The sequence below is a fragment of the Poromitra crassiceps genome (genome assembly GCF_964638095.1).
Source record: "Poromitra crassiceps genome assembly, chromosome: 1".
NCBI classification, from domain to species: Eukaryota; Metazoa; Chordata; class Actinopteri; order Beryciformes; family Melamphaidae; genus Poromitra; species Poromitra crassiceps.
Window position 1 is genome coordinate 100,580,569 of NC_139623.1, and position 72,089 is coordinate 100,652,657.

General features: G+C 43.6%; 3 protein-coding genes across 3 annotated transcripts in view; 1 reads left to right on the forward strand and 2 right to left on the reverse strand.

Annotated features, from left to right (window-relative positions):
* Positions 1–8,435: 8,435 nt before the first annotated feature.
* dpys (dihydropyrimidinase) lies at positions 8,436–37,841 on the forward strand (the record flags this gene model as incomplete). Its single annotated transcript, XM_083642186.1, has 9 exons — positions 8,436–8,687; positions 10,022–10,180; positions 10,787–10,966; positions 18,704–18,893; positions 19,172–19,328; positions 20,224–20,365; positions 20,921–21,063; positions 26,397–26,604; positions 37,782–37,841. The coding sequence occupies 9 exons, from the start codon at positions 8,436–8,438 to the stop codon at positions 37,839–37,841; spliced, it is 1,491 nt and encodes a 496-aa protein (XP_083498312.1).
* Positions 37,842–40,496: 2,655 nt separating this feature from the next.
* Positions 40,497–42,530, reverse strand: dcstamp (dendrocyte expressed seven transmembrane protein; the record flags this gene model as incomplete). The annotated part of the gene is made up of 3 exons (XM_083632118.1): positions 40,497–40,556; positions 40,752–41,078; positions 41,484–42,530. 3 exons carry the CDS (start codon positions 42,528–42,530, stop codon positions 40,497–40,499), a joined length of 1,434 nt encoding a protein of 477 aa, XP_083488244.1.
* Positions 42,531–47,487: 4,957 nt separating this feature from the next.
* Positions 47,488–72,089, reverse strand: part of rims2a (regulating synaptic membrane exocytosis 2a) — a gene marked incomplete at both ends in the record, with an annotated part of 176,053 nt that continues 151,451 nt past the window's right edge. The window contains 5 exons of the mRNA XM_083632129.1: positions 47,488–47,691; positions 47,819–47,958; positions 48,166–48,267; positions 48,481–48,593; positions 49,328–49,466. Of these exons, the coding sequence (XP_083488255.1) occupies positions 47,488–47,691; positions 47,819–47,958; positions 48,166–48,267; positions 48,481–48,593; positions 49,328–49,466 (698 nt within the window). The remainder of the gene's footprint in view (positions 47,692–47,818; positions 47,959–48,165; positions 48,268–48,480; positions 48,594–49,327; positions 49,467–72,089) is intronic.

The window sequence follows — 72,089 nt, forward strand, 5'->3', positions numbered from 1 at the left end:
GCAGGTGTCCAGGTAGTGCAGCGGTAGATTCCGTGTCTACCAACATGAGGGTCGCAGGTTCGAGCTCCCGTGTTACCTCCGGCTTGCACGGGCGTCCATACAGGCACAATTGGCCTTGTCTGCGGGTGGGAAGCTGGATTAAGGGTATGTGTCCTGGTCGTTGCACTAGTGCCTCCTCTGGTCAGTCGGGGCGCCTGTTCAGGGGGGAGGGGAACTGGGGGGAACAGTGTGATCCTCCCACGTGCTACGTCCTGCCGGTGAAACGCCTTGCTGTCAGGTGAAAAGAAGTGGCTGGCGACTGCACATGTATCGGAGGAAGCATCTGCTAGTCTACAACTCTCCCCAGACTGCCCCAATGACTGGGACAGCAGGGGGAATTGGCCAAGTACAATTGGGGAGAAAATAGGAGAAAAACCTAAAAGCTTGGTAAGAAATAAAATGGATTTGAGTTTGACTACATCTCCTGTGTGTTGCTGCACTTCCCTGTGCCATCCTTCCAGTATAGAGAGAGCTGTACTGGTCAGGTCACATGACCAAGTGAACATCAGCATTCCTGAGTGTTCATAATTACTGTATACAGCAGCGTTTGACCAGTAAGGGACCAAACTGGGGTACACGTACCCCCTAGGGGTACGTGGAGGTGCTACAGGGGGTACTTAAGAGAAAGGAGAAAATTGAAAAATGTAACAATAAATCATGGAAATAAATGAAACATTAAAATGAATCTGCTCAGGAGGCACTAACTGCAACTCTTTCACTCCATTTCTTATTTTGTAATGTTATATTCTGCAAAAGGTGTCTTATCATTCATTCATTGCATCACATGCTATAGTTTTCTCTTGCAGTTTTCTAAGCAAAATGTTGTAATCAGGTAAAGGGGGTACTTGGGATTCAGAAATCAGGGAAAGGGGCTACTGAAGGCCAGAACGTTTGAGAACCACTGTGCTAAGGTATCTGGTTGATATTTGGACACACACACACACACACACACACACACACACACACACACACACACACACACACACACACACACACACACACACACACACACACACACACACACACACACACACACACACACAGAGAGAGAGAAAATGAGCTGGCTCAACTTGCCCCGTGCCAAATGGTCCACTTCACCTTCGGACGACAAAACTGTGTCACCCAGGGAAACCCAATACAGTAGTTTGGTCAAGATAATACAGTAGTTTATTTAATTGGATTACACCTTTGCTATACAGTAGCTTAGATCATCAGCCATTGGTGGGCCGCGAAGTTATTGCAAGTGGGCCGCCAAATCATTTGCAAAACATTACGATCTTAGTGCTCTTTTTTTTGTTTTGTTGTTGTGATGCTTTTAAATGTCCATTTTACTCTCTTCTTTTCTTTTCCTGTCAACCATTTTATGTGAAGCACTTTGAATTGCCTCTGTGTATGAAATGTGCTATACAAATAAACTTGACTTGACTTGACTTGACTAGTGGGGGGGGGGGTGGAATTATTATGAGAATGCATTTCTCCTTTGTTGAACAATACCATTATTTAATTGGTAATCAATTATTTGTTAATTAGCCTATTGCAGACAGCCCCTCACTTTTAGTTTCTGATTCACTGTGTGGTGCTGATGGACAGCTCCTTTTATTGTTCAAATAAAACATGCTCTGAGAAGGCATTATTTGGCCTCCATACTGTTTTGAGTCAGTTGTGTTTTTAGTCAGTTGTTTTTAGTCAGTTGTTTTTAGTCAGTTGTGGGTGGGCAGCGAACAATTTTGAGATTTTCAAGTGGGCCATGAGTCAGAAAAGGCTGGGAACCGCTGGCTTAGATGAATTGATGTGATATGAGATCACTATTTTGGGATTTTGATTTTCATTGCTGAATAAGTACAAGCTATTGTTCTATTTTGTATTTTATTTTGTTAATGGCCAAAGTTAACGTAAACAACATGATGTCTTGTCAAGATACAGTATTTCCACTGCAACAGGTTTAGCGTTCTGCCCAGGGGCAGAGCTATAGACTCTCAGCACAAAGCTGGTCTGCCCAGGGGCAGAGCTATAGACTCTCAGCACAAAGCTGGTCTGCCCAGGGGCAGAGCTATAGACTCTCAGCACAAAGCTGGTCTGCCCAGGGGCAGAGCTATAGACTCTCAGCACAAAGCCGGTCTGCCCAGGGGCAGAGCTATAGACTCTCAGCACAAAGCCGGTCTGCCCAGGGGCAGAGCTATAGACTCTCAGCACAAAGCCGGTCTGCCCAGGGGCAGAGCTATAGACTCTCAGCACAAAGCCAGTCTGCCCAGGGGCAGAGCTATAGACTCTCAGCACAAAGCCGGTCTGCCCAGGGGCAGAGCTATAGACTCTCAGCACAAAGCCAGTCTGCCCAGGGGCAGAGCTATAGACTCTCAGCACAAAGCCGGTCTGCCCAGGGGCAGAGCTATAGACTCTCAGCACAAAGCCGGTCTGCCCAGGGGCAGAGCTATAGACTCTCAGCACAAAGCCAGTCTGCCCAGGGGCAGAGCTATAGACTCTCAGCACAAAGCTGGTCTGCCCAGGGGCAGAGCTAGACTCTCAGCACAAAGCCGGTCTGCCCAGGGGCAGAGCTATAGACTCAGTGCTTCAAAGGTTTGAATCTTGGAACGAACATAATTTCTGATTTCCAAGAATCTGAGCCAGTCCGTACCGGGCAACTCAAACTTCCTTTTTAGTAGATCAAAGGATGCAAAATGACCATCTATGTATAGATCTTTGATGGAAGCCACACCCCTCTCACTCCAGGCATGGTAGCCTCCATCTGACCAAGGAGGCAAAAAAGAGTGATTGAAACAAATAGGAGCGTGGACGGAAACATTTGGTAGACTCAAATCTTTCCTAACTTGGTTTAGAATTCTGAGGGAGTTTCTCACAACAAAACCCAAATCCTTAAAAGTACCCGGCCTCTCTAGCTTAGAAAATAACATGGCTGGCAGAGAGGAGTTGGCAATAGAGCTGGCCTCCATTTTGAGCCACAGGGGGGCCCCAGGGGCTAAATTGCCAGGGGTGTCCTGCCACCAAAACATTAGAGCCCTAACTTTGGCAGCCCAGTAGTAGTGCCTAAACACTGGTAAGGGCAGCCTTCCTTCAGATTTAGGCTTTTGCAAATTAATTTTCAAAATTCTATGATTCTTATAATTCCAGATGTAAGACAGAATTATTGAGTCCAGTTCTTTGAAAAAAGCTGATGTAAGGAAGATGGGAAGGTTTTGACACAGATAGAGGAACCTGGGAAGTGAAACCATCTTAACTGAGTTTATACGGCCAATCATGGACAAAGGCAGAATTTTCCAGTTTTCTATACATTGTTTAAATATTAGAACAAAGTCACCAAAATTCAACTTAAATATTAGTTTACGATATCGGGGTATGGTCATTAAAAAAAAAGTGTAACCACTCCACACTCCAACAAACAAAAAATCTTTCATTTCGATCAGCTTCTTTGTGCATGACAAGTAGTTTTTCCAACAATTGTTTACAGACAGATTATGTCACTTATAATTCACTATATCACAATTCCAGTGCGTCAGAAGTTTACTAAGTTGACTGTGCCTTTAAACAGCTTGGAAAATTCCAGAAAGTGATGTCATGCTTTAGAAGCTTCTCATAGGCTAATTTACATTATTTGAGTCTATTGGAGGTGTACCTGTGGGGGATGGGGTTAGTGTTAGGGAAGAATGAAAAATGACTTGTGTCATGCACAAAGTAGATGTCCTTACCAACTTGCCAAACTATAGTTTGTTAACATGGAATCTGTGGAGTGGTTAAACTAATTAGTTGTAATGCCTTCAGACTAAGTGTATACTAAGTGTAAGTTCTGACTTCAACTGTATCCTATCCTATGCAATTCTATGCTATCCTATCCTATCCATGAACACAAATTGTCACTTAATGAGCTAAGCAAGCGAATGTATAAGAAAACAAACAGTGAAGGCAGAGCCACTTTGTCAGACAAGCTTGTTCTGAAGAACTAAAAAAGAAAACACGTGGCTAGTCTTGTTCAAATGTTTCAGCACCAAGGACAGCGCCTGGTTCATCACCACAGCCACACCACCTCACAGACAGTGGCAGGCTGTCACTGTCTGTGAGGTGGTGCTGAACACCGACAGGCCAGGTGCACTCTCAGTACCATGTCTCTCTTACACGGGAATAACATCAACATTAAATAGATACAGCGGTCTACAACACTAGGGCTGCACAATTCTGGATACATTGAATCTAGATTTTCTTGCTTAGAATTGAGATCATGATTCTCTCTCACGATTCAGTTTAGTTTTAGTTTAGACAGTTATTGAGAGTTGATTCGAGTTAAGTTGTGGACCAGTGATGTCATTTGTGCATGAATGACATCACTGGTCCACAATAACTAAACTCGCTTCAACTCGTATTGCCCACTAACTTGCACTGGTCACTTCAACAAGTAGCTGCTGTTGTGTGTGTGCGTGCGTGTGTGCGTGCGTGTGTGTGTGTCTGTGTGTGTGCGTGTGTGTGTGTGTGTGTGTGTGTGTGTGTGTGTGTGTGTGTGTGTGTGTGCCTGTGTGTGCGTGTGTGTCTGTGTGTGTGTGTCTGTGTGTGTCCTTTCTTATATTTTTAAATTACATTATCGCACTTTAAATGTGACACTTGCACTACGTTTTTGATCCTCTATTTATTTTTATTCTACCGTGGCCCTCGTGTAATCTGTTAATCTCAAATTGTTTTATCCCTTTAAGTAGTAGCCTTTTACATAGAATGTGTTTTTTTCTCACCTACTGTAAAGTTCCTTGTATTTACTTTAGTCCCGTCTGTCTAACTAAGTTGGCACTGCTTATTCTAGCGAGGTACAATTTTCGTCTTTGTTGTATGCAAGTATGACAAAAATGACAAATAAATTAATCTTGAATCTTGAATCTTGAATTAAACTCTCAATAACTGTCAAACTAAATTAATGTCTGCAAAACTGTTTTCTGATATACTACTGATTTGGTAATGATTAATGATACAAAGCTGCTTGAAAATCGGTGGAGTGTTCCTTTAAGCAAAACCATTTTTATTATACATTTGTATTGCACTCTTTGTACCTGGTACAGACAGAAACAACAAAAGATAGAGACCATCTTGCGATGGGATCTCACACCAGCTGTGATGCCCGTGACTTAAAACAAATGTTGGCCAGGGGCGTAAAGTGGGGGGCCAATGTGGGGGGGACCGGCCCTCTTGCTCGGATCACTTCAGTTCACTTTGATGTCAACTACACATCTGTAAAGTTTCACGACTCCATCTTGCACGGCTTTGAAGTTATCACGATTGCAATTATTTTTATTTTTTAACTATGTCCCTTCCCTCGCTGTTTGAAAGTGGCACTCTCCCCCTCGTTCCCTGAAAAACATTGTGGTAATGGCAAGATCTATGATTAAGCGACCGAGTAAACTTGTTCAATTAATAAACCTGTATGCCTCTTCAGTCGTCATTCTGGGACATGTAGCCTTCAACGGGAGAAAAATCTGGCAAAGCGAGACTGGTAACTGCTGGTGACATTTCTCTGTAGTAGAGTACGTTTATTTTAGCCATTAGCCTTTATGCATGGTTTGTCCTAAGGGGCATCCCATAGCCCAGTAGTTTCCCTGTGTGTTTAAAAAAGGTGTTGTAGTTTCTGTCACCCTCTAGCGCCCGGAAAATCGGAAATCACGTATAGAGAGGCAAAGTGAACGTCACTTCCTACTTTCCCCCCTGTACCAAGCGCTGAAAAAATATGAATGGCGGTGAACGGAGAATAACGTTGCTTTTTTTATCCCATTTGAATTGTGCCACGGGGTGCCAACGTTAATTTTGTCAATTTAAAACATAACTTTGCATGTCAAGAAAGTCGCAGTTTATCGCCAAACTGTTGGACTATAACTTATAAATCAGAAAGACTACATACACTGTCGCCTAAGTGACGTCACTTTCTCGACCGGCAAAGCTGAAGACCGGCGACATGCTATGAGCTTACACGAGCTATGTAGTTTTTATACTAAATTAACCCCTACGTTTCAGTTTGAGCATGCACTGTTTACAATTGTGCATTTATTTTCTGTTCAAGATATATTTTGTAGATTTTTATTTTGTTACCTCCTGTCTACATTGCACTTCTATTGAATTGAAAATAAATCTAAAATTCAAGATCACAAAGTACATTTATTTGCATTCATTTGATTCCCAATCACGACACACTGGTAAGAATTATTAATATCGAATTAAAAATGCTTTGAAATGCAAAATAATGGCATTTTAAACATGCGATACAAAGATACGATTAATCGCGTTTAAGAAAATGTATCGTTTGACAGCCCTAGCTCATTATATATATATACACATATATACACACACACACACACACATATATTAGGGATGCACCGATCGATCGGCACGTGACCGGAAATGGCCGATTTTCAGCTGATCGGCCTCGACCGGTGATCGGCGCCGGTCAGTCCACATAGCCGATTCTGTGTGCCGGTCGGCTTTCCCCTTTTTTTGTTTGGTCAATTACCTGCAGCTGCATGATGCACGCATTCACGTGACGTGCGCGCACCCCAAACAGCCAAAAGGAAGCACGCCAGCATGTCCTCCTCATTGTGGAAATTGTACAGTTTGTCACACATGCAAGTCGAAAATAAGCCACGGAGGGGCAGGGTACGTTGCCGAGTACCGCTCGGGTGGAGTCCACTCCAGTCTGAGCGGTTCGCTTCACCTCACCGGCCCCTCTCTCTCCCCGGCCACAGCGCAACACAGCCGGTTAAAGTAAAGTTAAAGTAAAGTAAAAAAAAAAAAGCTAGGGCTTTCAAACGATAAATTACTACCTTGCAGCATCTGTAATAGAGACAGTCGGCATATGTGGGAACGCCCACAAAATGTTACTACGGCTGGCGCGCGAGTGGGGTAAAACCGCCCATATACCTCATTGGGCTGACTCACCAAAGGACGGTGCTGCGGCTCTAAACTACAGGTTTGGGGATAAAGAGCAGGTACATAGACGTCTGTTCAGATGTGCGTTCACTGCGGGGGTTAAATCCCTGATCGTGTCTGCCTGGGCTGGGCTAGCAGCTAAATACTAACTTTGCTGAATGGTTAGAACGGGAGGATTTACCCCACCCTGACCACGCCCCCGGCCAGCTAAGCCAGCGTCTATGATGAGACATCGTCATAGTGCTTAATGTGACATCTTACACATGGCTTTGAATGTTAATTTAAAATTAGATATTCCTTTAAATATGGCTCAAAAACATCCAAACGGCCCAAAAATTTCTATCTTTTTTTGTGGCGTCGCCCGCAGCAGGGGGGGGGGGGTCCTTAGAAAATGAATAGCCCATGGTACTATTAATCCGGCCCTGCCCACAATGTCCCACACGAGTATAATCTTTGTCCGTTGTCATATGCTACTATAACATTCAGTGTTTCCTATACAGTTATCTATTTGTGGAGGTACACCACAATAGATTTTGAGCACCACAAATAGATTTTGACTGCCACATATTAATTTCAAATAGTTGACTGCAAACACCTGCTTTAGGAGCCCACTAGATGGCGCTCTGAGGCCCACCAGTGGGCCACGGTTCAGTGGTTGAGAAACACTATCATGCAGATAGAATAATAAGAAGACGACTATTTTTTCATCATTGTAAAGCCACAGCATAGTGAAGAGGATATTAATGTGATGTGTGGTTCTTCATAGATCTACTAGCCTCTTCATTTTGCTGTCAGAGTGCACCAGATTAATGCATTTTACTTTACGATGTACAAAATGTCTTTGTCCAGGGGACCCGGCAGGGGGCAACTATTTTCATCCTGGTGGTGCTACCCCTGTTTTGAAAGCCTAGAATCCCCTGTGCTGATAGGCTATCAGTCTACTGCCTATTGGGGGGAGGGTGGGTAATAAAAATGGGGAGACCAGCTCCCTCACAGACCCCTGCTGGATTGGAAGACGGCGGTGTACCAGTGAAAACCACTGTATTTTACCTTCTTCCCATGTCTTGAATATAGGCTACTGTATCTGTATTCATTGCTTTGCCTGAGTTTTCCCTAAATGTGCTACAATATGCATACAATTTTACTTTAGCGTACAGGCTAACGTTACTTTAGCTAGGCTACTTACAGCATTGTCCAGCAGGTGGGCGGGCCGTGTCCAGTCATTCTGGGGTCCTGTAGTGAGCAGGTAAGTCCTGTAGTCTTGCTGCAACTTGTTGTCTCTGCTGTCACTGTAGCCAGGTGACCTTGTAGGTGAACTTTGTCTCTGTGCCAGTCAGATGCGTTTGGAAAGTTTCTGTGAGGACACACTGCGTAGAGAAACTTGCTGAAAGGGCCGTCTGCTGTCAAGGAATAGTTACTGTTCATTTTGCACAAACGTCTACTCTAAAGTAGCCTATATTTCATTTCAAACTACGTTCGGTGCGGTCCACATGGCGGAACCGAGCAGGATCCTGATAAAAGGTGGTAAAGTTGTGAATGAGGACTGCTCCGTGATCAGCGACGTCTACATTGAAGATGGGAAAATTATTGAAGTTGGATTAAATCTTCAGATCCCGGCGGGAGTACGAGTCATCGATGCCACCGATAAACTGGTGATACCGGGCGGCATTGACACGCACACCCACATGGAGCTGGCGTTCATGGGCACCAAGGCGGTGGATGACTTCCATATTGGGACTAAGGTGAAAATAATATGAGAGAAAGATGCTGTTTCCTGCTGGTGCGTCAAAACGGTCATCACAGACAGAACAGCACCGGAATTTAGGCGATTTCGCTACCAAAATAAAAGTGCTTGATTTGATTGCCAATATTTTGCTGCTATTCAATACATTTGTATTTGGTCATTCTATAATAATAATAATAAAAAGTAGGCTATTTAATGTGTCCCCCGGAAGGTTCTTCTTGTGGGGAAGTCTCAGCATAACAATATACCTAAAGTTTAGCTCCATTGAAACTAGTCAGCAGCAGCAGCAGCAGCATCATCATCATGTAAGATACATGTGGATCCAATCAAAAATATTGCATCAGTTCAGATTAAGGTTTTCATACGGTAGCCTAGACAACCATTATGATTGTATCTGTATGGTAAATATGTAACCTATGCATGATCTCGGAACAAACATACATTTTGATTTGAGTCTAGAATTAAATTATTTTAAATTTGTTAACCAATAAAGTCCAGAATTAAGCAAGCATCAATATTATGTCAGCTACTCAGCTTCTCTTTATACAGTCTAGGTTCTACCTTCTCTCTGTCTGTCTGTCTCTCTCCCTCTCTCTCCCATCTCCCCTTTTCCACCAGTTTTATTTTGCTGGTTTTGACCGGAAACATTATTTTTCATTCTGCCTGATCTGACGCAGGTAAAATAGTGGCAAGTCGGCTTTCAGGGTTTGGCAATTCAAGTTTAAGGAAAGAACTGTCATGTTCCCTTCAGAGTTAACCTTCAGACACTGTAAGCATTCAAAATTACCCCCCCCCCCCCCCCCCCCGGTCATTTTGTGTCACCCTGAGAAAATGCCACAACAAAGACTCAACTATTATCTACTATTATAACTTATTATCTTAGCTGTTTAATCAGTTAAGATGTGTGTCCCTCTGTCATTTAGCTAGCTGTGATCCCTCCTTATCATCTGAACTTTGACATGTCTTTGTATTTGGCCTACAAGCTCCAATATTTTATCATATTTTTTCCAACATTAAGTGATGCTAATGTAATGTAGCTTTTAGTCTTTCCTGTAAGCTTTTGCAGACAATACTGTATTAATCAGATTAACTATTTATCCTAAATAAATCAATTATCTCTAGAGTTATTTGATCATTATTTGCATCACTTTAACCCCTGGTGTTGTAGCTTTGACACAAGTTAATGTACAACTCCCGTGTGTGTGTGTGTGTGTGTGTGTGTGTGTGTGTGTGTGTGTGTGTGTGTGTGTGTGTGTGTGTGTGTGTGTGTGTGTGTGTGTGTGTGTGTGTGTGTGTGTGTGTGTGTGTGTGTGTGTGTGTGTGTGTCTCCAGGCTGCTCTGGCAGGAGGGACCACAATGATCATGGACTTTGTCATCCCCCAAAAGGGCACGTCTCTCCTGGAGGCGTACGACCGCTGGCGTAACACCGCCGACTCCAAAGTCTGCTGCGACTACTCACTGCATGTGGCCGTGACTTGGTGGAGCGAGAAGGTGAACAAGCAGATCATCAACACATGATAGCAGGATCTTGACAAAATGTTCAATTTAAGTATATTTGAAATTCATTGCAAATAAATCAGAAGGAAGGATTTACAGAACTTACACACATAATGTGAAAAACAACAGAACTGCAAGACAAGGATTTGCATCAGGCTGTACAGTGTAGCCACACATTTCCTCAGAGATTTTGGAAGACATGGTCAAGTGCTACAAGCTCTTTCTTCATGTGCTTGTACACTAGGGGTGTGCCATATCGTATCGTTATCAATATACAGTATCGTTACAATTCATATTCAATCGTCAAAAATTCCTATTGTGATAATGGCAATATTCTGACTTGTTGATTGAATGGTTTCACACTGTTACACTGCTAGCGGTATGACGTACCCACAGCAGCAACAAGCATAACACTATGACACTATTTTGTTGCAATTGTATGTTCTTGAAATTAATAATAAAATATCTTTCAGTATTTTGTCATAATTGTCAACAATATCGTTATCGCCGAAATTCCCTGAAATATTGTGATATTATTTTAGGGCCATATCGCCCACCCCTACACTTTGCGAGTAATTCTGCTGACCCTGCTATTTCCAGGTGAAGAAAGAGATGGAGACGTTGACCACAGAGAAAGGAGTCAACTCCTTCAAGATGTTCATGGCCTATAAGGACGTGTTCATGCTGCAGGACCACGAGCTGTACGCTGCCTTCTCCCAGTGTAAGGAGATCGGAGCTATAGCCCAGGTGCACGCTGAGAATGGAGACCTTATTGCAGAGGTTGGTGTGAGCAAACATACTAACCCATTCGCTCTGCAAAACCTTGACTTCAGCTGTCAGCTAGTGTGAAATATGGACTCTGGTAACTGGTAGCTGGCAATGAGTCAATCGTATGTAGAAGCTGACATTTTATCTCCAGTTCTATGCATGCACCGTGACTTCTGCTATTAGTGTAAGCCACTGACATATTGTTTCTGCATAAGCGCCTTTTCTTACAATGCAAACTTATTAGTGTCAAGGAGTGTAAATAATAGCCCGACAAGCACCACTTTTTCACAGTCAACTGTGTCAGTGTCGGTCTAGTAAGGAGGAGTTTGATCTCTCATTTTCCATTCCACTATGATGAATTGGTATAACTTGAAGCTGGTGTCCACTCCTCTCAGCATGAAGAGCGACAAACTGCTGTGATGCTCAAATCAGAACAAAATCAATCTCAATTTAACCCAACACTGACTGTACAGTGTACTGTCACACACACACGCACACACACACACACACTCTCTCTCTCTCTCTCTCCCTCTCTCTCACACACAAACACACACACACACACACACACACACACACACACACACACACACACACACACACACACACACACATCCCTGCTGTGTTACTGTTGCTACCTAGCTTTAACTACCTACTTCTCCCCTCTATAGCATGTTATTGTTGCTACCTAGCTTTAACTACCTACTTCTCCCCTCTATAGCATGTGTTACTGTTGCTACCTAGCTTTAACTACCTACTTCTCCCCTCTATAGCATGTGTTACTGTTGCTACCTAGCTTTAACTACCTACTTCTCCCCTCTATAGCATGTTACTGTTGCTACCTAGCTTTAACTACCTACTTCTCCCCTCTATAGCATGTTACTGTTGCTACCTAGCTTTAACTACCTACTTCTCCCCTCTATAGCATGTTACTGTTGCTACCTAGCTTTAACTACCTACTTCTCCCCTCTATAGCATGTTACTGTTGCTACCTAGCTTTAACTACCTACCGTAAATTCCGGACTATAAGCCGCGGCTTTTTTCCCGTTTTTTGGCCCCTGCGGCTTATATAACGGTGCGGCTTATCTATGGATTTTTTCAGAAAAAAAAAAAAAAATACAAATAAAATCTCTCTTTTTTAGCACTCTTTCTAACTATAAATCCACTTCTGTTTTAATTTCCTCTCTTGCCCTCTTTTCACCACACCGCGGACACTGTGTGCACTGTAAAAATAAACAACGGTGGTGTTGTGTTATGTTGTTTTGTTGAAATGTTACGGTAATACGGTAAATGGGAGCTTCCTCAAACAGCCATCTCTTTCCCGACAATCCCCTCTGTGCGTGACCACTTACATATGGTAATTACGGTAAGCAAACGGCCACTCGGGCAACAACTCCCTCCCCCGACTACCAGGAGAAAATCACAAACTTCGGCGAATTCACACAAAGGAAGATCAAGGAATATTCACAACAAGACGAGCAGTAGAAGCAACACTCTCACTTACCATGGGGAAGGTACGCAGAAATTCACACGACGCAGCTTTCAAGTTGAAAGCAGTCAATCTCGCATTAAAAGAGGGAAACAGAGCAGCCGCGCGTAACCTGGGCATCGATGAGTCAATGGTGAGGCGTTGGACGGTGCAGCAGGAGGAACGGTCTCAGTGCAAGAAGACCAAAAAGTCCTTCAGAGGTCATAAAAGCAGATGGCCCGAACTTGAAGATTCCCTTGAAGATTGGGTGTTGACCCAGAGAGCAGACGGCCGAGGCGTTTCCACGGTGCAGATCCGACTGAAGGCCAAAACAGTCGCCACCGAAATGAAAATTGAACATTTCATAGGTGGCCCATCTTGGTGCTTCCGATTCATGAGACGAAAGGGACTGTCCGTCCGGGCAAGAACTACTGAACAACTCCCTCCCGACTACCAGGAGAAAATCACAAACTTCGGCGAATTCACACAAAGGAAGATCACGGAATATTATAGGAGTGTGAAAACATCCACAATCACCAACGGGTTCCAAAACGCTGGACTGCTGCGGGATGAAGAGGATGACGCCGCCACAGCTGGCGCTGAGGGCCGTCAGAGGCTTCAGAGGCTGTTCGATGCCGACAGTGACGAAGAGGAGTTCGTTGGTTTTGAGTGACAATGAAGGAGAGAGGAGAGTGGTTGACGAAGCCACCCTGAACCTGTTCGTTTCCGACACTGAAGATGAGGACTTTGGTGGTTTCAGTACGCAGGAAGAAGAGGAAGACGAGGATTAGTGACTTGACTTCTCTGGTTACAGCCGTTTGCTGCACATATAGCCTATTGTTGTGTGATTTTGTCTGGGGATTAGTGACCTGACTTTTGTTTTGTTTTGTTGAAATGTTAATAAATGGGAGCTTCCCCAAACAGCCATCTCTTTCCCGACATTCCTCTCTGTGCACGAACCCTTTCATATGGTAATTAAACATCAAAACACCCGCGGCTTATAGACCGGTGCGGCTTATATAAGAAAAAAATAGTCAATTTTGGTCCCGCGGCTTATATACCGGTGCGCCTTATAGTCCGGAATTTACGGTACTTCTCCCCTCTATAGTATGTTACTGTTGCTACCTAGCTTTAAAGGAACACTCCGCCCATTTTCAACCAGCTTTGTATCATTAGAACATCAGTAGTATATCAGAAAACTGTAAAGGGTTTTGAAGTCTGTCATTTAATTTGACAGTTATTGAGTGTTAAAGTGTGGACCAGTGACATCACTGGTCCACACTAACTCAAATTAATAACTCATTAACTCAAATCAACTCTCAATAACTGTCAAACTAGATGAATGATGAATAGTTTGACAGTTATTGAGAGTTGATTTGAGTTAATGAGTTATTAATTTGAGTTAGTGTGGACCAGTGATGTCACTGGTCCACACTTTAACACTCAATAACTGTCAAATTAAATGACAGACTTCAAAACCCTTTACAGTTTTCTGATATACTACTGATGTTCTAATGATACAAAGCTGGTTGAAAATGGGCGGAGTGTTCCTTTAACTACCTACTTCTCCCCTGTATAGTATGTTACTGTTGCTACCTGGCTTTAACTACCTACTTCTCCCCTCTATAGCATGTTACTGTTGCTACCTAGCTTTAACTACCTACTTCTCCCCTCTATAGCATGTTACTATTGCTACCTAGCTTTAACTACCTACTTCTCCCCTCTATAGTATGTTACTGTTGCTACCTAGCTTTAACTACCTACTTCTCCCCTCTATAGCATGTGTTACTGTTGCTACCTAGCTTTAACTACATACTTTCTCCCCTCTATAGCATGTTACTGTTGCTACCTAGCTTTAACTACCTACTTCTCCCTTCTATAGCATGTTACTGTTGCTACCTAGCTTTAACTACCTACTTCTCCCCTCTATAGCATGTTATTGTTGCTACCTAGCTTTAACTACCTACTTCTCCCCTCTATAGCATGTTACTGTTGCTACCTAGCTTTAACTACCTACTTCTCCCCTCTATAGCATGTTACTGTTGCTACCTAGCTTTAACTACCTACTTCTCCCCTCTATAGTATGTTACTGTTGCTACCTAGCTTTAACTACCTACTTCTCCCCTCTATAGCATGTTACTGTTGCTAACTAGCTTTAACTACCTACTTCTTCCCTCTATAGCATGTTACTGTTGCTAACTAGCTTTAACTACATACTTATCCCCTCTATAGCATGTTACTGTTGCTAGCTGGCTTTAACTACCTACTTCTCCCCTCTATAGCATGTGTTACTGTTGCTACCTAGCTTTAACTACCTACTTCTCCCCTCTATAGCATGTTACTGTTGCTGTAACCTAGCTTTAACTACCTACTTCCCCCCTCTATAGCATGTTACTGTTGCTACCTAGCTTTAACTACCTACTTCTCCCCTCTATAGCATGTTACTGTTGCTGTAACCTAGCTTTAACTACCTACTTCTCCCCTCTATAGCATTACTGTTGCTACCTAGCTTTAACTACCTACTTCTCCCCTCTATAGCATGTTACTGTTGCTACCTAGCTTTAACTACCTACTTCTCCCCTCTATAGCATGTGTTACTGTTGCTACCTAGCTTTAACTACCTACCTCTCCCCTCTATATCATGTGTTACTGTTGCTACCTAGCTTTAACTACCTACTTCTCCCCTCTATAGCATGTTACTGTTGCTGTAACCTAGCTTTAACTACCTACTTCTCCCCTCTATAGCATGTTACTGTTGCTACCTAGCTTTAACTACCTACTTCTCCCCTCTATATCATGTGTTACTGTTGCTACCTAGCTTTAACTACCTACTTATCCCCTCTATATCATGTGTTACTGTTGCTACCTAGCTTTAACTACCTACTTCTGCCCTCTATAGCATGCTACTGTTGCTAACTAGTAGGGTAAGGGGAGTGAAGGCAAGGCATGTAGCTATATATTAGCTTTAACTACATAATTTGCAGCGGTGTAGCCTACCATATCTTTGAGTTAAACTGAATATAGTGATTTAAGGAGTCTCTTATAGACACACAGCCATTAGTCCTGTAACTTCTTGAATGCATGCACTGTTTAACAGAGGCAAATGCAGGCAGGAGTCACAGATTAGAGAAGACAGACCAGCAGAGTTCAGATGAATCAATGTGTACAAATTAATAAAGCAAAAATAAGTGTTTTCCTGGTTTGCTAGAAATATTGTTGATGCCATCAAAAGTGATGCACATCTGCTAACTGCATCCTTGTGATAAGGAGCAATGTCAGAGCCTTGTGGTTATCTGAAATGACCAACACCCTTCCAGGTTAGGTGATGTTCCTTACTCCCTGAAGTCAAGCAGTACAAGTTAAGTGACAATGTGCAAATACTACTGGCCCATTTTTGAGCAAACTAAATATGCCAGAGTCTTACATGTCACTGTTTATAACACTGGGTGTTTATCCTTTGCTGAATGGGCCACTTAAAAAAAGATGGGGGACATAAATTAAGAGTATAGACCCCTTATACGACTACGTCACACTGACATCACGCAGCGTCGATGCGCAAGACGGAGGCAGAAAGACAGACTCCGCGCAGCCCTGGCAAGTAGTTTTCCAGTGGCTGGAAAACTATTCGAGCTAGACATGTCTTCGTGTTGTACAGTGGGATGCCAGAATCGGAAAGCTATTGTAGCAGAGTATTCGGGTCCGCCTATTCACACTTGGTTAATAAAATAATAAACAATAGAGCCAGGCTGTAACGTTATAACAAGCTTCTCCCCACATATCCTGTTCTACGGCAACTCGAGGGAACATACACAGCCTCGCACACACGCAATAGAACACAACACAACACTGAACAGTCTGTTACACTATCAACAAAGCAAGGACTAAAGTTTTACCGAATCCCGTCAACTCATACTGCTTTTAATGCTAACTATTTTGGTTGCAAGCCGAAAGAGGAAATCGTTAAAACTGCCCGACTTTGCAGTGCTCGCTCATTTCATATCAGGTAAGCTGTAGCTGTAGGCTGCTAGTAACAGCCACATCGCTCGGTTAGTTAACAACCAAGTAACGTTAAATAATGTCATTATTGAGTTGAACTGATTGGAACAAGGACATCATTAAAAATGCCCGACTTTGTAGTGCTCATTTCATAATCAGGTAAGCTGCCTGCCTGCAGCCTGTAGCTGTAGGCTGCTCAGCCACATCGCTCGGTTAGTTAACGACCAAGTAACGTTACATAATGTCATTATTGAGTTGTGTGCATTATCAACATAACAATATATCTTTGCAAGTTACAGAATAATTATCTACGCTATCCCCAGTTATAAAGGAATGCACAATACGTATTGCTGGCCACTAGGCTTGGCCAATTGACAGCGCCAGTGCGTATGGGTCTGTAAGACATATCCCATTAACCAACGTTAATTTCGATGCATAACATTGCTTATCACTAGGCGATAAGCTGTTGTAGTAAGCCGAGAACTGCATTTTAAAACTAAAATCTAACTGTGTGTCGCAGATGAGCACAGAGCAGTCCTGACAGCGGGGCTTTTACACAGTTCTCTGTGTCTGTCAATGCTGGGCTCACGGCTTTTTGCCTACACGATGCGCGCGCAGCTCCAATGTTGACAGCTGTATAAGGGGTCTATACATGTACCCACTTCTCCAGGCCACTGCCCCACTGGTATCAGGTATCGTTGTTCTTATGGCCCAGTCAGGTCATTCATGATGTTGCAGGCTCCCTGTGTGTAAACACACCACAGCCCAGGATCAATGATGGTGAATGTTTAAACCTGATGGCAGCTGAGTCAAAGCAAGTCAAGCTGCTCATAGAAGGGGATGAGGGCATTTCCCTCTGGTTTCACATTTGGTTTGGAAAGTGTTCCCTTTCCACATTAAGCATTGAATTGTTTTCCTCTTGTAGAAGTCGAAGACTTTTTCCTCTCAAACTCATTAATGTAGGAGCACGTACAGTAGTCTGACCAAGTGAGCTTTGACCTACAGTACAGAGGGATGTTCATTCATTGAGAAGTTGGTGTTGGTAGTCGACTCACCAACCTGCTAAATGTGTTGTTGTACAATTAAGAGCATTTCAAGGAGGGGGAATCCATAATCAAGTTTTATGTGTTTTTTTTATGGAGCCAATTTCTTTGTTCTATTTTGCAACTTTTACTCATAATGAAAAATCAAGTAATTTCATTGTGTGGTCTTTATTGTTCTGTCCTGCTTGGAATTAAATCTTTACATCTCTTTTCAGGTTAACCTACTCTAACTGCAATAGAAGAATAGAGTATAACAGTAAAATTACCAGAAAATTAACATTTTCAATATTGATACATTTAAAAATATGTGCCCGCGTGCATGTTCCCTGTTGGTTCAGTGTTCACTGCCTATGAAAATGTGTCTACAATTTCAGACAAAGAATTTAGAATATTGTATTTTGATCAAATAAATGATCTGTTATACTGTAATCTGTTTGTTTTCCAATAAATGTACTTTCCTTTTTAATCTCTCTCATTTATGTTCTTTTTTAAGTCATGGCAACAATTCACCACTAGGGAGTAGCAAATGCTAAAAAAGCCAAATTCATGTGGCTCTCTTGTGGCAGGGAACATGAACTACTGAGAAGTCACTGAAGGGTCTACCAGCCTGGCTGTAGACATCTGTGAAAATGCTTTGTAGCGCTGCTCTGAGTCAATTGACATTCTCACTTATTCTTTGCATTCTTTGTTCTTTTTAGCTTTGACCAGCAGCTCTATAAGACACTCTGTTGGTCAGTTGGTCCACAAAAAGTTCACCACCCTTTGCAGGCACAGTTTTCACCCTAGGAGGCTGAAATTTGGCACGGAGGTCAAGTGTGTGTGTGTGTGTGTGTGTGTGTGTGTGTGTGTGTGTGTGTGTGTGTGTGTGTGTGTGTGTGTGTGTGTGTGTGTGTGTGTGTGTGTGTGTGTGTGTTTGTGTGTTCATGCCAATTGGCTAAAAGGGTGGCAGTGGGGGGGGGGTTTCGAAATGCAGCATGACAGGGTGGGCTGAAATTTGAAATGGAGGTCAAGTGTGTGTGTGTGTTTATGTATGTGTGTGAAGGCTAAAAGGGATAGGGACAGATTTTGAAATGCATATGCATATGTGGTCCCAGCTTGTTTCTTTCTGCCCCAATAAGGGGCAATAAGAGATGGGATTATGCTTATTACTTTTACAAAAATACTTCCTTCTCTGCTCAGACAGAAATGTTATTATTCTTTTCTTCTTTCTCCTATAACCCCCCCCCCCCCCCCCCCCCTCGGCAGGGGGCTAAGAAGATGCTGTCCCTGGGCATCACGGGGCCAGAGGGCCACGAGCTGTGCCGGCCAGAGGAGGTGGAGGCGGAGGCCACCCAGCGAGCCATCACCATCGCCCACGCCGTCAACTGCCCACTCTATGTGGTCCATGTCATGAGCAAGTCTGCCGCCAAGGTGGTGTCCAACGCACGCAGAGACGGTGAGTGGGCCGGCCGCTGCCACCTGCTGTTTGGATGGGGCGAGGATGTGGAATGATGGGGTTTGTGGTTACATGTGTATCTGATTTGGTGGATGTGTGTGGTAGGATTCAACATGTACATACATACTATGCTATATAGTATGGGTTTATGGGTACTGGTTTTGTGTGGATATTCATAGTGTGTAATGGATAATGACATGCATAAATATAGGCCTTACTTTTTTCCATTCTAAACAAACTTAATTCAGCTAAATATGTTTTTTTGCATCCCTCTACAGGGCGTGTGGTGTTCGGGGAGCCCATTGCAGCCGGGCTGGGCACTGACGGTACGCACTACTGGCACAAAGACTGGGCCCACGCTGCCCGCTTCGTCATGGGTCCTCCCCTCAGACCGGACCCCAGCACCCCTGGGTACCTCATGGACCTGCTGGCCAAGTACGTGGAGCTGATAAAGAGTTAAAGAGATTTAGACAGAATTTGTGATACTTTATTTCACTGTTTTCAACTGTCTTGAGGAGAGAGTTAATATGTTCATCCACAAGATTCTTGTATCTTTTAATTTTGTGCTAATTGCTGTGGTGTTTCAGCACTGCATTTCCCAGAGATCACCTGTTTCTCTTTTATTCCAAACACACTGCTGCTGTTGCTGCTGCTACAAACATAAAACGCATCACTTCCTGTATGCCAGAGGATTCATCCCAGGACTTTCAGACACCGAGTTTAGAACAGCAAATGCATATATATAGATATATAGATATTTTATAGTTTGAATCATTGTTATCAATTGGCAATGAAAAAAAGAAGGATTTATTTATATGAAAATGTTCATTTAGTTTGCCCTGCTGCTTCTGAAATGGAACAGTATGCAGGATTGCTTGTGGCAAAAGTTACAAAATAAATGTATATGTTTTTAAGCAGTGTGTTTTTGTGACAGTATTCACCTTATGTAGCCCCGCCCACTTGACCCAGTTGTGTTATGACTTCCTGTTCAAAACACCATCTGTTTTACCTGCTCACTAGTACTGTACTGTCACAGGAAGTGTAAACACAATAGGAAGTAACTGGCTGACCCCTGTGTTGGAACCATTGATAGTTGGAACATAAGGTGAATAGACTGGAAAGCGACAGGAATGAGAGCTGTGAGAAATGTTGACTTGGATTTAAACACATGGTTTGCTTATGTAAACTACAGTAAGTCTCGAGGATGACGTATCTTATGGCATTAATATTGTTTTTTTTTGTCTTGTTCATATTCATTCCAGCATCCACACCATCACTCAAACAGTTTGTGCATTTATATATTCACCATTCATTCAATCTGTTTTGCTAGTGATGATCTCAGTGTGACGGGGACGGACAACTGCACCTTCTCCGTGTGCCAGAAGGCTCTTGGCAAGGACGACTTTACAAAGATCCCCAACGGAGTGAACGGTGTGGAGGACAGGATGTCTGTCATCTGGGAGAAGGGGGTGGTACGTCCTCCTGATACATCTGTTTTACATTGTTGCATTGTTCAACGTAAAGAAGTGGAGAGAAGACTTATCACCTGCAGCACCTATTGTTTACAGTGTCACTTAGTTATTTCCAGTGATGTTATAAATAAAAAGGATCAATCATCAGGAGTCTGTCATCATCATGCGGCAAACAACCACTAATATAAACACAAACTGATCTAATTTAATAGTTTTCCTTTGTCATTCGTCATTCTTGAATTCGAAGTACAGGACATTTGCAATCTCTATTTTCTGGAAAGGCAATAAGTTGTCTATTAGTGAGTTTTCAAAGTGCAGGCATGGCGTTTTCTTCCCTATTGTGAGCTGGGTATTTCAGCCCAACAAACCCAAGGCCACCAGAAAGATTGACTGTGTGCAGTGGTGCTTACAAATCGCACCTTATGATATTTTGACAGAAAGGAGTTGCTTGCTGCACAGTTAAGCATTGACCTTTTGTCTGCTAATTCTCTACAATGCTGTCATTCACTGTGGCCCCATACTGAACTCATGTGTTTGTGCATTTCCTCTCCTCAGCATAGTGGCAAAATGGACGAAAATCGATTTGTAGCTGTCACCAGCAGCAACGCAGCAAAAATCTTCAACTTCTACCCACAGAAAGGCCGTATCGCCAAGGACTCTGATGCTGATGTGGTTATATGGGACCCCAAGCTGACAAGGTGAGAGCCCTCTTCTGGCCACTGCAGCACTGTGAGAGAAAGCCATCGGAATAGATCAATATAACAATATAATAATATACTGTGCTGTATATCAACGCTTACCTACATTTGCACATTAAAGCAGAACAGAATTTCCATAATGAATCACATTCACGAGAATTTGTGAAAATTAGCATTGAAGTGAGTAATCTCTCTTATCAGTGTGCGGTTATTTGCAGGAAGGATTTGAACTTCCTTACATAATAAGCTATGGCGTTTTGTGCGCAAAATCGCAGCGGGACAATGCTGACGGGGCACGGTGACGTTCCCCAGAATGACGAATGATTCACGTGGAGGTAAACCTGCTTTCATCGCACGGAAGAACGACCTGAAGAGGCTATTCTCAGTTCAGAACAGCTTGTGTATCAAATTGATTATGTCATTGTTTCTTTGTTTTCTTATTTCAATGAAATCCATAAAACCTATTTACACACACACACACACACACACACACACACACACACACACACACACACACACACACACACAGACACACACACACACACACACACACACACACACACACAAACAGACATACATTGTGTCCTGAGTACACACACACACACACACACACACACACACACACACACACACACACACACACACGCACACACACACACACACACACACACACACACACACACACACACTGTTTGCCTTCCAGCAGCTAGTGTACTGTAGCAAAGCCAGGCTTATATAATAATGATAATAATGATAATAATAATAATAATAATAAAGGTAATAACAATAATAATAATTCATTGGATTTATATAGCGCCTTTCTAGATACTCAAAGCGCTTCACATATCAAGGGAGGGAGGGGGAGGGAACTCAACTCATCCACCACCGATGTGCAGCACCCGCCTGGGTGATGTGTAGCACCCACCTGGGTGATGCACGGCAGCCAGTTTGTGCCAGAACGCTCACCACACATCAGCTCTCATGGTGGAGAGTTGAGGACTGAATGTGCCAATTACTGTAAGTAATGAGGGATGATTAGGTGGCCATGATTGAAGGAAGGCCTGTTTGGGAATTTTGCCAGGACACTGGGGTTACACCCTACTCTTGCGAAGAGTGGCGATCGGATCAAGATTCAAGATTCAATAGTTTATGTCCATATCAAAGAATTGATTGGAATTTGTCTTGGAGTGTGCTCATAACAGACAAACAGAAACATCCACAATGACAACAACCACGCATTCACAGGGCAATATGACTGCACATATATGAAATATATATATAAAAAGAAACAGTAAAAACAACAGTAAAGTGCAGACAGTGTGTCATACAGTAAACATTCATGACAGAGCAAAAAAAGAGAACTCTGCAGAAGGACAAAGTGCATTAAAAGGTGTCGGTGCATTAAAACAAAGACCCTGCTAGGGGTCATAGTTAGATTGGGGTCGTGAGCTGAACAGCTGAGGAGGAGTTAAGGGCTGCTTCAGGGTACGTGCTGTTACGCAGACGAGTGGTTCTGCTCTTGATACTGCGCAACCTTTTCCTTGAAGGAAGGGGGGGCAAAAAGAGCATGAGCTGGGTGGGAGGGGTCCTTAATTATCTTCAGCCCCAGCTTTAATGACCACAGAGAGTCAGGACCTCGGTTTAACGTCTCAACCGAAGCACGGTGCTCACTCATAGGACAGAGTCCCTGTCTCTGCCCTGGGGCATTGGGGAGATTATTCATCAGACCATTCGGACCAGAGGGGAAGAGCACCTCCTACTGCTCCTCCAACACCACTTCCAGCACCAGTCTCCCATCCAAGGAGTATCCAAGGCCAGACCTGCTTAGCTTCCCAAGGAAAGCCAGTAATGTAATGCAGGAGCCACTGGTGCTGCTGACCATATAATAAGCCATAGTGGCACTCTCTTTACTGTAGAATCTGGGCTAAGCCCTGCAGGCAACTCACTAACGGCTGCTGTGAACTAGGGGAGGGAATATTACACCCCAGTGTCATTTGCTGTAAATTAAATCACTGCTAACACTGGAGAAGCCTGTGCTGAGACCTTCTGAATTATGACTGCAGCTGTGGAATAGTTATTGTATCCCCCTCAAAATCACGGCTAATTCAACCCGGTAAAGTTCTTGGCAGTGTAGGACTCTGTTGTTTGTGTGGATTATATCTGCTCTGTGTGTGCATGTCTGCTGTTATAATGTCTTTCAAGCTCATTGTTGTAGCCGTGAATTCATCTGTGAAATAGCGTAATTAATTGCCTTTAGAGTAACTGTCGCTTCATAACATCCGGAGGCCGCGGGCTACGAACAGTTACGTAACCAGAAAGCCAACCAGAATAACGAGGACACTTTTGTAACACGTCAGCAATCTGTAATGATGATGCATTTTTTTGGAGTGTACCTGCCTTATCAACTTCTACTTCAGTTAGTGATTTCCTACATTTCCCATAATGCTTTTCAAAAACCCCTCAGAGACCTTGTGTACTGTACATGATTTGACCAGTTATCCACAAGAATAAGAAACACCGCCAAGCAGCAAAATGGGCCCAGAAATGCAAAATACACCAGACATTTCTTTGGATGAAACTTGAAAGTGGTGTCTGTCTGTCATGGGTCTCTTCATTGAAACTGACTCATATTCAGCAGCCCACTGCAGCCCCAGGCAGCCCACTGCAGCCCCAGGCAGGCACACAGCATTGTTAGAGTAGTCTATCAGGACACTGGCTGAGCTGCAGTATTATGTTGCCATGGTCATGCCTTCTGATAGATGCCACAATAATACAATAAGCAACACTGTATTATTGTTACAGCAACACTGTAACAATAATACAATAAGCAACACTGTATTATTGTTACAGCAACACTGTAACAATAATACAATAAGCAACACTGTATTATTGTTACAGCAACACTGTAAAAATAATACAATAGGCAACACTGTATTATTGTTACAGCAACACTGTAACAATAATACAATAAGCAACAATGTATTATTGTTACAGCAACACTGTAACAATAATACAATAAGCAACACTGTATTATTGTTACAGCAACACTGTAACAATAATACAATAAGCAACACTGTATTATTGTTACAGCAACACTGTAAAAATAATACAATAAGCAACACTGTATTATTGTTACAGCAACACTGTAAAAATAATACAATAAGCAACACTGTATTATTGTTACAGCAACACTGTAACAATAATACAATAAGCAACACTGTATTATTGTTACAGCAACACTGTAAAAATAATACAATAGGCAACACTATTATTGTTACAGCAACACTGTAACAATAATACAATAAGCAACACTGTATTATTGTTACAGCAACACTGTAAAAATAATACAATAAGCAACACTGTATTATTGTTACAGCAACACTGTAACAATAATACAATAAGCAACACTGTATTATTGTTACAGCAACACTGTAACAATAATACAATAAGCAACACTGTATTATTGTTACAGCAACACTGTAACAATAATACAATAAGCAACACTGTATTATTGTTACAGCAACACTGTAAAAATAATACAATAGGCAACACTGTATTATTGTTACAGCAACACTGTAACAATAATACAATAAGCAACACTGTATTATTGTTACAGCAACACTGTAAAAATAATACAATAGGCAACACTGTATTATTGTTACAGCAACACTGTAACAATAATACAATAAGCAACACTGTATTATTGTTACAGCAACACTGTAAAAATAATACAATAAGCAACACTGTATTATTGTTACAGCAACACTGTAACAATAATACAATAAGCAACACTGTATTATTGTTACAGCAACACTGTAAAAATAATACAATAGGCAACACTATTATTGTTACAGCAACACTGTAACAATAATACAATAAGCAACACTGTATTATTGTTACAGCAACACTGTAAAAATAATACAATAAGCAACACTGTATTATTGTTACAGCAACACTGTAACAATAATACAATAAGCAACACTGTATTATTGTTACAGCAACACTGTAACAATAATACAATAAGCAACACTGTATTATTGTTACAGCAACACTGTAACAATAATACAATAAGCAACACTGTATTATTGTTACAGCAACACTGTAAAAATAATACAATAGGCAACACTGTATTATTGTTACAGCAACACTGTAACAATAATACAATAAGCAACACTGTATTATTGTTACAGCAACACTGTAACAATAATACAATAAGCAACACTGTATTATTGTTACAGCAACACTGTAACAATAATACAATAAGCAACACTGTATTATTGTTACAGCAACACTGTAACAATAATACAATAAGCAACACTGTATTATTGTTACAGCAACACTGTAACAATAATACAATAAGCAACACTGTATTATTGTTACAGCAACACTGTAAAAATAATACAATAAGCAACACTGTATTATTGTTACAGCAACACTGTAACAATAATACAATAAGCAACACTGTATTATTGTTACAGCAACACTGTAACAATAATACAATAAGCAACACTGTATTATTGTTACAGCAACACTGTAAAAATAATACAATAGGCAACACTGTATTATTGTTACAGCAACACTGTAACAATAATACAATAAGCAACACTGTATTATTGTTACAGCAACACTGTAACAATAATACAATAAGCAACACTGTATTATTGTTACAGCAACACTGTAACAATAATACAATAAGCAACACTGTATTATTGTTACAGCAACACTGTAACAATAATACAATAAGCAACACTGTATTATTGTTACAGCAACACTGTAACAATAATACAATAAGCAACACTGTATTATTGTTACAGTGTTAACACTGTAACAATAATACAATAAGCAACACTGTATTATTGTTACAGCAACACTGTAACAATAATACAATAAGCAACACTGTATTATTGTTACAGCAACACTGTAACAATAATACAATAAGCAACACTGTATTATTGTTACAGTGTTAACACTGTAACAATAATACAATAAGCAACACTGTATTATTGTTACAGCAACACTGTAACAATAATACAATAAGCAACACTGTATTATTGTTACAGCAACACTGTAACAATAATACAATAAGCAACACTGTATTATTGTTACAGCAACACTGTAACAATAATACAATAAGCAACACTGTATTATTGTTACAGCAACACTGTAACAATAATACAATAAGCAACACTGTATTATTGTTACAGCAATACTGTAACATTAGTTTCAGACAGAATGCAATATGAGCTTTCACAGCAAATTGGGGTGCATCTGGTCCAGGTGTTCTAAAGGTGGAGTACTTTCTATAACATTTATCGGTTTGTGCATCTGGGTAGGACCATATCAGCCAAGACCCATCACCAGGCCGTGGACTACAATATCTTCGAGGGCATGGAGTGCCATGGTGTCCCAGTGGTCACCATCTCCAGAGGCAGAGTGGTGTATGAGGCTGGCCGGCTAGAGACCAGGCCAGGAGCCGGCAGGTTCATCCACCGACAGCCCTTCTCCCACTTTGTTTATAAACGGGTCCAGCAGAGAGAGCAGGTCAGTCCACTCTAGTGTTATGATACAGTACCATATGATAGAACTTGTTGTGCATCTTCACTCTAGTGTTATGATACAGTACCATATGATAGAACTTGTTATGCATCTTCACTCTAGTGTTATGATACAGTACCATATGATAGAACTTGTTATGCATCTTCACGGTTTAAAAAATACACACACATCATACATGCTGGGCTCATTTCTCCACAAACTCAAACTGTAAATCTTCTAACTCCCTGGGAGCATAGGTTTTTGATGTATATTACTTTATTGTTAGACCTCCAAAATTATGATTGCATCGTCTCTTGCCTTCAAAAATCAGGATGAGTCCGTTTGCTCTGCTGTGAATGATCAGGGAAACCAAACTGTTCATGTCCAAATGCTCTCAATAAAGCCAAAATGGTGGCAATACTTTTACTCAGAGAAGTAAACTGTTCTTCCTCCTCTGATCTAAGCTAGTTGAGGAGGTGACTAATTCTGACAAAAACAGGATGATTTTTATGATTGATAACAGGGGCAGTTTTCGGATGACAGCTTTGGGTCTGCTCAGCCCCCAAAGAATGTATATGGTGGACCGCAGACCCCCTAGGGGGGTCCGGGGGCATCACCCCCGTGAGAAAATGTTGTACATTTTAAAGTAAAAATTTATCAATCTGCTGCACTTTGAAATCAAAATGAAGAGACTAGGGCCCCTATCGTTGCATCGGCGCAGTTTCTAGGCCGAGCGGCAGGCGCAGATCAAAGCAGTGGGCGTGGAAAGGCGCACTTGATATCGTCGTGCTGGCGCTAGATGCAGCCCAAAGCATTACAACCACGCCTTTTAGGCGTAAAATTATGCACCGTCATGCTCATTGGATAAGTGCAATAAACGAATCGCACGCTTGCCTTTTTAGCTCCAATTCCAGTGATCCCGCAAAACCAGACGAAAGCCAAACGCTCTGCCCCCCCCCCCCCCTCCCTTCATCCAGCCTGTCTGTCTGCATTATAGGCTATTATTCCATATTATTATGCTTCTCAAACCAATCTAACTGCAGTTTCAATACTGCAAGCATGTAAATACGCTACACTATAGCAAGATCAAAGTGAAAATAATGTTCTATGCATCAGCTAGAAAAATATAGCCTATTAGATTGGTGAAAGTTTGTCCAGAAAGATATCATTTTCTCTCGCCTGCTGCAGGAAGGATGATGCACATAAATATACCCTACATTATGTCAAGTCATTGCATAAATGTGTTTTTATTGTAAAACTAAATGTGAAATAGGGCCAAGTTATTGGAGGGACATCACAGTATAGCAGATGCCATTAGAAGCGCGTTCCGAAGCGCGTTCCGCTGTTACTTCTCTAAATCACGTTAACTCGACAAGGGGTATATATAGCCTCAAGAGGACATATATGTTTCACATAGGGTGGTGTTTTCATTTCGAAGTTTTATTTGGTCCAATATTGAAATGTTGACAATGGCAGGCTGTGTTACCATTACACATTAATTTAGAACTACCTTTTATATCTATTTTGGCTCATTTGGTGGCTATTTAGTAGCGAAATGAAGAAACACAATGCATGCTGGGAACTCAGAGAGAGAGAGAGAGAAGGGTGACAGAGAAGAAGCAGTGAAGGCAGAGAATAGGCCTGCTTTTCAAAAGCGCAAAGCGCTAAATGTAGGAGGGGTCCCAAGATATCACTAGGCTGGTATTTAGCGCCGACACGCCCACTTTGGGACTGCGCCACGCCCATTCGGCCTAAAGCGCATTTGGCAGCCTAAAGCCTATTGCTATCTTGCCGAAACAGGCGCAAGGCACGTTTTTTTGCGGTTAAGGCCCGTAATAGCGCCGATGGCCTGTGGGAGAATAGAGCCCTAGATCTATGAAGAAAGCTTAATCAATTTATCAGATTCACTCTTCTTCTTCTTCTTCTTCTTCTTCTTCTTCTTCTTCTTCTTCTTCTTCTTCTTCTTCTTCTCCTTCTTCTTCTTCTTCTTCTTCTTCTGTTTGCCCAAACGTCTGTATGCTTATTCCTTTTCAGGCTCTCTTCTATCTCCGCTGCGATAATATACTGCATGCGTAATTACGCAGCGTACTGAGAGCCGCGATGAGTGATGATGCTCTATTGGAAGAAGTTGAATTTCGTTCCACCAGCACACATTTTATTAATCAGCTATTTTCTATTCGTTTCTATTAATATATATACATCGAATCCCACCAATTTAATTGTCATTTTCCCCTTGGCGCACATAAAGACACATGCTTCCGTCACTGTCTGCTTGATGGCGAGAGGGACTTCAGCTGCCATCCGCGCTGTGGAGAAGCTGGTCTTACATGCGTGCAATTGCAGGGAAAGAGGTTACTGTACTGGCTGGACACAGGTGTTGTGCGAAAAAATGATGCGTTTTGAATTGGATTAGGGAAACGAGGGTCTGGCGGGGCGGGAGTCTGTGTGCGCCGGGTGCTGGATGGGGATCTCCCCCGAGAAGGTGGGAGCTGGACGGGTAAGCAGGCTTGGTGGTGGGGTGGGGGTGGGTCGGTGTCCTGGGTGTTTTGGGCCGGCCAGGGTGGGGAGAGGCAGCTTGGCACAACACCGTCACAACTTTCTCAAAAGCAATCTATTGTTACCTCACACCACAAACCTGTATGGTCGGGAATTATGTAGCCTAATAAAACCATGACGAACGAATTCTCATTTTTAAATCAAGGTGTGTTTTTTCTGCAATGTAGGCTATAGTTGAAAATCAACGTGGCATTCCGAGGAGAGAAGAGTGTGTGCAGGCGCGAGTGGAGAGTGACATCCATGCCGTGCGTAAATGGATCCAAGCAAGGATTTCCTGCACTGCATGGAGATGTGGAGACTGTCTGCACTCAGGCGTACGTCTGCGTTTGCGCTAAGACCAGCTATTTCCTGGTGTTAAAATTGAGAGCATCCAAGGCCATTTTTTCTAACACATTGCGCTGGAACGCCTATTTTGGAACAGGCAACGCCCAGACCTCCCTTTGCACTCGGAACATACCGACGGTATCTTGCCAGAGCGCTAAATGACACTTGCGCGAGACAGGTGATAGGCTAGAGGCCCACGGACATGCCTGGGCCATGCCTACACCTGCGTCATCCCAGCGCAAAACTGGACGGTGGAAGCAGACGATAGCTTAAGATGCTGGGAAGATAGCAATAAGAGGCACGCAAACGATAGCGGCGTACGGCGATAGGGCCCTTAATCTACCTTGGCTTGCTGGTGGTCTCTGTTGTCAGTCTGAGGCTCTCAAGGAGAAATAGAACACTTCCTTATTTCCTGGGTAATCAATTTTCCAGGAGTGTAGATGAGTGACTTTCTCTAGACCAGGGGTGCCCAATACGTCAATCGCGATCGACCGGTCGATCGCGAAGGTAGTGTGGTAGATCGCATGGCATTGAGGGGGATTCTTTTTTTTTTTCTTTTTTTTTAATAATAAAATAAAATATAATGGAAGTACATGCAGTTGTTTATTTTAATTGTGGATCATAATTCAATCATGAGAGGCCAGTTGGTAGGATTTGACAAACTTTATTTAGCAATCGGCATGCATGGCAAATACTTTGGCGCATGACTCCATTGGCCAGTGGCGCTCCTCTTGAGGCAAGAGGAGGGCACCTGCATAGGCTAGGAGATCCCCCCCATTAGCCAGTGGCGCTGCTCTTGAGGCAAGAGGAGGGCACCTGCATAGGCTAGGAGATCCCCCCCAGTGGGGGATCAGGAGTCACGACTCGTTGGTGGCGGACTGGGGAGGTGGGTGGGGCAAAACAAACGCTTCGGAGGACGGCTTCAGGGGAGATGGACTGCCGTGAAGCTAGCTGCTGCTATGATCGGGCGCATGACTCCATTGGCCAGTGGCGCTCCTCTTGAGGCAAGAGGAGGGCACCTGCATAGGCTAGGAGATCCCCCCCCAGTGGGGGATCAGGAGTCACGACTCGTTGGTGGCGGACTGGGGAGGTGGGTGGGGCAAAACAAACGCTTCGGAGGACGGCTTCAGGGGAGATGGACTGCCGTGAAGCTAGCTGCTGCTATGATCGGGCGCATGACTCCATTGGCCAGTGGCGCTCCTCTTGAGGCAAGAGGAGGGCACCTGCATAGGCTAGGAGATCCCCCCCCCGTGGGGGATCAGGAGTCAAGACTCGTTGGTGGCGGACTGGGGAGGTGGGTGGGGCAAAACAACGCTTCGGAGGACGGCTTCAAGGGAGATGGACTGCCGTGAAGCTAGCTGCTGCTATGATCGGCCAGAGAGAGAGAGGTGGCGTAGAACCCTTGCTATATATATGAGGATTAACTGACGTCATATTTGACGTCATACTAGGACTTTGACTGACCACGTTATGCTAGAACTTGACTGACGTCAGGGGATGATCGGATTATGCATGAGTGGCCTTCTGCTTGAAATATGGTCTGGAGACCTCACTTCAATCATGAGAGGCCAGTTGGTAGGATTTGACAAACTTTATTTAGCAATCGGCATGCATGGCAAATACTTTGGCGCATGACTCCATTGGCCAGTGGCGCTCCTCTTGAGGCAAGAGGAGGGCACCTGCATAGGCTAGGAGATCCCCCAAAAGGAAGATCTGATTACCGGAGGTTAATTGAGATCTGCAGGCGCCGGTAGTTGATGGTACTTTTCTGGCCTTCGACCTTTTAGCGACTTACAGCTATTTGCGGCTGGCGCTCCCAACTCGGTCGGGCCTTCGATCTTGATACATTAATGTTTAACTTGGCGCTTCCCGGCTTGGCCTACTTGGCTGCCTTGGCACCTCGCGGTAGCGCTTCCCAGCTTGGCCTACCTGGCCGCCTTGGCGCCTCGCGATTGTACTTTTGCGGCCTTCGACCTTTTTAGCGACTTACAGCTATTTGCGGCTGGCGCTCCCAACTCGGTCGGGCTTACCTGACTTAAGGCGCTTCCCGGCTTGGCCTTCCTGGCCGCCATGGCGCCTTACCTGACTTAAGGCGCTTCCCGGCTTGGCCTTCCTGGCCGCCATGGCGCCTTACCTGACTTAAGGCGCTTCCCGGCTTGGCCTTCCTGGCCGCCATGGCGCCTTACCTGACTTAACACATTGAGTGCCAGCGACGCCATATGGCGTCATTAGAAATTTACCGTAGGCTGCCAGCGACGCCAAATGGCGTCAGTAACTCGAAATTGTTTTTTTGACGGGGGGGTGTCGATCTATGCCTCTTACATCGCCTCTTACAATATGATAGCTATTGAATGTGTCTAACCTATTTTACAGAACCCTTAGGTGGCGACAGCGCACTCCAGATGAGAGAAAGTGGAGTAAAACCATAGAGTAAAACACACAGAAGAAGTCGTTTGGGAAGAGGAAATCGCATCGCATCCGTCCGTATGCAGCTGCTTCATTGAAGCATAACGTAGCTGTGCCCCTGCAGCAGCCAATCTGCTGTCACAATTGAGCACCTCGTGTCCGCTGCATTCGCATGATCAGCCGTGGAGTTCTCAACTGGAAGCATGGTGACATACACGCGGGTGTAAAAAAGCTGGACTAGCGGGCTTTTCACTGCTGAGCAGCACACGCAGAGCAAACGCACTCACAGCAGAGCAGAGCAGAGAGATACTCCTCCAACAACGGGGGGGGGGGGGGGGGGGGGGAGGAGGAGGGGGGGAGGTGGGGCACGCAGGACACTACAGCATACGACAGACCCAGGCAGCTGCAGCATTACATCAGAAAATATTAGCAATGAGTCAATGATGTGCTTGAAATGCTTCCTTTCACAAAAGGGTCATTATCTCAGCTCGTAGAAAAAAAGGGCTGTTTTTGGTCTAATCAAGCTATCTTCTCCGGCTCATAACTAAAGAACGGAAAATGGGACCAATAAACTTTTTTTTGCAGGTGATAGAAGAGAGTCTCATCGTTATTTGTGCGTGTTCAGTGTTTACATAGTAATTATTAAAGAAATTATATGACTGTTTTAAAATGCATTGCGGCCTATGTGGCACAGTACAGCACCTTTTGCCCAAGGGCCGTGGCACTCAAAGTGTTAAGGCGCTTCCCGGCTTGGCCTTCCTGGCCGCCATGGCGCCTCACCTTTATTTTACCTGACTTGGCGCTTCCCAGCTTGGCCGCCTTGGCGCCTCACCATTTTAACTTGGCCTTCTTGGCCCCCTGACTTGGCCTTCTGACTGGCCCTGACTTTCTCTGGCTTTCTCTGGCTCTCTCTCTTTCCCCCAAAAAATTAACCGGGAGATTTACTGCGCCTTACTGGGCGCCGTGCTTTTCGGGGAGCCACCACCAACGAGACGTTATTTGGCACGGAAGTCCGGGACACTGTTCGTTGTCATGCTTGCCGATGAAGGGAGGAGGGTCCTTTGGGCCGCCGGTATGGCCACCCGCTCCGGGCGGATGTAGCTGGAGAATGCTGATGAAGACCGGCGGCCCGTTTGCTGGAGGGAGGCGGAGGACACTCCTTGCACGGCGGCTGAGGTGGCCGCTCCGATCCTGAAGGAGTGGCTGGAGAAGTTCTTCGTCGGGAGGTTGCACTTCTGGAGCGTCCGCTTGAGGTGCAGGACGAACCAGGATCTTGTCATGTGGTGACGAGGTGCGATGAGGAACAGGGGAGCCGGGGGCCGGTCTGGGGCCTGAGCGGTCTTTCCCCTGATTTTGGGCTTAGCTGCAATGCTGTATGGGTCAGCAGTCATCACGTGATGAGATTGATGAGCTGAAAATAAACAATATGACACGTGGACAGGATCGCTAGCTGGAGAGGCAGACAGAATTCACCCGATGCAAAATTCTTATGATAATAGCTTCAACGCTCTCAGCCCTTTCAGGGACGATTATTTCAGAATTACGAGCCAGTAATTCATGGGAATGCAAGCATTATTAGGAGCTATTTGAATGAAAAGATACGGTGCCGGCCGGTGATGATGTCCTCAGATGGCGACCATCTTTTCCCCCCATGGGGAAGTCTGGGCAGATTCACGGTGATTGACGCGACCCGGCCTGGAGAAGCACTGATGCTGAAGTGCCATGGCATCTCGGGTACTCTGGACAGACCGGAAGATCCATGGGGCAAACGGTTCATTCTGGCGGCAACCCTATAGAGCTGAAATGTAATGCTTAATGCATGGGATATAAAGAAACTGGTTAATAAACAAGTAAAAGAAAAACAGTGGTTTCACCGCCTTGCAAGTGCACCATAGACTGCTAGTTGCAACCATGGACCCATCATAAGATGGACTGGGCATCACAGCCGCTGCATGTTAGATCGCCGCTCTGGTGGTTGAATCCAGTATTGGGTCACGAGGCCCGCCTCCTCATGTTAGTGGATGGGAAAATCAAAACCGAAATAGTCACAGTATACGTCGGATAATTTTTTTTTTTTTTTTTTCAAAGGTGGTTTGTATCATTTTTAGATAGTCATTATCATGCTAATGCCTGTGCAAGTGGTCATTTTTCTGATCAGTTTTTTTTTTTTTTTTTTTTTTAAGTAGTTATTTGACATATAAAAAGGGGATAAAAATGGATGATTGGCAGCTGAGGCAGCCAGTCTCGAGCAGTCATTGGCTGGACAGGCTCTTCACATTATAGATCTATCGTCATAGACAAGACACGCGGCTTCATTGTTATGTAATGCTGCCTGGAGGTCGGGTGGCTCTGCTGGGTGTGTGGGGCCGGGAGATGGGCTCTTAGCCTGGGTAGTGCAGGCCTGGAGGTCGGGGTGGCTCATGGGATGAGGCCTAGTAGTACACACGCACCGTTAGCTCATCGCTAGTGGATTAGCATCACGTACGAACAGACGTTTTATTTTTGTAGGCTATTAAAGCAACAAACGTTTTTTTTTTTTTTTTTTTTTTTTATGCATATCTGGGGGAAATGCTTTGACTGTGGGGATGTTCGTTCTTCACAAGCTCCTCTCTTAGTAGCGATATACCAGGCGATGGACCGGGCAGCCTGGCTCGCGCACTCACTGGGCTAACGTTAGGTTGGGCTGAGGGTGAGTGAGGCCTGCCTCCACTTCCGGCCCGCGCTGAGAGCGCTGAGAGCACTCAGCAGTCAGCAGCAGCCCGGAGATCTGAAATCTCCGACAACCAAAATCAGATTTTCGTACAGGCGTCATTTTGATAAACTGATCTCGTAGTGGGAATCTTCCTGGTTACTTCGGCGAGACAAAAATATTACAACTTAAAGTGTAATATTAACGGAGCTAGACTGTATATAAATACGCAACGCACTGTGCGCATTCTAGAAACAGCAGCTCAGAGGGGCGTGGAGCTCTCAGAGGTTCTCAATCAAGGGCGCTACTGCGCAGACTCTGGTTCACTGATCTGGCCGGATTTTGGCTTCAAAAACATACGGGGAGGAGATAGGGACACTCCCTCCATTCATATTATAACTCAATGGCTGCAACTCGCAGTGATATGTTATGGTTGGCCAACATATAACAATGGGATTCGCTGCCTCTTGTTACGTGACTAGCGTGACACTGTATTAATTATTTTAGCTTTGGTATTATTTATGGTTAAAAGAAACGCCAAGGCATTTCCCTTTGAAATTCGTTAAGAACAGGAAGTGGTGTATTAAGACTGGGTAGCTTGACACGGAAAAAGACGTCAGCATCCCCTGGGCCGTCTGTCTTCGGTCTGAAAGTTATAACACTCATTCGAACTGATGCTCGGACATGCTCCATGGGCCAAGGGTCTTTTGAATAACCCGTTGCGTGATTTTTTTTTTTTTTTTTTACCGGCATGTCACGTGATCTCAACAACGTGCTGTCAAGAAGAATTGTGAATGAAATATACGATGTGCGGTGATGACGTCATCAGGCAGCGACATGACATCTTTCAACTCACACAAACTCCCGTTTATTTACGGTTAAAGACTTAACTGCCCGGTGATAGCAGAGGGATCCGCGCCTGCTGTACAATTGACCACGGGCGAGGTGGAGGGGCCTGCTTGCCTGGAGAAGCCTGGGGACGCGATGATCGCGGTGCGGAAGCCTGAATGCTTGGACGCCTGGACACCCGTCCGATGAAGAATAGTGGGGCTGCATGCATGCTGCTTGCTGAACGAAAATGTTAGTCACTGATTGTCAGTCTGAAAGTCTGTTGTTGACTTGGGGCGGACTCCTGGCTGGAGGGAAATGGCCGCTTTGCTTGAGCCGATTTGCTCCGTGAATGGAGATAGCAAGGAAAAGATTGACGACGTGCAAGACAACGTAGAACATGGCGTTTCACGGCTGCCCCTCGCCGTGGAGCGCCCCGCGTTGGCAGCCTGCGGCCCGGCCGTCTCGGAAGGCCAAGCGCTCCGTGCCGATCCGGAACAGGGTATCGTTGTTTGAGCTGTCGTCACTGCCCATGGACTGTTCTGGCTCGGGATCCGACATACCAGGAGTGGGGAGCGTTGAGAGATCCGCGGGGATTGTCCACGGGTAGAGAGGACTTGGGGGTGCTGATTCGGTCTGCAGATATGGTGCAAAACAATGCTTCGGAGGACGGCTTCAAGGGAGATGGACTGCCGTGAAGCTAGCTGCTGCTATGATCGGCCAGAGAGAGAGAGGTGGCGTAGAACCCTTGCTATATATATGAGGATTAACTGACGTCATATTTGACGTCATAGCAGACGTCATACTAGGACTTTAACTGACCACGTTATGCTAGAACTTGACTGACATCAGGGGATGATCGGATTATGCATGAGTGGCCTTCTGCTTGAAATATGGTCTGGAGACCTCAGTACAATGCAATTGTATTGTAAAGTGAGAAAAAATAAATCGTGTATTGGGGGAAAAAGTGATGCATCGATTTAAGATGCATCGATGTGTGTGCGTTTGCGATGTTGAAACTGGACTGGTAGATCTCGGGAGGCTGGCTACTTGAAAAGTAGATCTTGGGTCAAAAAAGTTTGGGCACCCCTGCTCTAGACCTAACCATATTTTCAAAATAAAGGTCGTATGTTGCATGCACCAATCACCAATACCATTATTATTATTATTTTTTTATAATAATAATAATAATAATAAGATTGGATTTATATAGCGCCTTTCCAAGTGCTCAAAGCGCTTCACAGAATCATTATTCGTTCACACCATTCGTACCGGTGGTTCGAAAGCATGGCAGCCACACATCAGCGCTCAACGGCCCCTCCGACCACCATCATTCATGTCTACATTCATACGAGGCAAGGAGGGTTAGGTGTCTTGCCTAAGGACACAACGACGGCGGCTGGGAGGGAGCGGGGATCGAGCCGCCAACCCTTGCGTCATTGGCCGACCCGCTCTACCTCCTGAGCTAAAGCCGCCCCGGCTTATGGCTTTAAAGCATGAATGAGAGATGAATAGAGGAGGGCTTCAGCCCACCCAAAAAGGGTCTAAAACCGCCCCTGGTTGAAGTTAGTTATCCTTTATTTATCCCCATGGGGAAATTCATCCTCTGCATTTGACCCATCCTCTACTAGGAACCTTCCTAGAACTAGGAGCAGTGGGCAGCTGCAGTGCAGCGCCCGGGGACCAACTCCAGTTGCTATTGCCTTGGTCAGGGGCACTGACAGGAGTGTTAACCCTAACATACATGTCTTTAATGGTGGGAGGAAACCGGAGCACCCGGAGAAAACCCACACGAACACGGGGAGAACACGCAAACTCCACACAGAAAGGACCTGGGACGGACCGGGGTTCGAACCCGGGACCTTCTTGCTGTGAGGCAACAGTGCTAACCACTGAGCCACCGAACTAAATAATATTATTATTGAAATTGAAAGTCGCTACACTATTTATTACTGGGAAAAGTAATTCTACTGTACCCAACACTGGCCTCCTTATTGTTAGTTCAGTACAGTGATCCCATACTCCAAGTCTGAAGAGAGTTGGGGTCGAGCCTAATCACCTGGTGAGGCTAAATAATATTTTTCAGAAGAATATCACAAGGGAGCATGTGGGCAATGTTTGTTCTCTGTTTGTTTGTTCTCTGTTTGTTTGTTTCAATTTTTGTCCCACTGATGATGTCATAGGAAGCATTGTGACATCACTGATGATGTCATAAGACTGATGATGTCATCTGTGATGTCATAAAAGCAAATTTATCTTATGACATCACAGGCACTGATGTAAACTTAAGCGGCACACACACACCTGCACATGCAAACTTAAGGGCAATAACATTTTGTGAGCAACACACACACCTCCCCGCTTTGTATTTGTTCTGCAGGTGGGGAAACCTACAGCTGTGATCAGAAAGCCCTATGAAGGAAAAGTCATACCTCTCTGAACAACCGACCTGGAACAAGGCCGTTGCATCTCCAGCTGCGTATCTCCAGTACAGTACATCCAGTACCACAGCTTCATGTGCTATAAAAACTCAATGCTCTCTCACCGATGGTATACGCTCTGCTCTGAGTGGGCTCTACAGTCTCAACTTTTGTCCGTTTTCTAAGTAGCCATTTGTCCGACTCATACATTATGCATTGACCGATCAATGTTTGCGATAAAGATTGGGGGGCGGGGGTCAACTCTGATGAACAGTCAGGTCAATGCTCTCTTGCCAGATAATACATTTGCTATATTTGCTCAATTCTTCAGGGTATTATGTCATATTTCCAGGTCAGCTCTGCTCAACACAAAGGTCAATAGGATGGAAAAATGGTAAATGGTAAATGGCCTGCATTTATATAGCGCTTTTATCCAAATCACTTTATAATGAGTAGCTACATTCACACAGACATTCATGGACCAATGGCGGCATGCTACCACGCACAGCCATCGGGAGCAATTTGGGGTTCATTATTTTGCCCAAGAACACTTCAACATGGAGGAGGCGGGGATCGAACTACCGATCTCTTTTATCCAAAGCAATTAGTGCAAGACTCGCTCTCTGAGCTAGAGCTACAGCCGCCCCACTCTGTGGGACCCACTCTGTTGCCAAAAATTGTATTTGCTCAATTCATACATTATACATATATTATGCGATCCTGTAATTCACTGTAAGAAATAAATATAAGCTCTATGTCTAATTTCCTGGCCAAATGATAATGGGGGGAAGAAGAAATATGTTTTTTAGCACTATTGTGTTGTCTATTGTGATAATTGTGTTGCAAAATAATAACAGAAATACCTTTACCTTTAGTTTACCTTTAGTTGTGAATAACTGATTTTTGTTTTTTTTTGTGTGACCAATCTTTTATTTTTATCCTAATTTTTTGATCAATTTTGATTTTGACAGACACAGACGTGACACATTTTTCCTCGCTCCTTTGATTAACGGTTAATTCACATGCGACACCATGCATGATGTTGCATGATGTTGCTGATCCAGATAGTGACTCTTATCTGTATTTGCAATGTTAAGATCACACATTATCATTTTCACTCCGCCTATATGCCCATGTATGGGCGGTATTATTCCTTACTATGGTAAAAAAGGTCCAGCAGTGCTGTCACCAAGCATCATGTGGCAGCTTCCTAATGGGCTGGCATGCCGCTGTGGTTTAGTGCCACAGGGCTGCTTGAGACATAATGTGAGTTATTTATCAGGTTGCCACACGGGGCAGTGCAGTGTGTGACTCACAGGAGGCTCACTCATCCCTGAGTCTTAACACTCTGACTTCCTCTTGTCTCTGATAGTGTAGTAGGGGGATGGTGTGTGTGCGTGTGCGTGTGTGTGTGTGTGTGTGCGTGTGCGTGTGCGTGTGTGAGGGGATCACCGGACTGTTGAGTCAGCGGCCAGGCTGGGTATTTCCTTAAATGGTCATTTGGAATGCGCCGTAAATGATGAGGTGGGGTCAAATCGACTCTAAAGCATGCGTTCAAAATGAGGACGAAGCAAAACCAGCACACTTGGTGGAAAATGGTTGCAGAGGAATTAAAATAAGAGCCACACAGAAGATTATCACACTGACAGGAAATCCATCAAACAATGCCACCTGGCAAAAAAAAAAGCATACTTTAATTTTTTTTTCTTGTTAAATCTTCATTTAATAAAAATTGAAATGGAGCTTCCATGTTTCATCACAATATCTCCTGACTGCCAGACTCTTTGTCAGCATTCAATGAAGGATATGTCAGATCCAACTAGTATCAATCACAGTGCTGGATGAGGATAGTAACACCTGTAAGTGACTCTAATGGAGAGTGACAATGCTTTGCTGCATAGTGGAAGGAGGCGAGTGCTGTTCCCTACACATGGGGACATCTGTCTTGGATTATGTAAGCAAAACTGTCTCTGTACATGGAGGTGCAATGCAGATCTATGCCTCTCTGTAGCCCTGACCCGGCACTTTATAGTACAGCACTTTATGATGATTATGGACAATATAAAGTGGATAAAATTATAGAATGCTCTACTCCCATTTTTCATCATTTTAAACCGTTATATGTAAAGTGGACCAGGCACAATCAGCTTATCTCATAGAAGTCTGGGGTCTACAATTTTTCGTTATTGCCCCTGTTTATTTTCTTATTTGTTATGTTTTTGTTATTCAAATGGTTTCGGGTAGGAATCGTCATAGAAAATTGACCTCTGTCCAAACAAAGAGTTATATAATGCACATGATGTATGTAACGCCTTTGACAATGAAAATTACATTTCATGTTGCCAAGTGCTCATTGAAGCTAAACTGAATTGTGTTACAAGCTGTTGATTTTATGGCTCATAATTGGATCGCTATTATGAATGTGAGACTGTTCCCCATACTGTACAGTAAGTCATTTTCCTATGCCATAGTTAACAGTACTGTGAATGTGGCATTGGCTGTTATGTAATGTGATATTAATTAATGTCATGAATTGACATGGTGTATTACCATGATGCAGTACATACAGTACTAGATGGACAGTAAAACATTTTGTGCAGTATAAAACATGCCGTATAAAAAATAGGCCTATTCATAGTAGAAAAAAAACTCATGCAGCAGAAAAACAAACTTCCTCACACAACACTTTGTGGATCCTCTTTTTGTCTGAACAGCAGTGGGCACCAGAAGTTTGGCTGTGGAGAGCAGACAAGCAAAATCATAGATTCAATATTGATTCATATGGAGTCCAAATGAAATTGCTTACTTTTTTTCCTCTCTCAATCAAATGAATGCAATTGCAATGAAATCTCCCCCCCCCCCCCCCCCCCCCCATCATTCATTCACTAAGGTATGGGGACATGCTACGAATAATACACTGCCATGCAAACCTTGAAAATGAGCGATGTGAGGATGTATTCTCTGGCTTTGGCCTTCTTGCTCTTGGATCTCTTCCTCAGGATTTTGGCATGGAGGTACTGCACCCTCTCCTCTGCAGAGGCAGAGAAGAATCGCTCACAGACCATCAGCCTGAGCTGGGTCAGCTTGGCAGCCATCATGCCCATAATAAGCAGGGAAATCAGGATGGCAGCCAAGGGAGCTACAGAGTTCCAGAGCAGCAGCTTGGGCTTAGGGAGACACTTCTCCTCAAACAGGGTCATGGAGTACGAGAAGTTCTTGTAGTGGTCGTCTCTAAACTGTATCCCCAAAACAGTCTTCTGAAAACATAAATAGATGAGGGTACAGTGAGCATCATCATAATTGGGTGACTATTTGAGAAATGGATGTTCAGATTGAAAGAAAGAAATTGAGTCATTTAGCTGCGATTATACAGCGAAAACAACCTGCCAATGCTGTTAGATAATTTCACTTGTTTCTAATGCAAATCAATTTGTTTAAAGAATTTTGTAGAATTAAGTGTCATTTTCTAGATAGTACTGCAGTAATCTGTCTTATTCTGACTTGTCAACATACTGACATTCAGAACATTTGTGAAACAAGTGAAACTACATTTGAAACAACAACTTGTTTGAACAAAAATAAGATTTGAAGTTTGAATATGACAAAATGACTTGTTTAAGATGGAATTTCTTTGCAGTTTATAAATTCACAAACCTACTTACTTTGATGTTCATGATCAAGGGGACATTGAATGGTTCCAGCTCTGTCAGCTGTCTTGTTACTATATTAACAAAACAGTACAACAAGGCATCCACACTTATAATTAGGACCCAGGCTAGAAAATGTGAGAAAACTGGAACGCCAAATTTGAGCATAGCTCTCCCTTCTCGGGAAGTGGGGCGGGCAGACGGGACGAACACATAGAGCTTCTCTTCTTCTGGTGTGAGTGGGAGGACGTGAGGCCTTCTGGCTGCCTTCTGCTTCTCGTCAAAGCGAACAAACTGGCTGCTTATGAACTTGTTTTTGAACTTCAAGTCACGGCAATATTTCTTTGTGTGTAGTGCTATGAACGTCATGAGCAAGAGGAGGCTGATGGCGGGAAACATTCTGTCACTGACGGACAACAGTGTCTTCACAACGGCCAGTGCATACTTTGCCGTTTCAGTCAGCTTCTGCTCTGCATCACCCAGTTTCTCCCTGAATCCCTCAGAGTCCACTTTGAATGAGACGCTGAGCTTAGGGTCAAACCTCACCAGCCCCAAGTCTGTGACCCCCTTGAGCATATGGCCGACCCACTTCAGCATGTCGACGTAGTTATGCAGAGGTGTGAGAATGAAGTCCCTCTTGGCCTTCAGGTTGCAGATCATACTCGTGAGCAGGCCTGTGAGGTTCTCCAGTGTGTTGCTGATGTTTCGCAGGACCACCAAGCTGGTCCCAGCGGTCAGGAGCAGGTTCCGGCTCTTCTTCATGAAAATGGAGATGAAAAATAGAAGCGCTACGCACCGCACTCGCTTTGAGAAGACGAGCGCGATGGCCAGCAGTGTCCCAAAGCAGCCCGCAATCCCTCGGGCCACTACTGTGCCATAGTCCAGAGTGAAGAGGAGGTAGAGGAGGAGCAGGGAGCTGAGGAGGAGGCTGAAAAGGCTGCAGGTGAGGAGGAGCAGGACGCGTCTCCTCCAGCCGACCCTGTTGCCAGTTGCGTACACGTCCACAGCAAGGGAGCCCACATCCTTCAAGCTCTGTTTCAGCACAAGGCATGAAACTCGCATCACGGCACAAGTCCTGGGTGTTGACAGAGATACTGTGGGAAAACACAATGGAAAGCACAGTCATATTGAGAAGAAAGGAGCATTTTGAAAGAATACATAAGAGCAAAAAATAAATAAAGTTTGACACTATGGTTTCTCTCGAAACCTTACTGCCAAAACTAAAATCACAAACAACGTCTTTGAAGTCGAAATCATAAAAAACAGCTTTCAGGTCATGAAATGACAGAAAGTACAAACCTGATATTGCTTTGTGGAGTGTGACATCTGTTCTGCTGTCTGCAGCCTGCTGTGATCTCTTAAATACCTACTGCTAAAACAAGAACTCTACACGGCCTCGCAGAACCACACTCATTACTCATTCACCAGTCATCTTCTTGAGGGCGATATTTAAACCACAAGCATGAGGAAGCCAACATTCATATGAAGTTTATTGTATTTTGATTGTTAGAGCGGATTCATCTTTGTTGCATAAACAATACTGGAGATGTAGGCTACTGATGTACTTTGTGTATGGAAAAGTTTGACAATACAACTTGTTTTTGCCTTAGGTGTCAAATCTACATACATGATCTTATTCAGGATTGTAAGACTGTGTACTCTACTGCATATTTAGCCTGTACTTTATCATTCAGGTTATGAGACATATTCAAAGTAGAGCAAACTTGACAGAAGCTCTAAAACACCTCTAACAAGAGTGATTCACACTGTTGAGGAAGTTGTATAATAGAACAATAGAAAATACTTATTTTCACAGGCTACAGTATACCGGTATAAATAGCCTGCTCCTCCAAACGGTCAATCATGTGGCTGCAACTCCATATTTACCAGCTGTGACAGCTGGGTTTTTGCTTGTGAGTCTGTGTGTGTGTGTGTGTGTGTGTGTGTGTGTCATGGCAAAATGTGGTCCATCCTCGAAACATGTAACGCTGCATTATCTAATAATAATAACTGCACATTATCTACAATAAAATTTTGAGTGTAGATGTCTGTCCGGCGGGTGGGCGTGTGCCACTTTTTTCATGGGGTTGATGGATTAAACCCAGACAAAATCAAGAGGAGGGGGAAGGGGAGGAGAGGAGTGAAGTCATCAGACAGTTGTGATGGCTAAGTGGGTGGGTGGGCCTCAGTGAAGTCATCAGACGGTTGTGATGGCTAAGTGGGTGGGTGGGCCTCAGTGAAGTCATCAGACACTTGTGATGGCTAAGTGGGTGGGTGGGCCTCAGTGAAGTCATCAGACAGTTGTGATGGCTAAGAAGAACTCTAATAAAATGAGAAAAAGTAATACAATCTCACTTTCAATATGTAAATGCTGCATTATGAAATAATCTGCGCATTATGCAATACATTACCTGAATGCAATATGTAATACATTTTGCCTCAATTTGTAATAAATTATTACAAAATGCGGGTGTTGCACCTATTGTAGCGGGAAGTACCACAGAAGCCGTTTTGAGTACTGTTTTTTTTATAAGTCTGTCTGCCTGTCTTTCTGTGGACAGATTTTGTCAGCCGTGCAAGATGCCCCACCCCCCCCACGATTTTGCGAACGCGATAGCGTCAAAACTGTGGCAGATGTGTATAGTTGACATAAAAATGAAGGTCCCATTCGAAAATGGCCGTGATCCAAGTGTGTGTGTGTGTGTGTGTGTGTGTGTGTGTGTCATATTGTAGTGGGACCTACCACTTACAGGAGTGTAGGTGACATCGAAATGAAGGTTGAGTTTGAAAATGGGTGTGATCCGAGCCCCCCGCTCGGATCACGGGGGAGGGGGGGGGTTACAGAGAATAATCGGATCTCAATGTGGACACTGGAGAGACACATATTAATACCAGGTGTAAATTAAATCAGGTTAATGTGGTCAAGCACTATCCAATTGCAATCTGCTCACAGAAAACGCATGTTAGTGCCAGGTGTAAATGGCCTATATGAGATTTACTGTATTATGAGATATCTCATAAATATGACTTAGCATCTCATAATGACTGTGTCTCACTAATATGATCTCATAATCTCATAATTATGATTTAGCATTTCATAATTATGATGATGATGATTATTTTTAACAGGTGGCAGAAATGGGCTTCCATACCTGTCGACGACAAAGCCTTCATCAGGTTTTAGCCTGACTTGCACTCACAGGTGCATTCAATCATGGCATCATAGGGCCCCAGCCAATCAGGATACACTACATACTGTACAGATGCAATACAATACAACAAGGCATACTGTACATCATGGGATACATCATGGTCACGTCTGTCAGGCTACCTTCCGGGACAAATTTCAGACTTAATCTACAGGTTGGGTTTAGGCAATATAGTGGTTATGGTTAGGGTAAGTCTCCAGGGAATAAATGTCTATGTAACTGAAAAGTGACCATGATCTGATGTGTGTGTCTGTGTTCATCATTACCCAACACACTGCATCAGTGTAATATCCATTTTTTTATTTTTAATTTGAAAAATAACTTACATAAATCTCTGTACTCAACCATACTTTACCAAGACATAGCCTTGGCATTAACACATTGCACCAAAAGAGAAAATTAAAAGGCATTCAAAAGGATAAATAACATATGTCTTTGTCATCATGTGAGGCATTTTCCCTATTCCAAAAGATTATATCAGTCTATTCATGTTAGCTTGTTTATTCAAATTCTGACATCTAAAGGTATGTACAATGAAAATGAAAATATATACTGTAGCTTGTTACAGCAACAAGGTTTTCAATGGACATTAAAACGCATTATCTTAATATGGAAAAGGAATAATGCCTCAATTCAATTTCATTCAGACATACTGCAACTATAAGATTCATATACCTCCCAGACATGAGAAGTATTTATAATTACTAAAAATAGAAAATAAAAAATAAACTGGTCTTGGCTTTTAAATAAAACTAACAAAAATATAGTAAATTAATTTCATTTTCATTAAACAAGAAAAAAAAAAGCATTTTGTGTGGCAATATCCCTTGTTATTTGAACTTGTGATTAGCTCATCTTCACAAACAGTGCCTGTAAAATTGAACATTTCAGAAACACACATCTCTTGCATGTTTGCTGCCTCTTGATTGGGTATAGACCTCTTGCTGTACCAATACAGATTATTTTTGCATGTTAGTCAACAATACTGAAATAAAATACACTTGCAATCACAACTGTTTCGTCAACCTCCATTAAATATAAAATATTTTCCATGTCACTCTTTTTTTCTCAGAAAACTTGAAATAAAATATGATCTTGGGGTGGAATGTTTTGTTAAAACTTCAATAATTGGTCATGAAAGACCAATAACTAATTTGCTGTAGAGTTCAATTTAAGGTGAGGGAGAAAAGTAACGAAGTTGACATGCACTGTACAAGAAACTGCAAAAATTCCAAATATCATCTTTATCAAAACATGCTGAGTTACTGTAAGGTGTGCCCAAGCCATGTTGCAGAAAATCCTTTTCAACATGCTTGTTAAACAAATCAAATCCAAAATAAAATACATACTGAAACAATACAGAACTGTAAAATAACCAACAGTCCTAAAATCTGGACAATATCAGGGGACTGAACAATGGTAGCAATGAATAGTACAATGATAAGTACCCTGGGACAAGGGAGAAAAAGAGAAACGTACAATTTGCACATAATGTTTATCTTTATAAGGCATGTGCCTTTTACAATGAAATAAATAATTTACATTTATTTTCATCATCACTTTTTGTCACATAAACATTTTCTCTGTGAAATAACTCAAAAAATTTCCTTTAAGATTCCCTTATCTGCATGTCTGCAAAACACAGACTAATGAATGGTCTAAAGAATGATAAACAATGTATTTTTTTTTAATCACGCTGTTGCATTCACTCCCCTTGAAAACCATGCACTAGTGAAATTTATCTTTAAAAATAACATAAATTGTTGAAAATGGCTGATCTGTTTTATTTGTTTTTCTTCATCTTTTTTGCAAGTTGCAGCCTCAAGAAAATAATTTTCATTTTTTTAAATTCAGCTAAATTTGTGTCCATGCAAATAAACTAAAAACAAAAAAATATATTGATTTTCTTTCCTCATTTAAATTTCATACAATATATCAACAGAGAAAGAATGATGGTAGATAGTACAAGTACATCTTCGTGTGGGGTTTTGATCGTTACTGTTTATTCTGGAGTGTTGATGGTAGTCACTTCAGTATTACCTTGGATTAAGTGTTGAGTCTTTCTGGTTGTTTGATTCAGTACATAAACCTACAGTTATGTGGGACATTTCTCTGCTGTTTTGAGTCTTTCTGGTTGTTTGATTCAGTACATAAACCTACAGTTATGTGGGACATTTCTCTGCTGTTTTGAGTCTTTCTGGTTGTTTGATTCAGTACATAAACCTACAGTTATGTGGGACATTTCTCTGCTGTTTTGGGGGAGTGTGGATACAAGCTGGGACACACCTCACCCAAAGCGATGGTCTCCAAAACTCCATCTACACAGCTAGGTCTGTTGGCGTGGCGTGACCAAGCTTCTGGGCAGGAACACTGTCAACCCCCTTCAGATACAAGTACATTGACATCAAAGAAAAAAACTAAAACAAATAAAAAATAAACAAAAAAAATAAAAGCAAAACATCTATTTTTCATTCGAAAAGGGCTTCTGTAGAACTCGTTTAGCGGTTCCCAGTAGTGACCCCCATGGCTTCGAATTGGATGAAAACCTGGACGGATTCCTCGTGCTAAGGAGTTCATTCCAGCTTCCTCCAACAACAACAATAACACCCGGCATTCCAGGCCGCCAGGCGCTCGCCACACGCTTCTTCACGTGCACAATGTGTGCGACGCTTTTGCTCAAAACACAGGATCACATTCGCACCCCTAGAAACAGGCTCAGAAGACACAACATCAAGCATGCAGTGTAACTCGGGGGCGTGACCTGTATCGCAACACCGGCTGCTACAACAACGCTATCTGTCCACACGCTGCTATGATCGAGAGAAACTGTCCAGTGAAGATTGGGAAGCTCTTCTTGTCATCGTGGCCAGAGTAGGGTCCACCAATGAGGAAGGAGGAAAAAGCTTGAACCAGCCAATCACCATGTTGGACAGGTCCAGCTCATCTAAAAGTATCTGAACTGCTCCCATGAATGATTTATGGTCCATACGTCCATAATCCCCCCATACGATGATCTGTGGGGGAAACAACAACCGTTCAATCAAAACGATGATAAGCCTGAATAAAAGTTCCTTGTAATAAGAGTGGTATTGAGTTTCTGCAGCTACTTTAATATTTGTGAGGCTTGGGATAAGTTTTTACCTGTAAAACCTTCCCTCCCGGACTGTCCTCAAACGGCAGTTGCTGCTGGTAAAGAGGGTCCAAGGTTTTTCTTGCTACTTTTGTTTTCTTTTTGGCTATGCAGGCTCCATTTTCCAAAAGGTAGACCTTTACATACGGTGCTGTGAGTAGAGGAGATGAGAAAGAAAATGTTAGGATTTGCATGATCTCTTATTCTGCTTTTTTAATAGTGCCTTAACATCCCCACTAGCGGAGAGACAAACATCTGTTTACCAAATAAATACAATATTAATCAAACATCAACAAAGGAGCGGTTTACGACAGAAGTGTGCGATGATCTGTAATGTCAGTTTGAGAGCTGAAGTTACCTGGCAGTGCCTTGGAACCTGGTTTTCCCACAAGGCCACGGGCTCTGATGACCTCCACCTCCAGCGCTCCTTTCTTATCCACCATGCCGATCTGGATGTCGCCTGAACAACACACAAAAGACAGCAAACTATCAGCACACGCCTACAAATTCAAAACCAGGAACTTAGACATGCTTTAAACGCATGTATTGGGTTTGATGTTTTTGGTAGAAATAGCACAGGCTTGCGTGAAAAGAGCGATTCAAAGTCTTCCATTGATGCTGAATAATGGTGGCTAACACGGGACCTAATTAGTGGTAGCAGTCTTGTTCTCACCCATAGATGGAGTAGCCAACGTCTGTCGTCCAACCAGCTGGGCGGGGCCAAGTCCATCCAGGAAGTCACTGAACTGGGTGTCTGAGGACAGCCTCACGCCGGGGAAGATGAGACTGGAAGAACAACAGAGAAAGACACACTGGTTACCATGGACACAAAGGTAAGGTAAAGTTCTGGCTGAGCAAAGGGCATGAGGATCATGAAGAAAGACTGAAGCCTACAGTATAGTGCGTAATTAAATATAGCTTTGAAATGTTTGAGCAGGTATTTTACAAATCACCGTCCGCCAGAAAAGTCGGAGCTGCTGAACTGATCCCCCCAAGAAACATCCAGTAATTCGAAGTGTGAGCCCTATTTTCATCTGGGCTCAAACTCAGAAACCTTGAGAGGAGGCTTGATGATCGCAGTGTGTGACTTCTTGTTTGCTTACTTTCCCTCGGAGCTGGAGCTGTTCATGCTGCCCTCTGTGGACTGTGTGTGTGGGGGGGGTGTGTGTGTGTGTGTGTGGGTGTGTGCGTGCGTGCGTGCATGCGTGCGTGTGTGTGTGTGTGTGTGTGTGTGTGTGTATGTGTGTGGGGGGGATGCGTGTGTGCGTGTGTGTGTGTGTGCGTGTGTGTGTGTGTGCGTGTGCGTGTGTGTGTGGGGTGTGTGTGTGTGTGCGTGTGGGTGCGTGCGTGCGTGCGTGCGTGCGTGCATGCGTGCGTGTGTGTGTGTGTGTATGTGTATGTGTGTGGGGGGGATGCGTGTGTGTGTGTGTGTGCATGTGTGTGTGTGTGTGTGTGTGTGTGTGTGTGTGTGTGTGTGTGTGTGTGTGAAAGAGAGAGAGAGGGAGTTCTTGTTTGCTTACTTTCCCTCGGAGCTGTAGCTGTTCATGCTGCCGTCTGTGGACTCCCGGCTGGCTTGTCGGGTCATCCTGCTCCTCATCTCCACTGCCAGGCCCGTCTCTGTGCTCCTCTGGATAGTGCTGCGCAACTTCTTACCTCCCGCTTCTGCAGCAACAATGACACAAAGAGACAGAGAAGGAGGGAGAGAGAGAGAGAGAGAGAGAGAGAGAATAGAGGCTGTCAATTGATGACGTTGAATCATGTTCTGACTCATAACGCGGATTGTGTTCACATGGATTTCTATAGATATAGACATACTCGTGTTTCCGTTGATTCATAGAAAGGCCAAAGCAATGCATAGTGTATTGTGTGAAATCAAAGTCATCCTGACACCAGGAGTAGAATGGACTCTGGGAGCGATCACGCTATGACACTTTCACCAGGGCCATGAATCCATGAATCAAACAAGGTCACTCCTTTGTGATCATTTCCCCAGGTGTGTGGAACAGATCAACATGTCCAGCCCTCCTCTGGCCTGTGGCAGTCTTTTGGGAGTCCATGCTCCACCTACAAACCCCGTCCAGTGTCTGCCCCCTCTACCTAACCTAACCCATCAGCTGATCCAAGATGACAGCTGCCTCCCCCCATTAGCCCTGTTGCTGCTCATCTCTAGCAAGCCTCTCTGACAGCCTCTCTGTGTGGGGCCACGTGGCAGTGCCTCACACACGTATCTGCACAAATGTATGGATGCTCCCACGCCAGACACACTCCTGCACAGCATTCCCACACGCACGCCACTGTTTTATGTTTATGATGTTTTAGGAGGAAGGTTAGCAATTTCTTCTTAGCTCGGAGCACCAACAGTGCTTAAAGACACCAAGACTTAAAATAATGTAAAACATACAAGAGTTTGGATGATTCAAAATCAATGAAGACGGTGTAGGATATGTGAAGTTGTTGGCATTAAAACCTATAGGCAGAGGTTTTAACACAGGGTTCAAGGTGTGTTTGTATTACATCCTGGAGTTTATATTGTAGAGGCGGCCATTCGCCTCTCCTGTAGGTGCGCATGTTGGCACATGAGAGCCATGTGTACATGAGCTCCTGCTACTCGGTGTTACCACAAGAGAAGCTTCAATCCTTTTTTAAATCGGTCAAAATGTCAACATGAAATCAGGTGCAGTATATGGCTATAGTGCAATGCATAACATGTTAATCATCCAAGCAATACTAAATGTTATTGCACCTTAAATTATATAATGCAATTTATTTTCTCTTATCTGCCATTCAAAAAAATGATACTATTACAAGTCAAATGAGTGCATCATATCATTTCCCAAAGGTTAGATCTACTATTTGTTGCATGGAATGAAACCCAATAAGGGATTAAATGATCCTCAGTTTGCTATTTTCAACCCTAGGGCGCACAGCGCTAAAAAATAATATGCCTATGAATAAATCTCATGTCATTTCCACCATATCATTTCCTAGACATTGTTTGTGTGTCCTGACTACAGCATTCCCAATCCTGACTACAGCATTCCCAATCCTGACTACAGCATTCCCAATCCGGCATCGTCATTATGCCTCTATTGTCACACCAGCTGTTTTTCCTCCATCCCTTCTCCTTCCCCATCCTCCTCAGAGAGGCGACACGCTGCTCTCTGAACTAAGGAGAAGAAGCAGAGGAGCCTGTGTCTCTAGAGAGAGAAACAGAGCTGACACTTTTGTGCCTGGCAATCAGTCATTCAGCTGTCCCCCCGCCTCCTCTTCCTACTCGTCACCAGTGGCGTGCCGTCCATTAGGCGAACTAGGCAAATGCTAAGGGCGCTTGAGCCGTTAGGGGCGCCAGAGAGGGTAAAAAAAAAAAAAAAAAATTTTTTTTTTTTTTTACAAATACTTTTTCATGATAATAGGCCTACTATTATTTTACAAAAGTAGACAAAAAATAAGCAGAACAATGTCTTAAGTCTTTAAATAATAGTGAAATCATTTTTCTAATTCTGGCTGCCTGGGCTGCAGCACTTTCACCATGGTCCCTAATCCATACCACCCCACCCCCTGCGCAGCCGCGCCCCCTTCTACCTGCTCTGAGCTTTTTCCCAGAGTGGGGGAAGGGAGCTGGAAGGTGGGTGCTGAGGGTGCTGCAGCACCCCCTGGTGGCAAGAAATGGGATTTTCGAAATTGTTGGATTTGGCTGTCTTGTGTTTATACCACCAACAAGATGCATTAAAAAACAGTTTGTGCTTCCCAGCTCTAATCTTATTTCATACGCTCTCTCTTCAAAAGTGTTTGATTTTCATCATAATCTGGTTTTCCATAATAATAATAATAAGTTCAGTGTTTATGCCTGTGTTGCTGTCTGTTGTAGTGTAAAACGACTAAAGGGAGAGCAGGTGCTGAAAGTGAGTGAGAAAAGGAGAAGATACTGAATAATGACATCACAACAGTATAATCCTAATGTTAATTTAAAATTAAATATTCTTCTAAATATGGATGAAAGTCCAAAAAACGTAAAATTTTCTTCGGCGCTGCCCTCGCGGGCAGCACCAAGAGTCCCTTCCTTACAGCACCCCCTACCTAAAAGTACTTCCAGCGCCACTGGGGAAGGGCCATTCTGAGCCTGCACTGCAGTGGTGGAATTAACTGCGATATAATTTTTATTATTATTATTTTATTATTTTCTTTGGGGGAGGGGGGGCACCAGCAAAAATCTTGCCTAGGGCACCAACTTGGTCAGGCACGCCACTGCTCGTCACACTTCACAACAGGAGCCCGAGTGGCAGAGGTCGACTGTGACGTCTGTAGCAACCTGCAACTGACAGACCGGCTCTGCCAATCAGTGGCCACTGGCCAGTCTAAATGTTATTAATGAACATCAAGAAACAAGCAACTACTTGTTGTGCTGCGTTCCACACAATAACTACTGTAGGTGTGCTCTGCAAATTGTAGTAGGTTGACACATAAAGACGCCATATAGATCCAGATAGAAACCACTTCTACCCTATCAATGCAATTATCAATCTGACTGCATGATCTATGTACAAAACGGGACCCAAGACTGTCGGTGCAATGATGATTCTAAATGTATGACCAATCGTTATCTTCTTTTTAATGACATCCCTGAAATCCTTCCCCTCCCCACACACACACACACACACACACACACACACACACACACACACACACACACACACACACACACACACACACACACACACACACACACACACACACACACACACACACACACACACACACACACACACACACACACACACACCCCACACATTTACAAGGACACACAATTGTTTCAATAGCTGGACAGAGCAGGATAGGAAATTCACTTTTTTAAACAAGGGCTATTTTTGCCCCTGTGATATATATTTCGGCGGCATTTTAGATAATTTCCAGGGCAATTTGATCAAATGTTGGGAAATACTTTAGTTGCACCTATCTAGCATGACAGACCAATCAATGACTCTTATCCAAGCATATGTTATTTCTAAAAGTTCATAAACAATCACAGTTAAAGATCCCCATTTCCTATCTCAACAACACTGTTGATTGTCTGGCATGTTATTAATGTACTTGGCAAAAACATGAGTGAACTAGCTGGCCAGCTAGCTTGTGCTGCCTGTTACTGAGGTCAATAACGCTAGTAGGAGGAGGGGCGGGGGTTGTACAGATGCCTAGTTGGCTCTTTTCGAGCTTTGCAAATACAGAATAATGTTAAAATACAGAAGGTATTAAAATCTTTAATTTATGGGAGCATTTAAAAGCCTCGGTCACCCAAGTTCCAAGGGCAATTCTAGATTTCGTTTAGGGGCATTTTGCCCCCCGAGCCCCCACTAATTCACTACCCTGGGACAGAGGATATGGGGGCCAATTACTTTTGCCATGTAACTGGCAGGAATACTAATATTGCACTAGCATGAATTGTTTAGACGCATCAAGTGGAGCTAGCCTGAAGGAGGGAATTTGGAGTTTGAAGCAGCAGTAGCATAGACGTTAGAGATGTTGGCTCATCACCAGATGGTCACCCGTTCAAATCCTGCGCTGGCTGGACAGCGAAAGGCAATGACAGACTCCAGTGGAGTTGCTCAGTGGCCAACAGTAGAAGACTGTGTATAACTGAGTATGAAGTAAGATGTTGCTGAAAAAGAGCCTTTGTGCTCAGGAAAATATCCCTGGATAAAAGAATAGAGGAATAAAAGTGTGTGCCTGCCTGCTGTATCTCTGATCCAAGACCTATTGTCTTTCTCTGCAAAAAATAAAATAAAATAAAAAATAAATCCCATTGCTGCTATATTGTCGGAATTGACAAGAGCATCTTGGGAGTCACACAGTAAATATAAACACACGTTCAACATCTGCCACTGTGAAGGAAATGTGAAGAGACAGTCATAGAGCACTGTTGATTTCCTGCTAAATCGGCACTACCACCCACAAGGAACCAAACAAATGATTCATGACACATCCAAATGAAGACCTGCGTGGTTGCCAGTCCACATTTAAAAATCATCAATGGGAAAAAGACATATTTTAATGTCATAAATAGCTGCATTACACATCAACAAACAGACCGTATCTCATCATAACCACCAATGTCAACATCACCACCAGTGGCCTGCAATAACTGCTAAAGCGGTCCACATCCACAACAAGCTGAAGACAGGAAGACAAATTGGCCGCGCTTGAGATGATGACAACATGTTGACAAAGGTATTACCTTCCAGTAGATCACATTAGCTAAGTACACAATGCTCAAGCATTCTCCCCCCTCATGTTAATCTAACTGCCCCATCCTCCTGACCACTGCGTCTCTCCTGCTGCCCCCCTGCCCTCCCCTCCCCTCCCCTCCCCTCCCCCCCTGCAGTCAGACAGTTCCCCGGCCGGTTGTCATCTTACCTCCGTCCTCTTCGTCGAAGGAGTTCATGCAGGGGAAATAGACAGCCAGTGCCTCAAATGATGCCGACAGGCTCATCTTACTCTGGGAGCGCTGGATACGCATCCCAGCAGCTGGAGCAGCGGCATCATGTCCCTGCCTGCCCATTGTCACCGGTTGTCGCCAACTCTTTCAACGCAGTGAATCGAATGCACCAGATGTTGGGTTTTGCTTTCTCTGGCTGGTCTCAGGTCAAGTCTAACCTAATCAGCTGGATAAACACCTTAGACTACTCTGCTGTTCTGCACAGTAGGAGATGAGGTCTGAGCTGCGATGTGTCGTCTTCCACTCTGCTCCTGAATGCGCTGCGGACTGCGTCTTTTAGGCAAAGGTTGTTTCAGTAGCGGAGTCTTAGTGCTGTCTGTGTCTGACGTTTCTGCTGCTCCTCTTTTCTACTGAGGGGGGAGGGGAGCGAGCGAGCGAGCCGCATCCCTCTCGGCCAATCGGAGGGCCGGGCTGCTCAGGCGCACGCACCTCAGCTGACTCTCCGGGTGAACGAGCTCTACCCAGAGATACATCTGAGCAATCCCCCCCACCCTCCCATTCTCATTTCTTCCACCTCTTTCTCTCTATCATGGTCTTCCATTCTCTTGTATCACCCTGTTTGCTTGCTCTCTTGCTGTCTTTCCTGCTCTTTGTCACTGTCTCTCTACCCCCCCCCCCCCCCCCCATCTTATCACCACACCGGCCACAGGCAGATCCAGAGAGGCCAGTGAAAACAAGCTGTCATTAGGCCTGCCAACAGCCACGCTCCTCTGCTGTTGTTCCACATGGCGGTCACTCGGGGTTCACGTGCAGAACCCACCGACTCAATCCCTCATCCTGCCACAACTTTAATTTCACAGCTGTGTTGTGTTTGGAGAAATTCAATTCACGTTCGCCGGGTGTTTTCATAGTTATTGAGGATGGGACGTCAAGGCCAACGGTTACACGTGCTCAACCCGATGACTCTAGCCGCCATCCTACACAGCTTCAGTGTCACAGCAATGTCAAGAGAAATCCAATTGACCTTGTTCAACTGTGAACCGTCAAACAATCAGAAGAAAAGCTCTTTGTTTGAATGAGTTTCAAACATAAATGTCTAAACATAAACCTCTGGCCACTCTATTGCTGCCTTTTGAGAAGCCTGAAGCTGGCCTATTCCAAACAGTCCAGAGCCACACCAGAGGAGCTAGCTAGAGAAAAGTCTCTCCTGAACTCACAGGTGGTCCCTGAAATACTGATAAATGCTCTGTTGCTGTCACGATGTGTAAGGGACAACACTTTGAGCACATTCATGACATTACACTAAACTCCAGCCCTTCTGGTATGTGTCAATCTCAGAGATGGGTAAATTGTGTTGCTTTGACACATACTGTCTGAACCAACTGCAGTGCTTCAACTCAGAAAACTCTATCTGGCAGAATAGGCACAAGACAGGCCAATTACAGTATGTTCATAAATATAGCAGCCTCCCTAGTGTTCTCGCTGTGGCTAGAACTCCTCTCTAAGAGACACGGCAACCTACTTCCGTGAAGGAGCCACTTAATGCATTGTGTCCATTTGCAGGTTACATTGGCTTTCATCTAGGTCAGCACAGTCAAAAACAACACTTCAAATTTGCAACGAGGGGGAAATTGAAAAAAGGCACAAAGCTACCACAATACAACTGGGTCATTGTTAATGGGTTCTACAGCAGTGTTTCCTTAGGAAAAGATTAGGACCGGGGTTAGGCCTCTCAGGCCCAACAACGAAACTCATCAAGGAGATCTGTATGTTTTTAAAGGAACGAGGCAAGAAATAGCTCTCTTCCAGGAAGACATGTGGCTTTGACAGTATTGTGCCAGCTCTGTAGCTTTTGCATACGCAAAAACTGCTGCAGAATGTCATAGACACTGCATGGAATCATAGTTAATTGCTTGCTACTTTTACTAGTCATTGCTTTTTTAGCCACATTCCTAATGGAAAGGCAGGATCTGACTTTAATTTTAACCCATTGATACCTGATGCAGCATTTGTGTGTGTATCTCTTTAAGACCGCGAACCACATTGACGCGGTTCACGGTCTTAAAGGGATACACACACAAATGTGGGATATACACACCAATGCTGCATCAGGTATCAATGGGTTAATACAACGCATTGTTTGGTCTTTTGAGCTCTTTCACTTTGTGACATTGTAAACTCATTGTTCATGCCGTTTGATCATATCAAATCTCTCTCATTATCTTTATCATCACATCATCATGTTCATTGACAAGTCACTGTGCTCCTCCTAAGGTCTGCCCACTACCTTACACTCAAAGATCACACATATTTTCTTAGCATGAAATCATGTTGGTAGTTGACTGGCCTATGACAGAGAATTTAAAAAAATCATAGTGGCCAGTGAAATTAATTTGCAGTGGAAAAGACATCATGGCTTTTGTTCATTTAGTGCACGGAAGACACAAAGGACAATCTTTTTGTCATCGCAAAAAGGTTGCTAGGACAAAATAATAATCAGAAAAAACGCCAGAAAGAATAGTGTGACAAGTCATCAAGCCCTTCCCGAAGTCCTAGTACAGGACATGCGTCATAGACACGTGGCAACAGTAGCTGGCATTCACGTTTGGCACGTGTTGCTCTCGCTCAACTTTTGCACCTTTCGTGCAGTTTATTTCTACCCAACTACCACTACAGAGCCAGAGAGAGGCACGCACGCACGTGAACACACACACACACACACACACGCGTGCACACACACACACACACACACACACACACGCACGCACGCACGCACATACGAACACACACACACACACACACACACACACACACACACACACACAGAAGTCATCAACTTCACCATAGCTGAATAGCTGACACACCGCACCTGAAGAACAATATACACTAAGGTTAATTACAGTTCCTGCAAATCTTTTCAATAAAGCACGTGTACTGTAGGCGTCTGAAAATAGATCAGTTCACATCTCACGTGACAAACTAGACAAGAGCTCTAATGTGGCGTTCTCTGTACTCATTTCGTGGACAATACTGAACCTTATGCCTGTTCATTAAAAGTCAGTTCAAACAAGTTCTGAGGCTGAGGAAAGAAGAACCTATATGTTTTCGAGTGTATAATATCTCTGTACTGACGTGCTGCCAGGTTATATGTGATTGTCAGTGTAATCCTACAACATTGTCTGGCTGTTTCAGACAATTATTGTTTCTAAATTGTATGTAACACTTCTGTAAAAAACAAGACTAGGCAAGTCTAGTTAAGCCAGGCCCGGACTGCTGCCGCTGCTGCTCAAACCTCACGCATGCGTGTTTCAACAATGGGGAGCCAGTCAGTCAGTCCATGAGTCAGTCAGTCAGTAAGCCTTTGTTCACACCTGGCGGTTAACCTAAGCAGAACTGAAGTTGAGCTCACGCTGAAGTTGAGCTGACGCTTAACCGGTCACACCAGAAGCATTCTCTTTTCCTCAGTGCCTCGAACCCGCCCACAACTTCCATTTACTTCATGCTTCACGCTTGGAAAATAGGACTGAATCCTGAACAATCGTTTGAGCGCAGCTTGAGCGCAGCTTGAGCATGCCTTGAGCAAGGCACGCGTGCGGCTGGTGTGAACAGCTTCACCTGTTAACAAGGACGCCGAAATGAAACTTGTGGGTTCAGCGTAGGTTGAGTGTACGTTGAGCTTAGGTTGCTTCGGCGTATGGTGTGAACGTCCCGTAAGGCCCTGAGACGTTTCTTGGCCGGCCCATTCCAGGTCTGGCAAAAACAGACCACATTGTGTACAGCGATGGATTTAAAGATGGGTTCGAGGACATATAGGAGTTGTTGGTCTCCAGCATAATGACAATTAGATTTTATGATTAGTCAATTCACTGGTTAGATCAACCAGCTAACCTCTTAACAGACAGGTACCATACAAGCTGATGGGGGTGCATTTTATTTAGGGTCCCTTGGTACTGCCTGTTATGGAGAATCTCCATTTTAGGCCACAAATCTACACTCAGACACACAATAAAAAGAATGCCTCTGGCCTGGCTATCGCCGGCGGAGGCATAACAAGCATGGATTAACACTGAAGCGGTATTGTCTCAACTCCTTTGGGTTCTTTCCACAATCACATGGAGTAGTTTTCCAAAGTTGACTGAACACCGTATCAAGTCTGGATCTATGACACAACTCCTTACCACGACCCAAACGATGCGACAGTGACCTAACGACTGGGAATCAAAAGCACCTCATATGGCAGGAATCCAAAGAATCCCGCCAATTCAAAACAATAAAAGAACGTAAGATCCCAGAAGTCGTACGCGGGGTCTGTCTGGCAGGCGGCGTGGATCACAGGCGGAAGTGTTTGTGATTGATGAGGCGAGGTGAAGCCAAGCGTCATAGAGGGTCTCTGGTTCTACAGACTGTAAACACTCCCTAATGGAGGGTTCCTAACCCAATGTAGGCAAACGCACACTCACACATGCACAATTACATTCACACGCAAACAGACACAACGGCACACACACACACACACACACACACACACACACACACACAAGGTCAGACAAACACTCCATCTTCTCTCTGTTTACAGTACAGTCCCTGCTGCCTGTCTTGATGGAGGCCAGTCCTGCAGCCTGGAAGTGCAATTTCCCCTCTGGTCTCTGGCTCAGGCATGATGAGCAGTATGACTTGAGATAGCTTTGATGCATGGACAGACACAACGGATCCTATCCACCTTATTTTTGAATGCCCCACTGTAAAAAAGAATTGTGGGAACAAGGTCTGGTTTAATGTGACTCATTGTTGCAGCTTGCCATTTCCTTTGTTATACTCTGCTGCAGACCCGAATTTTAAACCGGAAGCTGGAGTCCGTTATAAAAGTTATAAATATAGTCACGTTATAAACAACTAACCAATGCTGGGGGTCCGTATGGAAACAGTGTTACTCGAAATGGTTAACAGTTAAATCAATTTGGTCATTCAGTGGCGTTTTACTGCCATGTAAAGTAACTATTACACTAGCCATTAGCATTAGCCACAGTAGCCGACTACCCACAATGCATTACGTTATCCCAGCACCCGAACAACACGGCTGTAGAGCAGAATGGCTCTGAAAAATCCTCATAGACGTTTTTTTTGTCAAGTTAAAACAGTGTAAAAATTACACCGGAAGCGGAAGAAGCACCCATCAGGCATCATGGCAGCTAGAAATAAGGTGGATAGGTCAGCTTGCAAAAGTCATTTTCATTGTTTATTACCATTTCTGTCACAGCATAATGTTGCTATAAGACAAAGGCCGTGATTACTATTTCATAATTATTTTTTGCCCTTATTGGATTAGCCTACATGCGTTTAAGTTGACAAAACTGTTATATTCATTGACGAAAGTTGATTAAAAAAATAAGACTAATATTTAATCAGATTAATCACTTTATTCAAATTGAGGATTTAATTTTAAGATTTTTTTATGATGACGTCATATATGATGACAGACATTCGAAGGTTCATTCAAAAAACCTCAATAGAAGTTAATAGCAGATACCAGCTGATCCAATCTAAAGTCGCTCACCGTCTTCACTACTCCAAGCATAAATTGCACAAGATCTACCCTTCTGTCTCACCACGGTGTGACAGGTGTCAGAGGGAACACTATCTCATGCCTTCTGGTTCTGCCCTTCACTAACGGGGTTCTGGGCCAAAATATTTGATCTGTAATCTAAGGCCTACATAATAACCCTGCAGCCAGAGGCAGAAGTAGCCATCTTTGGCCACTTGGAGTCCTCTCTGAACTTCCCTACAGCTGTGCAACAATCTCTGACACTTGGGACAACTGTCATCAAAAAACTCATTCTGAAATAATGGAAGTCCTCCTCTTCACCTTCTTTTCAGGTGTGGCTGTTATACAGGTGGAGAGACTCAGGTCCCTGAGAGCCAACTCACTTAAAAGGTTCTCAACTATCTGGGACCCGTTTTTGGCCTACTTTGACAAGGTTAAGAATGACAAGTGAAGTGACTGAGGTTAGAGGTGACAACTGGTTTCTTATGGACCCCTTGCATGGGATCCCATGCACAATATCTCTTACAAACACATAAGCGCCTTATGCGGCTGGTAGCACTATGTTGTAATGTTGAATGTCGTTGATGTATCTCTTTTCTTTTCTTTTCCTGTGTCTGAGCCTGTTTGTTTTGTTTGTGTATTATTGTTCTATTTTTTTTTTTTTTATCAAATATTAGGGGGAAAGATAGAAGCTTTGAATATATATATATATTGAATATATATATATATATATATATACTGCATATATATATATATATATTCAATATATATATATATATACTGTATATATATATATATATATATATATATACTGCATATATATATACTGCATGTGAGAACTGTCATCGCTGTATGATGACTTCATGCTGAAAGACTCTTGCGTGTGAGAACTGTCATCGCTGTATGATGACTTCATGCTGAAAGACTCTTGCGTGTGAGAACTGTCACCGCTGTATGATGACTTCATGCTGAAAGACTCTTGCGTGTGAGAACTGTCACCGCTGTATGATGACTTCATGCTGAAAGACTCTTGCGTGTCAGAACTGTCACCGCTGTATGATGACTTCATGCTGAAAGACTCTTGCGTGTGAGAACTGTCACCGCTGTATGATGACTTCATGCTGAAAGCGGAATTGGGGACATTTCTCACAGGTTTTTATGACCAGGAGAGAAATCATGCACACAGGCCATGACTCAACTGACCACAACACCTTTTAAGGGCATCGCTCACCATCCTTCCTGTTTGACTGACAGCTACGAAGCAGAGCTGTGAGCATTTAAAGACAAAACAGAAGAGGAAGCCCGTATTTTTAGCAGCAGTTGAAATTCTAAAATGGCCGGGTGGAAGTTCATGTTTAGTCTCTCGCTCAGAGAATGCAAATAGGGCCGCCACCTCCTCTCTATCCAAGTATCCATGTATCCTCCACTGTATCCAAGCCTCAGTCTGACACATGGGACATGTGGCTGAGGAGCACGTCACACTACACACTGAAAGCTTAAGCAGCTGGTGGAGCATGATCACAGAGTTTATGAGATGAATCAACAGTTTGTTTTCCAGATATGCTGAGTGACGCTACACAATGTTCTCAAGAACCATCAGATAAAGAAATCATTATTTAATATTCAATGTGATTCAATGTGACAATTAACATGTTTTGAAGACCAAGAAGGAGGGTAAGAGCTGATAACAACCCATAACAGCCAACATGCACTTCAAAATAGTGGAACTGGAATCAATTATTATTATTATTATTATTATTTGTTTTGTGATGTAAACCAGCTCCCTTTGTGCCGTAAAGGAATGCAGCATGTTTAGTTCCCAACAAATCTAACATGGTGTCACATGTCAAATGTGTGTAAGTGTATAGGATATTACTGCCTCCAAATGTGGTGATTTATTGATGTTAAAATTTCTCACAAAGCATAAGCCCTCGTTCACACAGGACACCGAACGTAAGCAGAACTGAAGCTTGAAGCAGGCACAAGCTGAACGTACGCCTTACCTTGCCTTACTCTCGCGCCTTGAAGCCGCCCACAACTCCCATTGACTTCATGCCTGGCTTCACGTGTCACGCTTGGAAAATAGGCGTCAATCCTGAACGATCGCATGGCTTCGGCAAGGCGTCAGTGTGACACGACCTCGCCTGTTAACAAGGACACCTAAATGAAACTTGTGGGTTCAGCGTACAGTAGGTACAGCTTAGGTTGAACGTTGCTTCGCCGTACTGTGTGAACGGGGGCTAAAACAACCGCACCCAACAACAAAAGCAGGGAAATGGGAGAAAAGCAAACTTAAATGTGGGATAAAGATTTATATAAAATGTTATGTAGGGGATAAAAATCCTCTTCTTTGCTGATAAAGCAATACCAATGTGCATATGTCCTATACTGCACAGTATATTGAAATGTATGTGCTGTATCATCTCATCATATCACATACAGTATCATGTGCATCGCCCACAGCTCCAAAAGCAGAGTTTAAAAGTCGTGAAGTTCACCTTGTGTCGTTTCCATCACAACAATATGAAGACAAGTAAGAATGACTGAGGTCGCAGCAGGTGAAGTTTAGCCTGCTAATGTTAACACAGGGTTAACATTACTAAAGCATATCCACAAAACCAAACTATCCTCCTGGACAGCGACGTAGGAAAAAAAAACGAATCTTCAAAATAAGAACATTTGTTAATTTCTTTGATGATGCAAGGTACATCGTCTGCTAGGGGAGGCGACGCCATGTGCTATGCTCGCTCGGAAAACATTAATTTAATCCAGCAGCTCTCATATTCAAGTCAGAACTCATGAATAAACATAAAGTCTGGAGGGTCGTACTCGTACATCATCGCTGATTCTAATACAGAGCTCTCTCATTAAAGCTGCTCATGAGAAGATCATACTGTAAGTTCAGAGGAAGAAGCAGGAATCATTTTCATAGGATTTACATCTAATACTTCTGATACTGTGAGGGCAGACTGCCTACGTTCTATTACAGTGAAGTACGTAAATTGTCACGCGATCATAAAACAAACTGGGATGGGTTAAATAAATCTCTCTGGATTTAAAACAATAGCCATTGTTATCTTGTCCTCAGTGCCTGCCTGTCAGGTCTCTACTATCAGGCCTAACAGGGACATATTATCGACCGCGGGTATATTATATTTGTCTTCAGGGGCTAAAATAAAGTTTTTATTGTCACCTTTGCCTGGAGAGCCAAATCGGCCTACTGTACATCATTATCATCATCATCAGTATATAAATGGGAGCTGGGGCTCTGTCTGTTTGTTTCTCTGTCCCACTGTGATCGTAATGTAATGTAATAAATCAGACTGTGACATCATCCGTGATGTCATAAATCCCACTGTGACATCAGTGATGATGAAATCCCACTGTGACATCATCAGTGATGATGAAATCCCACTGTGACATCATCAGTGATGTCATAAATCCCACTGTGATATCATCAGTGATGTCATAAATCTGACATAATCAGTGATGCTGTTGGGGCTCTGTCTGTTTGTTTCTCTGTCCCACTGTGATTGTCCCACTATGATGTCATAAATCCCACTGTGACATCATCAGTGATCATCATCATCATCATCATCATCATCGTCAGTAGCCTATATACCTGTAAATGGGAGCTGGGGCTCTGTCTGTGTGTTTGTTTTTCTGTCCCACTGTGATTGTCCCACTGTGATGTCATAAATCCCACTGTGACATCATCCGTGATGTCATAAATCCCACTGTGACATCATCAGTGATGTCATAAATACCACTGTGACATCATCAGTGATGTCATAAATCTGACATCATCAGTGATGCTGGTCTCATTGGCCACACAGCAGCCGAGCTGCGAATGCAAGCTGCAGGGCCAGCTTGGCGACCTGCAGGACGGGCAATAGGGAGCCCATGTAGTGAATACAAAATGCAGCCCAGAACTCTTATCTTTAATGCTGACCTGATGTCTAGTTATTGCTTCAGGTGCAGGGAGAAAACATAATGTAGGGTACTGGTCTTATTACTGAACATCATGGCAGATTTGTTGGTATATTTCCTTAGATGAAGTGGTTTAAACTTATAGGCAAACACCATCCTTCTATCAATCACATCCCTCTGTCCATCACATCCCTCTGTCCATCACATCCCTTTATCCATCACATCCCTTTATCCATCACATCCCTCTGTCCATCACATCCCTTTATCCATCACATCCCTTTATCCATCACATCCCTTTATCCATCACATCCCTTTATCCATCACATCCCTCTGTCCATCACATCCCTTTATCCATCACATCCCTTTATCCATCACATCCCTTTATCCATCACATCCCTCTGTCCATCACATCCCTTTATCCATCACATCCCTTTATCCATCACATCCCTTTATCCATCACATCCCTCTGTCCATCACATCCCTCTGTCCATCACACCCCTCTGTCCATCACATCCCTGTATCCATCACATCCCTCTGTCCATCACATCCCTTTATCCATCACATCCCTTTATCCATCACATCCCTCTGTCCATCACATCCCTCTGTCCATCACATCCCTTTATCCATCACATCCCTCTATCCATCACATCCCTCTGTCCATCACATCCCTCTGTCCATCACTGCAGAGATGGCTGATCGGAGAAAGCAGACTCATTAACGGCCACTCTGTCCCCTCATGAGTTGTTGTGATGGGAACAGAGAGGGAGAGAGAGAGAGAGAGAGAGAGAGAGAGAGAGAGAGAGAGAGAGCAGAGGCGGGGAGGAGAGGGCATGAAGAGAGCGATAGCAAGCGATACTGCGGCACTGGCGGGGGAAGGTGAAGGAGAGAAGAGGAGAAGGGGGCAGGTGAAATGAGGAAGAGACGGTGAAGACGGGAAAGAGGAGGCCGAAAAATATGGGGAGATAAGGAAAGTAAGAGGCAATGAGAGAGCAAGTGAGTTAGAGAGAGAGAGGGAGAGGGAGAGGGAGAGGGGGTGAGTTAGAGAGAGAGAGGGAGAGGGAGAGGGAGAGGGGGTGAGTTAGAGAGGGAGAGGGAGAGGGGGTGAGTTAGAGAGAGAGAGGGAGAGGGGGTTGGGCACAAAACAAGGGCTGCGGCTGTCGTTCGGCGTTGGTTGTACCTGGGCTGCTGTGTTCCTTCCATGCATCATCCTGAGAGCAGCATGTCTGCTCCGGCCCCCTAGGAGATTAATTAGCAGCCTCAGCTAGCGGAGGAGGTGCTGAGATAGGCGCCCGGCTCAAGATGAATTACCTCGGCTGAAAGCTCAAAGTTCAGCTATTTTACCACATACAAAACACTCTGGGGACTTTGGAGGCCCAATCTACATCAGTATCTGGTCTATATGGGCGGGGGTTGGGGAAGGAGGGGGGAGCCAATGCATTGTTGTATCTCCTGTATTCACCTTATCATTTGCCCATATCAGGAGGCTTCTGCATACGTCATTTTGCAATCGTCTTTCCGTTTTAGACCCGGAAGTAGATTACTCCTACCTTTATCATTATTTCTAGACTTGCCAAAAAGCTGCTTTCAGGCACTGATGATACCTTATGCTAATGAAGTCATAGAGACTGATGATGTCATCAATATGTGACATCACTGATGACATCACTGCTCCCTAATGATGTAATCACCTGTCACCTGTAGGTCAGGTGACTACTGATGATGTCATAGACATTGTGGCCCCTATCTTCCCACTGGCCTTAGGCGCTAAAACTGCCGTTAAACGCACAAAAAAACGCGCCTTGCGCCTGCCTCGGGAAGATAGCACCATGGTTTTAGGCCCCGAAATGCACTTTACGCCGAAGAGGCGTGGCGCAGTGCCAGAATAGGCCAGAATGGGCGTTTCGGCCTTAAATACCGGCCTAACGCTATCTTCCCCCCTGGCGTTAATTTAGCGCTTAGCGCTTTTCAAAACCAGGCCTTATTCAGTGCGCTGGGGATATTACTGTGCTCTCTCTCACTCCCTCTCTTTCGTGCATCAGACAGGCACAATGACTGATGAAAACAAAGTTGTTATACCGTAGTTTTGAGCCCCTGTCATTCAGAGGCTGTTGCATCACCCTACCTGTGCAGTGGGGGAGAAGAAAAGGTAGCGAGAGAAAACGATATCATTCTGCCCAAACAAATATTCACTGCGCCGGCTCCCCTACCAAAGCCACACATGTGAAATCTCCCAGCATGCATTGAGGCTAATACATTTCGACAAGAAATAGCAACCAAATCAGCCTAAATAGGCTAAGTGGTAGATAGAAATAATATTTATGTTAACACAACATGCAATTCTAGAACATTTCAATATTGGACAAAATAAAACATAAAAATCAAAACACAACCCTATGTGAAACATACATGTAATCCAAGTGGAATATATAGCCGTCGCAAATACAATGTGATATACTGTAGACGAGTGACAGCCGTAACACGGTTCTACTGTGATGTCCGCTCCAGCAAGCCTTGGCTTACTTCACACATACTTTTACAATAAAAACACATTTATGCAATGACTTTACATAATGTAGGCTATATTTATGTGCATCATTTAGGCTGTGCAGCAGGTAGTCTACAAATTATAAAACTACCTGCCCTGAATGAGCCGAGTGGGGTGCTTGTTCACTATTGTAAAAGTTATGTGTTTACAACATAAAGATTATGGAATTGGATGCTATCAGGAATGTCACCGATAGTTAACGTTCTATATTGTAGGCTACAGGGAGACCGCATCAGCCCTGCTGAACAGATCTGTATTTGCCTGGCTGTAGGTTGAATTGTTTTATTCAGGCTATGATCTGTGATGTGCTGAGATATACAAATTGGCATGAAGAGATGACAGCATGCAGCCAAAACCCGGACATGGATCAAGTGGATCGGAGCTTCGAAAGGAAGAATGTCATTGAGTAACTGCAGTTCACCAATGAGCACAGTTGTGAATAATTCTACGCTTAAAAGGCGTGGTTATAATGCTTAAGGCCGCGACACGAAAATATCGAGTGCGCCGGTCCACGCCCACTAATATGCGCTGCGCCTGGCGCTAAGCGCTAATATAAGGCCAGTGGGACGATAGAGCCCTGTGACGTCATTGTGATGTCATCAGTGGGGGGTATGGGGGAAGTGGAACAAGATCCCTAATGAAATGAAGTCTGCGAATTCTCTGAATGGTTTTAAAAACTTGAAAAAAATATTGCTGATTAACACGTTCACTGCCATTGACGAGATATCTCGGCTTACAGAATCCAACGGTTGACTGCCAATGACGAGATATGTCGGCTTAAAATTTTTTTTTTTTTTTTTGACGGTGGGACGTGGATCAACGCTCCCCACGTCTCCTATAAAAATATTGGAGCCACCGAACGTGTACAACCCATTCCACCGACCCACTAAGTGGCGACAGTGTTCTCCAGACTAGAGGGAGGCAAGCAAAAAGCAGTGTGAGGAAGCCATTCTCATGAAAATGGATTGGCGAAAACGCTTTCACTTTCGCGCTTGGGAGCTGGCGGTGGGGTTTTGCAAATTTGCATAATAGATTACGGGTGGAACACACTTTGAAACACGCAGCATAAATAAGACCAGAATCGCAAAAGCTTCATTAAAGCTCTCAACACAAACCCCAAGAAACGAGCGAGCCCATATCCAGACTTGCCCAGCGGCCGCCAGCAGACAGGCACAGCAGCAGCAAAGCAGTGAGCCTGGTGACGCGAGGTTACAGCAGCAACAGAAACGAGCTTGTGACACGCCCGCTGCAGCCAAGAAGAACACACACGGAGGGAGGAGTTTGAAGGAGAGGGGTGTTTCCTGCTGTTATGGAGGAAATTACTGTTCAAAACTATTGTTTAGATGTCTGACGTCTTACTGATGCCAAAAATGAATGGTTAAAGTGACTGTTCTATCGAATTTCACAAAAAGCCGTTTATCTCAGAATAAATTTTCAGACACTGAAACCATGCTGTATTCAACTGCTAATGCTTACATAACTACTAACTCTACAAACTAACTCTTTTAGACAGAGAAAGCACACATTCTATTAGTTCTTTTGAGATATTGTGTGTTCACAAAATCCTAACAGAAACGAATCCTCGGCTCTTGAAAGATGAGCCAGAATCCTCAAAAAAAAACCTTGGCAGAAGCTAACTACAGTATTGAAAAACGGCTGGCAGTGAATGTGTTAAGCTAGAGTAATGTATTCTGTAGTGTTTATATGATGCTATGTGTTACTGTATGTCCTGTTTTTATAAGACCATGGACCATGTTTGAAAGAAGTGTTTACACTTTTACATGTCATCCCTTGTATTTTGCTATTCTATATCCAAAGTAAAATCAATCAATTAATCACCTCTTTCAAATTCCGTGCCACCTCCAGCTCTCGACAAAACTCTGACAGGTGTCCTCATGGAAAACACCATTTTCTAACAAACACTGCATTCGGTACATTTCTGTCATTTGTCATTGCGGCATTACACCGATGTGTTGACAATTTAATGTTAAATATTCTTTAATAAAGTAATTTGTTTAAGAAAGCAGCCTCCTGAGTACCTTTTGCGTAGTCAAATCGGTGCACAATCCACATAGAAAATGTCTATTTTTATTCCAACAAAAAAAAGTCACTAAATCGGTCACTTATCGGTAACTGGTGAATTTCTCCCCACTAAAATCGTTATTGGTCTCAAAAATCCCATATGGGTCGGGCTCTAGTACACTGTACCACCTCCACCTCATTTTGAGCCAGGAAAAACCCTGAAATATTTCCAAGGGCAATTCTCCAGAAATGCTAGGGGGTTCCAGGCACAATGCTCCCCGCAGGGAGAACATTTTGACAATCTGCTTTCTTCTGATGAGTTTTCTACCAATCTCAAAATGACAGTAATGAAAGTAATAAAGTGTATGCAATAAGGTCATTTCCATTTCCCAGAAACTAAGAAAAAGTATGTTTCCATACAACATAAGAAAGAACATAAGAAATAGTATTAAGTGTTCTAGATTGTCACTGCTGTCACACGCTGTTGTATCAACAAGAGTCAATGGAGCGCACATATTGCCCCAAATGTGTGGCATGGTCTTTAAAAAAATATGGCCCACATTCATACCAAAAGTAATCACACAATTAATGGTGTAAAAAAAGTGGTGCAAGTGAAAGGAGGAGCTCCAGACAAACGAATGAAAACATCCATGTGGTGTTCACTACTGACCAATTTAAGCTGTTGAAGAGAAGTGGGTCATGGGCACCAGTTGAATAGCCTACATCCTGCAGTGGAAATACTAAAGTGGAAATGCCCTTCAGAGTGGTTTATAGTTCTTTTAGAAACTCTACGTATCTCTGTTTTTCAATCGGAAAAGAGCACCTATGGTGAATTATGTCTGGTCATCTTATGACGTTTTTTGTTGTTTTTGGGTCAGACATAGTACAGTAAAGTAGCTCCATAAGAAGAACTAGGCTAGTGTATACCAAGGGTTACGCACAGCTGCACAGGAAACTAGATGTTACTGAAACTGTATTACACTACATCCTCCAATCATCCCCACCGACTGTAATCTTTTACGTCTTCTAGTACATTACTGCAGGTCACCTAGCCCGTTTGGACAATTACTTTGTGCATACTTTCTGCACTTCTTCAGAGAAGCAGGTGTTGAGTTGCAAAACGCAGTGGTGACTGCATTTCTGGGACACTTAAAGCTACAGTGTAGAAATCCTGAAATGCATTATAGAGTAGAATGCTACAAAATAATAGCATGTTAACAATTCTGCAGTCTTGGGAAGGAGAGGTACCATTCCCTTTCCATCCACCCATCCGACTGTCCAAAATGTTTTCCACAGAGATCTTCCACTCTCTCCACAATGGAGAAAATCAGTACTGCTCCCATACAAGGAAATACTGGTGCCTCTATCACCCCCCGTTTACACCTGGTTTTTATGTGACCTGTATCCAGATAAGTTATCTGGATGTTATCTGGATAAGGAAAAATGCATGCTAATGCAATGAAGAATGAATTGTGTTCAGATCTCTTTCACCCCATTTACACCTGCTTTTTAAATGTGACCATTATCCAGATAACTTATCTGGATACAGGTCGCATTTAAAAACCAGGAGCCGAGTGCACCAGCTGGGCGTAAAAAAGTCGGTCTTAACTTAGCTACGCCCGACTTTGTGATTTGAATTTACACCGAGTGCACCAAGCCTGACTTACTGTACCACGGGCGTAGCTGCGCCCGGTCTTTAGGCTGAGGATGTGCGCGTCCACGTTAGGGATGTTCATCAATTGTTGAAAATCGATAATTGATCGTTAAGGATTGGAATCGATCCTGTGGAATTTGGATCGATTTTGTTATTATAAAAAAAAAAAAAAAAAAAAAAAAAAATTGGACTAGGTTTGGGTGGAATTCGTTCCTCCTCGCCCCACTCCATTGCACAGCCGACTAACGTGAGGTGGAGCTTCAAGTCTCTAGTTTTCTGGCTGGGCATGGGCCTTTGTGCCAACAAAACTGTTTTAAACATGGGGAATTCACACCGGCATGCGCCGGGGACAGCAGAGTGTTGGAGAGGAGACACATTGAAATAAAGAGTTCATTGAGGAGAACACGTTGTCTTTCGTATTTTCTGCCATAGGCATTCATTTTGTAAAAAAAAAATATATATATATATATATATATATATATATATATATATAAAAATATATAAGTATTAATATGATCGATAATCGATAATTGATCGTTAATTTTCACCGATTATCGATTATGGAAAATTTTCAAAATGAACATCCCTAGTCCACGTGAATACGTGCTTGTTGCCAAGCAACACACTTCTCTTAGATGAGCTCGAGACAGCTGACAGACAGCTCCAACTCAGCTCAAACTTATAGAGTTCTATTCAAAACATAGAAACGTTCTCACAGCTAAATTTAACAGCACCAACACAAACAAACAAACAAGACGCATGGAATTTGCGCAATAATGAATGAGATGGCGGACTGCGGGCAGTTGACGAACTCAGGAAGAAATGGAAAGATCTTCCGACGCATCAGCTTTTAAAAACCTGCCGACAAGCGGAGGTCCTGCGCCCAAAACGTCCATTTACAGCACACATCGATCGATATTTTTGGAGAAGATTCCCCCGCATCACAGGACTGAACGGCATTGACAGCACAGAGCTGTCAGTCCCGACAGCGCAGATCAAGATGAGACAGCTGTCAGTGAGTATGCCTTGGGTGTAACTTTTACGCTTGCTCCATACCAGACGTAAAAGTTACACCCAGGCGCAACGCACACAGGGCTTAAGACAACATGGTGCACTAGTCATAAAATTAAGTTAGTCGTAACTTTGAGTTCTAAGTCGGACGTAACGTTACACCTACATGTAGGCGTACGCCCAGCTGGTGCACTTGGCTCCTGGTGTAAATGGGGTATAAATGACCTACATCAGCAAATGAGACCATCAGCGAGAAGATGGACTATTTCCATATACTGGCAGTTTTCCAGCGCGGGTCCAGACAATGGGAAGAGGCGCAGCAGCAGCCATGCTCAGTGAAGCCCTGCAAGGCCGGCCACCAAGGAAATGCCCCGGCTCGGCGACCAGCCTGCGCGGCTCGAGGATCAAGTGGAGCCTTTCATTTCACTCAAAAACAACTGAAAACTGCCGCCTGTTAAGGCTAGCCAAGGAGACCGATTTTATGGATGAAGGATGAGATCTGGAGCACACGGTCAACTTCAGCAATTTATTAAGGTGCTAACCCTTTTCTATCCAAAATTGCTCTGTTCAAAAGATATGTGGATGACATTTTCATCATCTGGAAAGGGGACACTAATGAGCTGGAGGACTTCTTTCAGTATCTGAATGCCACGCCTAGCTATCTGTCATTCACTCAAGAACACAGCCTCACGGAGATAATCTTCCTGGAGGTGTGGATGGTATGCTACAAACCACCATCTTCCACAAACCGCTCAGTAGAAACACACTCCTAAGAGCCGACAGTAATCACTCCAAACAGCTCATCAATAACATCCCAGTCGGACAGTTTTGAAGACTGCACAGAAATTGCAGCTCTGACGCTAAAGCCATTAGTATGAACGAGCGTTTTCAAGCAAAAGGCTATTCTGTGGAGTGCATCGACTCAGCCTATCAGAGAGCAGTGCGCTCCGAAAGAGAGGCTTACAAAAAAAAAAAGCACCGAGCTCCTCCCCATTTCTGTTTCTCCACTGAATAACACCATGGCCAATCAAATCAAACACACTGTACTCAAACACTGGGATGTTCTCAAGAGTAAGCCATCTCTTAAAGAGATTGTTCCGGAGCCTTCTTTGATCACCTCCAGACGTGCATACAACCTCAGAGATCGC